Source organism: Bos mutus, chromosome 8, assembly GCF_027580195.1.
Source record: "Bos mutus isolate GX-2022 chromosome 8, NWIPB_WYAK_1.1, whole genome shotgun sequence".
Taxonomy (NCBI): domain Eukaryota; kingdom Metazoa; phylum Chordata; class Mammalia; order Artiodactyla; family Bovidae; genus Bos; species Bos mutus.
Window position 1 is genome coordinate 19,021,602 of NC_091624.1, and position 72,089 is coordinate 19,093,690.

The following is a 72,089-nucleotide window of genomic DNA, read 5'->3' on the forward strand; positions in this document are numbered from 1 at the left end:
GCTGAATAATATTTCAGTGTATGTGTGTATGATGGTTTCTTTATCCATTCATCCATCAACAGACACCTACGTTGTTTCCGTATCTTGTTTCCACATTCTAATGGGAATACAGTTTAACACGTTTTTTTTTTTCTTCTGTACCTTGTATATTTTAAAAAAGGTTAAGCATGTACCATGTTCTAATTTTTCTATCCTAACAGTTTGGTATTATTAATTTCACATTATGAAAAAGGCATAATAAATAGGTTATATTTGACATTTTTATAGGATTTTGAGAAATTAAAAATTAGACCCCAAATAGCAAAGTTATTCTGGCTCAATTTCCTTCATCTCAAAATAATGGGCAGGAAGGGTGTTCTGAAACTGTTACCATTCAGAGTGGAGAAGCTTTATCCTACATATAGTGGAACACTGGTGTGGATAGTAAAAAAATGCTACTGTGAGAAGATCCTTGCCTTTGTCAGAGAATAATGATCATCTGTACAAATTATGCAGGTATGTCTTCAATATACTAGATTGCAGTCTTTTTCAAACTGCAACTGGAAGATCTCTAGGGATACATTCTCAGGTCTGTAATGCTTTCTTGGTTAAATGTTTGTGCTTTTATTTTGGTAAGTTTAAAAATAAGGACATATTTGGGGCTCATCTCAGCAATTTCCATCTTAATTAAGCATTGCATGGTGATCTCATTTATATTGGGTTGCCCAGAAAGTTCATTTGAATTTTTCCTTAATGGATTTTCCTGTAACACGTTAGGGAAAAACCTGAACGAACTTTTTGTCCAACCCAATACTTCTGTAATTCTCTTTAGCATGAACTGGAGGTATTTTAATAGGATATGAAATTAAGGAAGTATTCTTAATATGGACACCTAGTAGGTGATGAGAAAATGACACTATAGCATTCTCTGCTAGGTTTTATAGTGGTGAAGAGTGAGGAAAGTGTGAGAAAATGATTCATTACAAGATTTATGTTAACATGCTGCTCTTCAGATAACATCAGTCTCACCCTAAGCAGTAACTATTTCACCTTTACCTGCATAATTAGATGTTATTGAGCTAAACTTGGTTTTGTGGTTGTTTGTGCTTATTTTGTTATTTTTTGTTATTTTACTGTTTTATGAAAATGGAAGGCAAAAGGGGTTCATCTCAAAGTTATGTTCATATTTAAGTCTTGTGTGGAAAGGTTTTTCTTTTAAATAATTTTATATTTTAAAATAATATTTTAGAAACAGTTGTGTAGTTGAAAGATCATGAACCTTGGAAGTAAAGGCATTCTCAAATTCTGATTTTGTGGCACCGTAATTGAGGTAAATTAACTTCTCTCTTTGTGCCTGTTTTTATCATCTGAGACTGATCACAGGAACTTTGTTGTTAAAATAGGTAAGAGATGAAACCATGTGCAGTCAATATATGCTTGTTTTCCTCCTCCCTTTTCTCTCTTTATTCTGAATCTACATTTCACCTTCTAACCTTTTCAATAGCAACCCACCAGGAAAGAGCATGGCCCATCGATTGGCAGCAGAGTGCATATTTGGTCCATTTAGCCCTAGTGGAAATTACTTGAGAGAGGGAGTGGAAGATATGGCTAATGCACTGGAATTATTTATAAATTACTCATGCTGTTTCTAGTCCCCAAAAGCACAGGTAATCAGGATGTACTTAACAGCTGCCTCCTTAGGCTGAGCTGGAAGCAATCTAAGGATAAAAGTCTCTTTTAGACTTTTTTCTTCAAATTAACATCTGCCTTGAATTTTTAACACTAAGTAATTAGCAATAAAGCAAACTTCTATACCTGTTACTAACAGATTTGAAATTCTTTTTGATTAAAGTTGGTATGAAATAAAAACCTTTCAACTTTGGAATACAATGGTTTAAACAATTTATATACTTTTCACACCTACAGAAACAGAATAGCAAGTAATAGATAATAAAAGGACTGACATTGTCAATTCTTTCCTTTGGAGGAAAAATCTCTAGCATGAAATTTTCACTTATAAAATTTTGCTGTGAGGCTTCATTGTTACATGACAAAATCCTGCATGGTTACATGTAACATGACAAAATCCTGCATGGTTACATGACAAAATCTAACAGTAACTTTTCAGAGTGAATATGAGTTAATCTATCTCATTCTAGTTAGTTTGATAATCCATACAGTGTGGTAATGATTAATACCATGGTCTGGTCCATCTTTAACTTTTATGATTCCTTATACTCATTTATTTGGAAGTAAAGTTATGACCAACCTAGATAGCATATTCAAAAGCAGAGACATTATTTTGCCAACAAAGGTCCGTCTCATCAAGGCTATGGTTTTGCCAGTAGTCATGTATGGATGTGAGTTGGACTGTGAAGAAAGCTGAGCGCTGGAGAATTGATGCTTTTGAACTGTGGTGTTGGAAAAGACCCTTGAGAGTCCCTTGGACTGAAAGGAGATCCAACCAGTCCATTCTAAAGGAGATCAGTCCTGGGTGTTCTTTGGAAGGAATGATGCTAAAGCTGGAACTCCAATACTTTGGCCACCTCATGCGAAGTGTTGACTCATTGGAAAAGACTCTGATGCTGGGAGGTACTGGGGGCAGGAGAAGGGGATGACAGAGGATGAGATGGCTGGATGGCATCACCGACTCAATGGACGTGAGTTTGAGTGAACTCCAGGAGTTGGTAATGGACAGGGAGGCCTGGCGTGCTGCAATTCATAGGGACGCAAAGAGTCAGAAACAACTGAGTGACTGAACTGACTGATATTCATTTATTTAGCAAATAATCTTTGCAATCAATACATTAATAGGTTATGAGCTCCAAAGAGATGCACTCAGCTGTTCATAATCTACTAGAACTAAGACTTGTGTTCAATTACTACACTTTTGGATTTTTTTTTTTTTTTTTGGATGCCATTTGAGGGGAATGGGAATAGAAAAGAAAGGTGGTGACTTTTGAGCAGAATCTTGAGGAATGGGTACACTGTTGGTAGGATGGTGTAGTGACTATTCCACATAGACGAGCATGAGCAAAACATGAAGAGGGCGGTGTTCAGGAGTGGCAACTGTTGCAGACTGGGTGGAGTAGAGATCCTTCATAAAGGCAGTTAGCTTAAGATAGGCTGTAACTCCTCTAAGTGGGAGATTAGAGAGCTTGCTGCTGCTAAGTCACTTCAGTCGTGTCCGACTCTGCGCGACCCCATAGACGGCAGCCCACCAGGCTCCCCCGTCCCTGGGATTCTCCAGGCAAGAACACTGGAGTGGGTTGCCATTTCCTTCTCCAATGCATGAAAGTGAAAAGTGAAAGTGAAGTCGCTCAGTCGTGTCTGACTCTTAGCGACCCCGTGGACTGCAGCCCACCAGGCTCCTCCATCCATGGGATTTTCCAGGCAAGAGTACTGGAGTGGGGTGCCATGCCTTCTCCGTTAGAGAGCTTAGAATGCCAAAATGTTTACATAGGGTAGCAATGTGCACTAGGACCAATATGCAGAATGGAACAAGAGTGAATCTTGAAGTTTAATAGAACTTTAGATGCTTAATTAATGACCATCAACAAACAGAGCTCATCCTATATAACCTGCATAATAAAAGTTGTAAAGAATTGTGTGTTTTCTCAGGCCACTGAAGAAAACTCTGATCCTTAACTGATTAACAAGAAAAGGGACAGCTTCTGCCTACCATTCTATCATAGCTTTAGGGATTAGTAACCGTAATATTTCACTAGATCCTTAGACCTAATCGGCAATCTGTTCTCTAAGATGGATTTAAATATATCACTCCTTGCTCTGACCCATGCATGACAAGTATAAGAATCCTGCCAATGCAAAATATGTTTTCTCAGCTCCAGGTACAAAGCAGTAAGTATACCCAACTCACAGTTTGTTATAGCATAATGGCTAGGAATATGGCTCTTCGGCCACACAGTGTGAGTCTAAATTCTGCCTCCACGCCTTTCTAGTTGTATGACTTTGAACAAATTATTCAAGTTTCCTGTCTAGAGTTGAGAATAAACATGGAGTTGGGAATGGGAGGAATATTAGATAATGTGGATATTCTTTCTTGATACAAACAACAAAAAGTGACAGCTTCTTAAGGCAGTTGCAATGTGGAATCTGAAACCAAAAGTTCTACCTTGTAATATTAAGATCACCAGTCTTTCCTGTAATTAGAATGGCTATTTTACCCATCCATGATTTTTTAACGTGGACATATTGGTCACTGAAAAATACCATTCATTGAGTTACACAAATCTTCAAAATGCTAATACATTTCATAGTGCAATATTCTTAAAAACCCCATGTTAACTTTGCCACCAGTGTTATCAGAAAAGTCTTAGTAATTGAACTGATATCAGGCTCACAATGAGGAATACACGGTAGCCAATATTCTAATTTTCATTTCAAAGCTACAATTATTTGCAACATGTATGTTAGGTTCTTGTGACAGGCTCACTTTGTTCATTTTGAGAAATGTCTAACAAATGTCATAGACTTAATAAACAGTTTGTCTTATCTTTTCAAGTAAAAATGGAATTCCATGAAAAAAGTTTCTTCACAAAAATGAAATAATTTCTGCAAAATAACCATCATGTTTTGGTATGCAACATAAGTGCTTTATACATAATTCACATTTAATCATTGAGATTATTAGACATGTACTCAGGAAGTTGATATATAAAATAACTCTTACAGCTTCATTAAATACACTCAAAATGCCATGTAAAAAAATTCAAATGCATGGTAGTGAATGCAGTTGGTACTACTTATACCACGTGGCCTTGATTTAAACTAAAGTGACAGCAGTTTCACCTACCATTTTGCACCATTCATGCAAATACTGGACATGTGAATAACAAGTTCTTTCTTCATTTTGCATGTGATTCTGTTAACTGTACATTACAAGGGCTTCCCTGGTAGCTCAGCTGGTAAAGAATCTGCCTGCCATGCAGGAAACACAAGTTTGATCCCTGGGTTGAAAAGATCCCTTGGAGGAGGGCACAGCAACTCATTCCAGTATTCTTGCCTGGAGAATCCCCACGGACAGAGGAGCCTGGCGGGCTACAGTCCTCGGGGTTGCAGAGTCGAACACACTGAGCGACTGAGCACAGTACACTGCAAATGATTTCTCTAATCTGTGGTTTTTGTTTTCCTGTCTTTTGAAGAGATTTTCAATTTAATGTTTTTTTAATGGCTTGTTTTTTGTCTTAGGAAATCTTTGCCTAATCTGTGACCATTAAAATTGTTTTCTAGAAGTGTTGTGAATATTACTTTTAGGTCCATGACTCATTTTTAGTTATTTCTCATGTATGTTGTAAAGGGTGAGTGCTTGTTTTCCATATATGTCAGCTCCATCTGTTGAAAAAGTCTGAAAATGACTTATTTTTTATAGATGTTAGATTGTTTGCTAATATTTTCAGGATTTTTGTTCATGAGGACCATTGTCCTGTAATTTTCTTGTTTTGTAATGTCTTGGTCTAGTTCTAATATCAGAACAAGGCTGACCTCATGAAATAAGTTGGAAATATTTCTTCCCTCTCCATTTTCTGAAAAATTTTGTGTAATGATGACTGGTGTTATTTCTTCCTTGAATGGAAACATTTGTAAGAGAAACTATATGGGACTAGAGTTTTCTTTGTGGGAAGACAATAACTTCAACTGTACTCATAGTATTTGAGGCTCTTCAGATTTTGTCTCTTCTTGTGGCAGTTCCAGTGATTTTTATTTTCCTAATTTTCCCATTTTGTCCTAAGTTGTCAAATTTACTGACATAAAAATGTTCATAATTTGTACCCTTATTTAAGATCCATAGTGGCAACTCTTCTTTCATTCCTGGTATTAGTGATTGGTAGTTTCTCTGGTTTATTTGGTTGCTCTAATTAGAGATCTACTGATTCTGTTGCTCTTTTGAGAAACAAATGTTGTTTTCATCAATTTTTCTCTTATTTTTCTCTTATAAATTATTGATTTTTTTACCCTCTATTTCCTAATTCTGAGAAAAAGGCAAATATGCCAGCTCACATCACTCTTACATGCAACATGGAGCTGAAAGTTCAAGCCAGTGAAATAAGGCAGAATAAAACAGGTAACAGATTAAAAAAGAGGCAACTTCCTTAATTTGCAAATGACATGACTGTGGGAGGGCTGGCCGGTTAAATTACTCCACCATATATTGTAGAAGAGGGATTCTATCATCGTTGCTTTGAAATTTGCTGTTAGCATACCTGAAACTCCAATAACAAAAGTGCAAGGAATCCTTTCTTCAAATGTTTGAGGTTTTCCCCTAAGTTTCACATGGTATATATTAGTCATCCAGACATCTCGTAAATTTACTATGTATAACAAATGCAGATATTCAAGCTATCAGAGAGGTAGTGTATAAATAGAGACTAACAGTAAGATCTGTATTTTGGCTCTGCTAGTCACTAACTGTATTAACACAGTGGGCAAGTTTCTTAACCTCACGGCTCAATTGAGTTTCCTCTATATACTGCTAATGATAACAGTATTTCCCTCACTGGACTATTATGAGAATTAAGTGTGAAAACATGAATGAATAGTGTCTGATGTATAGAAAAAGCTCAAATACTAGTTACTTATATTACTGTGAAACAAATGTTCCCATTCCCCTTAATGTGTTCCCTTTAATTAAAGAATAATGACAACATTACTCACAAAAGTTTAATATATTAGAGGATTTCCATCACAAAGCAAGATTATACACATAGATAAAAACTGGAAAAGCAAACAAATAGAAAATTTGTTGGCAGAGGAAAGAAAATTAGCACATATGGTAGATAGTCAATCCTACTAATTACTTACAAAATTATAATTAATATAGAAATTAAACACCATTTTGTAACTAGTAAATTAGAATCATTATAATTAATAGCCACTGCCGACCAGGTTGAAGTCAACAGGTACACTATATTAACAGTGTGAATTAATTCTTTCTGGCAAACAATTTGCAATACATTTGGAAAGAAATCTCATGAAATTGACGGGCTACAGTTTGTGGGGTCACAACAGTTGGACACAACTTAGTGACTAAACCATCACCACCACCACACTTACGTCTACTGTATACAATACTGGACCTCCCTGTAACTCAGCATTTATAGCTTTGTCTCCTCCTCCAACAGAGGACACAACTAATTCCATATTCAATCTTTCCAATGTGCCCCACAGTATCAGTTACCTGGGTGTTACCTGACATCCTCAGCTATGTATGAGGATGAAGGATGAGAAATATTAAACCCAAGGCCAGGAAGTATGAGCATATACTAGGAAAAGGATACCAAAAAGGAAGAAAAACTCAAGTAGTAAGAAGAAATGTGGGGCCAAAATAACATACCTGAGGTCAGGTTAAATCACGTCAGAACTTTCAAGATTTGGAGTTTGGAATACATAGTTCTAGAGATAAACTAAGAGATATGAAGAATCTTATCAATAGTATTCTTATGCTGTTTGTTAGCGCCATCTTTTGAAATCTTAAAAGGAAATTCATGGTTTTGAATTGGAAAACAGGACACTAAGAAATAGTCATGAAATTTTAAGTCCTTTTGGTAAAACAGATGAATCTATTTACATATGTATATGACTAAAAGAAAAAGATTAATTTGGTTTAGTCTGCTGGCTCCTATATTCTCACTCACCAACAGACTGTTATTGATTGAATTATGAAAAGGCTAACAAAATCTCTGACCACATTAGGAGACTTCAGATAAACCTGCAGCAGAGAGCAGCACGCAGAGGATACCTTTGTCCTAAGCTCTTATTAAAATACTCATAAAGATCAAAAAAAAAAAAAAAAGAAGACTGCACAGACCAATTACTAAGCATAATATGGTATTCAAACATCATTAAAATAACAGGAATCTTCGTAAGATCTGCTTTCTATTTGAGTCTAAATCAGAGACCTGGCACTGTCCTCAAGGAACTGAACACAAATAGCTCAGGGCATGCCTAACAGCTTTCTTTGTGTTCCCTCTGTTGGTCCAGCTACTTGCTACTTGATTCTTCCTTACCTGAACGACATTATTAGCAACAGAAACCACTAATATTACCTTAGGAATTAGCTATTAAAAGCTGATTATCAGCTATATTTATTCTGTAATTTAATTTCATCTGCTTCTTGGTAATTTTGCTCTTACATACAAAATTTACCACCAACTATGTATCTCAGGCTCCCTAATATAGAAAAGACTTGTGTAAGAAAAAACACTTGGTGACATACATGAAATCACAATTACAGTAATTGGACCATAGTTAACACTGATTCAGAAAAGAGGAATTTATGCTCAGTTATAAGTGATTATATAAGGAAAAGAAAATGGGTTAGGTAACAATATTACATTTTTATACAAACAACATGAATCCCAAGTTCTTATAAAGTGTATATTTAAAAAACAGGTCAAGGTGAAGGAGTGAATCTTTACTTTTAACTTCATGTGTGATCATTTGGGTCTTTTTGACTTGGATTCGTTTTCCTTTGGAACTTTTCCGTTTTGACACTGAGTAAATCTGGCTACTGTAGAAACACCATCCACAAACTTGGTTTTGAAAAGGACGTTTGCGTTGTTGAACATACCTTCTTTTAGGGATACCACAATGAACTTAAGGGAAAAAGGAAAACAGAAAAATTTGTAGCATCCTTGAAGTTCGTTCGCTGTTTTTGTACTGCGGTTAAGAATCATTTGGAAAAAATTTGATTTTGCTATCTCTTTAAATGCTGGGCTCCAAGCAAATGCACATAATAAATAGTTATTATTAGGCACCTAAATGAATTCTTTCCATATGCAGTTTTAGGAGTCGCTTAATTTTACTGTGAGTGCTTCATTACCCAAGTTACTATTTCCTGCTGGTTGACTGCTTGTTGCTATCTTCTCCAGTTAGTATCAACTGTCTTATCGGCTATCAACTGGCTAGCTCTAAATGCCACTGTTATCTGCTAAAAACCTGCCATAATAAATACACAATCTATGATGACTGTAACAGAAGCCCCCCAGAGCTGTTCAATGCTTTATCTATATGGTAGCCCTAGTTACTACAGCAACAGTTCAATAAAAAACTGTTTTTAGCTTCAAGGGTTTTTCTCTGCATTTTAGGAGGAATGAAGAGTATCCATCAAGCAACACATGACACATTTCTGATATATTTTCCAGGTACATCTTTGAAACAGTCTTGTTTTGATTGTGCATCTTCTCTCAGCTAGCTAGAGAAAATAATTAACCTAAATAATTTCAAGTGACAAAAAAAAAAATAGATTCCTCTTCATGCTATAACCTGCTATTGTAATTCCAGGCTCTTTCTTTAATAAGAGATGAAAGCCTCTTTCCTTCTGGAACCATATGAATAGAATTATATATTTAAAGAGATATACAACACCTTGGTATTCTTCAATCCTAAATTCCTTATATATACTGACCATTACTAAAGAATAGTTTTAGAAAAACAAATCCTAGAACTATTCTGAGGCTCTTTTCGGTTCTTACCTGAGAATGTGTGAAATGAGTACGTAGCATATGTCCAATATTCTGAGTATGAGAAAGATCCAGGGCTGCATCGACCTCATCCAGGATGTAGATTGGGGCAGGTTTGAAAAGGAGCATGGACAGGATTAATGACAGAGCCACTAAAGACCTGAAAAAAGAAGGCCAAAAGAAATACCATCAAAACTTGATTTTACCACTTTTTGCCAAAGCGCTGAAGCAAATCTGCTACCCTATTATTATGAAGAGTGCTGATTTAGCTGGAAGATAGTTATAGAAAAAAGAATCTTAAGTTTCAAACTTGAAAACTTTTGCTGTATTAAAGTAGTTTAGCTTTCCATTCTTCCCTCACTTCAATGAGTGTTATTTTGAATAGAAGTTATATGTTCTTCTTTCTTGTCAGATAACTAGAATGTTAAATTTAGCATCTAATCTTAAGAGACATCATATTAGTGTTAATAGTTTTTCCTTTCCTTCCCCAAAACTCTTTTTCAGTTCTTTTATATCCCTTTTAATTGTAACGGATTTTGTTCTAATCTGGTATGAAGAAATATAATACTTCTCATAATATTTTTTTCTTAAACATTTCATTAAAAAATCTTTATTTACTGTAAGACATTTATAATTATTTAAAAATAGAATTAAAATTACAGTAACAGCTATAACACACTTAACTCTATAACTTCAAATATCTTCTAGCATGCAGCACTAGAGTAAACAGTCTAATGCTTACTGTATTCCAATAGGGTATTTATTAAGAAACATGTAAGTGGGGGAAAAATTTGTGTAGAAGAAGAGGGGTCTAGGAAGGTGAAACAAAATTTTCTAGCAAAGGAAAGGAATGAAACAGTACAATAAAAAGCAAGCTGAACAGGGTAGCTACGGTCATTAAAGCGACCTAAAACTACTTTTCAATGGCTTTCTCTGTGCCGAATATTTAAGGCACTGAGCTTTCAACTTATTCATTTAGGAAGAAAAAAAAAGGGCTCACCAAGAGTTAAACTACTATGCTAGACTGTGGTATATCTGAAAATAAGTTTATATTGTCTTAATTATGGAAATAATTTTTAGGTTCCAGTAAGAAAATAAGCAAATATTCTCTATTTTCCTCAAAAAGTTTTTCGAGGACTTTAGCAAAAACAATTAAAGATGTTGGGATCTATACTGTGGAATTCAATTATGATTGACCAGGAAGCAGAAGCTGTCTTTTTTGACTCTTAGAACATTTAGGAATTTTATCAATAGTGAAAAATAGAGTGGACTGCTATTCTATTCACAAAAATGACAAAAGATCTCATAATAAAAATGAACAGATCTTAGTATTTTCTACATCCAAAGGAGGAGAGTTCCATGACAGCAAAGAGCACATGAAAACAATCAAGTAGTATGGACTGTAAATCCTGCAGGGGGAAAATACAAAATTAATACACATCTTCAATTATATGAATATTCATAATTTTCTCTCAGGGGCTTTTAATCATTTGGCTCTCTGCAGGTAAGGAGTGAGGCCAAATGATCTTTTAAAGTTTCTCTCAGTATGCTGTCTGAATCACTGTGTAAGGCTGGAGAAACTTTCCTGAAGTCCAGAACATATTATTTCCAGTACTCTTAATTGTCATGTAGACCCAAGTTTCCATTTGGTACTATTTTTCTTTCACCAGAGAACTTCCTTTAATTTATAGAGCTCTACTGGAATTAAATGCTTCCACCTTTTGTTTTTCTGAAAACATATACTGCCTTCAATATGAAAATGTTTCTACATACAGAATTCTAGGTTATCACGTTTTTCTTTTAGCACTTTATAGATGTTGTTCCAGACTTCTGGCTTGCATAGTTTTTGACAAGAAGTCTAAAGTCATTCTTATCTTTGTTTCTTGGCATTTAATGTGCCTTTTTACCTCTGGCTGCTTTTAGGATTTTTTTTTCTCCTAATGCTGGTTTTCAGCAACTATGTATAACATGCTTTGCTGTGTTATTGTATGTGTAGGAAGCGAGTACATACATTTATCCTACGTGTGAAAGCAAAGTGTTAAGTGTTAGTTGCTCAGTGGTATCTGATTCTTTGCCACCCCCATGGACTGCAACCCGCCAGGCTCCTCTGTCCATGGAATTCTCCAAGCAAGAATACTGCAGTGGGTAGCCATTCCTTTTCCAAGGGATTTTCCTGACCCAGTGATCAACCCAGCTCTCCTGCATTACAGGCAGATTCTTTAACATCTGGCCATCCCTTATACTAGGGTTCACAGAAATCAAGTATGTGGATTTACAGAACTCATCAAATCTGGAAAATCTGGGCTGTTATTTCTTCAAGTATCTTGTTTTACCTCTTCCTCTCTTTGAAATTCCAATAATATGTATGTCCGAGTACTCAATATCGCCCCACAGGTCACTGAAGCTCTTTCTAAGTTTAATAGTTTATTGCTATGTTTTCAAATTCACTCATGTTCCTTTTAAGGCTGAATTTGTTATCAATCTCAGGCAGAGAACTTTTCCTTTCAGGTTTGTTTTTTAAAAAATCTCTAGAAGTTTCACTGGCATCTTCTTTAATAGTTTCCATTTCTCTCACCTTGTAATCTTTAGAAATACTTAATGTAACTCTCTTTAACTTCCTGTCTGCTAGTTTTATCATCTGTCACTTCTGGGGCTGTTTCTCCTCTAAGTTATAAATCACATTTTCTTGATTTCTGCCTAGTAGTGTTTATTAGATGCTGAACACTGTGATTATGTTGTTTACAGTCTCAACTTTGTGGTCTGTCTTTAAATAGTGTTGGGCCTGCAATTAACCTTTGCTAAGGTGTGTCTAGAATAGCCTTCACTTTAGGGACGGTGCAAACGTAATGCCGTGATGTATTTCCCTGGGACTTCCCCAAATTCTAATGTTTCCTTCATTTAGTAAGACTAATGGTCTTTGTGTGGGTTTCCCTCCCTGCATTTGCAGTCAAGAATTACTCCTAGGGAGAAAGCTAGCGTAAACACTGGACTCAGCATTTTGTTTCTTTCCTCTCAGGATCATACTCCTGGATCATTCATTTTCCAGTATCTGAAAATAATTGTTTCTCATGTATTTGGTCTAGTTTCCTAGATGCTAATCCTTATTTCTACTTTGTTGCCTATCATTTTAGTCAAGTGTTCTAATCAGAATTCATAGTCTCACAGATTAGGCTCCTTAAATTTCACATGCAAATATAGAAAAGCAAATCTGAAATAAAATTGGGAGGCAGAGAGTTGATGGATTATAATAAAATAAGAGGAATTATTTCAAAGGGAACACTCACTCACCTCTGACCACCACTAAGTTCAGTTAGGTTTTCTTTCCAAGTATTTCCTAAGGCAACCTTAAACTCCAGACCATCCAACACAGTCTGCCCTTCTGGTGGTGCAAGCATAGCATTAGCACCAGGCAAAAGAGTAGAAAAAATAGATCCAAAGTCCTTGTTCACCTGGATGAAAAAAATGATTTATATCATAGAAGGTTTTCCAAGAAAAATCAAATGACATGCGTATTTGTAAACAAGCAGGTGAAATTTTGTTATCTGTTACTCTTATTTTGAGGTTGGCAAATTATGGTCCATATGACAAATCTGGTCATGCCCATTCATTCATGTATTGTCTATAGGTGCTAGCAATACAACATCGCAACATTAGAGCCCAGTGGTTGCGACAAGAGTATAAGGCTGTGATAAATTTATGTGTCTCTTCACAGAAATCATTTACTGAGCTTGCTCAAACTTTGAGGGGAAACTACAGGCTGTACCTCTAACACTAAGATGACGTTTGATACAACAGGCGGCCATGGTTGCAGGAATCCTCAGAGACACACAATTGGATAATATAGGAGATTGAATTTTCAGCTGGTGGAGAAAAACAAAAACTTTTTTTGGTATAATTTGTTTTCTGTTGACTGATATGGTAAGACAAGCCTGTCATTATTAGCTAACTTTAAAAAGCTTAAGATCAGAGTGAAGTCTAGGAGAAAAAGAGGCATGAAATCAAAACAGATCTGTTAAAGGTGTTCAATGGTTCTTTTCTATACTTTTCACAGATCTTCAAGGGACAGGAACAGGACTGAGCCCCAAAAGAAAAAAGCTGAAGAAGCTATTTGGCCTATCCCCATAAAGTTGCAGCAGGAGATTACACAGAGATTTAGGACCAATATTCTAGGCTGTAACTGAGTAATTTCTGTGCATACACATTTGAGAATTCAGCCATCTGTCTTCAGACATGACTAATAATCTTAGAGGTTCACCAGACAAAATTGAGTGTATACATGCATGCACACCGCCCCCCCAACAAAGATATATGACAGCCAAGTTCTCTATTCAAGTATAAAATTCAAATGCAAGTATATATTTTATGAATATCTGTAGTAATAAGGAAATCTCCTAGACTTAAACAGTCTCCTAAATAAAAATTTGCTAAGGAACACATATTTTAAGAACAACTGCATACATGCTAATAGCCTACACAGAGAAAGTAGATTCTAGTTTTATCTAGGATAGACTTCCAGAGCTACACAAGGTTCATTACAATGGGGAGAGGTCCACTTTTTATGGGGGAAAGATGGAAGATAACATAGTGTCTATAAACACCTGAAATTTTTTGACCAGACAGGAGAAAGACAGCTCAAATTAAGACAGTGGAATGCTAATAAATCCAAAAGATGACCATGGGATCCCATGTGGATTATTCAAAAGGGAAAAAAGAATCTTATCGGGTAACAGGTAGAGAAGAATACAGCCCTATCATAGACAGGAAATAAGTTGAATATTGAAAATCCAATCAGGTTAAGAAGGAAACAAAAATAAAACCAGTTTCTAAAATACTCTGGTGTTGTGAAGGAAGTACACTTAAAGCCATAAGGAAGTATGGAATACTGATAATAATACCTATCTCATTAGGTTACTGTTGAGAATTAAATAGGAAAATTAATATAAGAATAGTGTCTGACATATATAATAAGCACTCAGTAAATTTACTTGGTTCGGGAGAACTTTGGAGACTGAAGAAAAATCAGTTTAAAATATAAATTTGTACTCGAATTAAATCCAGGAATCATGGCGAAACCAAGAGACAGAATCTCAGATCCAGTGTTAAATCCAAATGTTGTACAAGCATTTTTTAAATGACAGAAATACTACAGGGAGATGGAACACTGAAAATAAGTTGTAGAGCAGGAAAAATAATCCAAATGAAAAAGATTCTGCCATTATCAAAAATAAAGTTCCTGCAAAATTAAAAAGAGAAAAAGTGGTAAAGTGCCCAGTTTATCCTAGAGGCCCAGGCTTACTAAAGTGCCAAACAACACAGTATCTATGAAAGCTTTTGACTAGCAGTCTTTTGTTATGGTAGGAAAACTTTACAGAAGAAGCTAAGGATTATGCTAACGGAGACAAATCTATGCAGCCAAAGAAGTAGAAATAACAGTAAGGAACCTTGAAATCTGCTGAAGTTGTCATAGAACAAAACCAAAATGGTTATTTGGGATTTTGTTGAATATGAATCCTGGAAATACTGACTTCCCAATTAACCAGTTCTAATTCCTAAAGAGCAACAAAAGGTAATTTTAACTTAAATTCTAATTTAGGAAAAGAGAATTCCAGTTTTCCTACCTTTTGACTATTATGATCTTAGGCTAATTTCAACTTTCTAAGATTTAGTTTCTTCATTTATAAAATAGAGATAATAATCATCAAAATTATGGAATTATTTTAAGATAATTCATGTAAAACAAGAGCAAATGGTCTGTTAATAAATTATTATACTTACATAAAAATAATTTTATAATTATAAATCTAACATTATAAAAATGATGTGCTAAAAAACCTAAGAATGTATAATACTTATGAATTCTGAAACACAATAACTTGTAAGTGGAATACAATCTTGCTATAGAAATATTCTTAGCACTAATATTTGACAGAGGTTACAACTGAAGGGGTCCTTTGGAGAAGCATTCCAACAATTCGCACTTTTGCAATGTGAAACAATGCTTCCAGTTTTAAGCAGAGGATGAGTAAGAGTATGGCAGATATTTGGAAGAAACCTTAGAATACTGTCCAGTATTAGAACCTATGATCTCATGAGAAAGAGGGCAAATACTGTCCCCTTTAAAGGTAACCCAGAATTAGCAAGTGATGGAGAGAAATCTACACAGTTAACTTCATGTAGTATAAGAACCAAACAAGCAGACGATGAGACCATAATGGCAGTAGCAGCAGTTAAGTCCAAAAGGACAAAATGCTTTAAAAAGTCTACAAGGTTTTAAGGTATGAGCATGTGCCTCATTCAAACACAAAGCTGTTGCTTCAAATTTATCTTAGAGTACAACGCTATTAACATGATGTCATCTTCCATCTTTGCCTCATACAGAATAAACGATAATATTTTGGGGTTCAAATACCTTTTGCCAAGCAATATTTATGGCTTGGTTTTTCTTCTGGTCAAGGTCTTCTATAGTTGCCAGGATTTTGGATTTGTCGTTTTCCACAATTCTCTTCTTCTTCATCAAGTCATTATACTAGTAAGATAAAAAGCAGACTTAATTGAGAAAACCAAAAAATTTGTATTTTAGGATTCAGTCAAGAATAAAGAGATTTTACTATTTTTATATGCAATACATACAACTCCTTCTTACCAAAAAGATACACTACATTGAGTTACAACGTAAGCCACTGAGGAAAGTAAACACATCTATTATGTAAAATTCAATTACTACAGCTGAGAATTTATAGCACAAACTCTTGAAACATTTTAACTCCACTTATAGTCCCTTATCTACCCAGTAGCCAAGGCAAAAAAAGGAGTATTTGTCATGTAAACTCAAAAGTAGCCTTGCATGCAAGGTTAGTCTTAGCAGTGACATAAAGGTTTTAATCTTTTTAACTCTTCACCACGATGTATAAAGTCCTACATAATTTGGCTCCTGTTTATCTCTGAACTTTTGGTGACACACTCCTCCCCAGGCTCCAGCCATATGGTCTTATTTTCAGTTTCCTGAACATAAGCTCACCATAGCCCTGTGGCCCCTGCACTGTTCTTCCTCTACTTCAGACATTAACTGGCGCTTCAAGTTTCCACTCCAACATCTCATTCTCAGAGTGGCCTTCTCTGGTTAATGAAGAAATTTATTGAAAAAAAAATTTGGGAGACTACAGAGGGATAATCAAATCATGAGGAGCAGCAGAACTTTCTAAAAACCCTTTTAACTTATTTCTCCTCACAGCCTCGCATTTCAAGGTGGCTTCATATTCTCCCTGAAAAACTCCAGCCAGTCTTGCTAGTTTCCTTGCTGCCCCTCTCCTTTGTGGAGAAAAGGTTTTAGGAGCTTGGCCACACTTTTATCCTGTTCCTTGCATAATTCCATATATTTTCTTACATGGGGTGACCCAAAATACAATAACAAAAAAACAAAAGGTGAACCACTGATCAACAATACAGGCCCTTCCTCTCTGATATGGAGATGGGAGTTGGTAAAATTAGAAAAAAACAACAAAAAACTAGCTCAAGTTATTATTATATAATAAAAGCAAACAAGTATAAGGAAACAAATTTCACGATGTTAAGCAGCTCAAATTCAAACAAAATATTTCCCTTCCACGAAGGTGCCATATATTGCAAAGATTTAATGGAGAAACGAAAACCAGCAGGAATATTTAACAGAAAGATTACAGTATGTGCATTATTAATCTATTTAGTATCTAACATAATATAGATTCTTTGTAGATACTAATGTCAGTAAGAGCTTTAAGAAACCCATTACCAAAAAATTTGTTAAAAGTGATGGAGCTCATAGGTACTCACTTTTACAGCACTCTCATTAACTGTTATGCAAATTCAGTTTTACAGAATTAAAGAAGATACAGGGCAAAATATAAAATTACTCAGATTGCTATTTCCTGTGGGGCCATAAAGAATAGAACTGCTTTCCCCTTTGGGTTTTTCTAGTGACATGCAGACTGTAAAAGGTTAGGGAGATGGATAACACCATCAAGTAACTGAGAGCATTAAAACAGAGAAGATGCTGCCGGATTTACAGATTAGTAAAACAGTGTTAATGTATATAACAATTTTAGTCGTTTACTTATGTAATGGTTCTTGCAATACACTGGAATCAAAGGAAGACACTGGTTAGAACAGACAGGTATTCCCTCACTTTTCCAAAGTTCATTTTATATCACTACTTTTGCAAGAAAAGGTAAAAAGCACAAATAATGTTCAGCATGTGTTCTGCAGTGAGCCGTTTCTTACAGAAGCAGCACACACCCTAAGCAGTGAGAGTGGCACCATCAGGCTCCTCCTGGGAACAACACTGAGCATCTCAGCAGCAAGCCTCCTCCGAGAGCTCTGAACTGTGTCTGTGAGCATCTGTGCTTTATCTCAGTTTGCTCTGTGCATCTGTTAGCAAGATGGGCCCTATGGTAATTGCTTCTTTGCTTTATACCATTTCGGCATAGGAAGGGTTTCAAAGGAATGCCCTACTTTTTGGATAGTGGGGAAATCCTGTAGTCTTCTTCAAAGCCTTTCAAAAAGACAAGTGAAAGAAATGACAAAAATGTGAGGAGTTAACAAGATCGAAAGTGTTTTTATTTAAACCAAAAATAAGAAAGGGGCTGAAGACATTCACAGCAAAAGGAAAGGCCAGTGGAAAAGTCATTTAAGCACAACAGAACATGTAACTGATGAAACAAAAAGAATGAAATAAGAAAAGAAATAACTAAAAAAGAAGAAAAGGAAAACACAAAACAAAGTTTCGAAAGCATAAAACAAAGATTTTAAATCTAAAATTTAAGTCTAAATTATTAGGCTGACTCTAATAATTGTCTCAGGGGTCATATCTGCTGGAGACAGGAATGGCAACCCACTCCAGTATTCTTGCCTGGAGAATCCCAAGGACAGAGGAGCCTAGCGGGCTACAGTCCATGGGCCGCAGACTGAGCACACACACACCAGGGGTCATAAAAACCATCAAGGCTACTCATGTTTTAAAGTGGCCATAGTCATAGCAAAGTGACTTACACGCTCTTCAGCTTCAGTCAGTACATTCATGGCTCTCATGTTGACATTTCTTCCTAGTTTCTCCTTCATTTCTTGCAACTTCTGAAGTCTCTCACCAGCTTCTTTTGGATTGTTAGCTTTGAAATCATAGGTGCTATTGGGTTGCCCAAAGAGGTGTTTTTCTACAGTAATCCAGTCATAGTCTTTCAACATTTTGGATACCTAGCCACAAGATGATAATAGAATGATATCATTGCTCACAAACCTATATTTAAAAATTAGTTTCTTAAATATTTACTAATTTTTACAAACATTTTTGAGAAAAATCTCACAATGACTCATTTGGAAAAAAATGAGACTCATTGTTGATTGTGAACCTATAAGTATGAATATTTTTATCTAGAGGATAGGCTAAAAAAAATAGAAACAGAAAAAGATATTACTTAAGCATCAAAATAAATGTGAACTCAAGAGAAATAGTTAAGAAGTGTGTGTGTGTGTGTGTGTGTGTAAACATTGCCATTATAATGAGATGAGGCTCCAGATTTTACCAAATTCAATGTATTACTTCAAAAAAACAACTTGTGAAAGTTTAGTCTTATATGAATATTTAAGTCATAGACACTGTAAAATCATGAAAGCCTAATTGTGACTGGTACCTAATAATTCTTGAAATTATAACCTAAGTAAAACATTATCTTAAATATTGACTCCATCCCCTCGCTACCCTCTTTGACGAGGCACAGTCAAATACTCATATAATATAACCATTAAGGATTTTTAATTATAGTGCTTAAGGAAGACTTTCTTCTACTCTAACTGTTTAAGATTGGTATTGACTGCTGAAAGCTAATCCTTGTCAATCATCCTTATTAATTCCATGAGTACAATCACACCACCAGACTCCAAAGTAATATGGTCATTTCTAGTCTATCTTTTTTTCCTGCCCATCTGTGAGCTCCATGAACACATTCTGTGGCATGTTGCTCATTCTTGCATCTTTAGTGCCTGGTATAAGTATACAATAAATATTTGATAAACTATGTATTTTAAAGAATACTTGACTTTTTAGCAGTTCTGCTTGCAAGTCACTCTTTCTACCCTCTTCACTTAACTGTAAATAGAATCCCCTAGCAACCACCAATACTAGTATTTTCAATTGTGTTTAAAAAAAAACCTATTAACAGTAATATTAGCATTGGTAATAGTTCAGTGAATTCACTAATACTAGGCTACTAGGCAAATGGGAAATCAATACTAATAAAATATTAGGATATTATCATGTGGTCATTAAAAAAAGGCTTTTTAAACAAAGTAATGAACCTGAACAGGCACTCATGGCTCTTGCAGAAAAGGGTGGAAGACTGTTTTGTATGTTCTCATCTTTTTGAAATTAAATCTCTTGTACTTTTATGATGCTAAAGAAGACTTAAAAGGCTTCAAACTGTTACAGACCAGTAAGAAAACAAGATGAGTGAATTATTAAAACCACATAAATGAAGCCTCCTTAACTAAGCAACGAATTCCTGCAGAACTATGTATTTTCTTTAAAGTACTTAGGTTACTGAGATACATGAAAGAAATTTTAATTAAGAATGACCAAAAAACTGTGGGATAACTTCCAAGACACTACTAGGCAAAACGTCAGATTTCAAATGAGACTTCAAACACTGACTATACTCATCCTCATAAGGATATCCTAAACCAACTAAGTCCTTACTTCAGAAGTTCCTTGTGTATATTTCTCTGTGAGTTCCCTAAATTCAATTTACAATTAGGTAAAGAATATATATTACTACTATTAATACATTAGTAATTAGTTCTATGAACAACTGGGGATTAAAAAAAGTCATTTCCATGGGAGACCACTCAAACATATTGGAGATGAGAATAAAGCCCCTGAAATTAAATATAAAAATAAAACATTTTTGCCATTTGGTGACTGCTGAGAAGCAGTCATAGCTGTATGCCTCAAAATTGTTACACAGTAGTTCTGCCATTTACAGTAAGTTCTTCACTGAGCATTTTACCAGAACATTTCAAAAACCCAGAGGCAAAAATGTGATTAAGAATAAAAATGAACAATACAAACATGCCTTTGCAGCAGCATCTTCAGCTTCCCGCTTATGTTTGCTGATGTTATGGTCCAGTTCCTTAATTTTAAGCTGAGATTCATTGTTTTGCTCCTTGTGTTGTGCTATTTCTGCATATTTAGCTTTAATTATGTTGTCTTGGGCTGTTATCACTTCTTTTTGCTTGCTTACCTCTTCTTGAGCTTTATTTACTAACTCCTGAAATGAAGAATTACAAGACAACATACAGCAAGGTAAGATGGAGACATTTTTTCGTTTACTGAAAGATCATCCAACAGACTTCTAGACAAGATGGCAATGTGTCATCTAACCTTCTACACTTTATATCTCCATGAACATGACTAACACATTTACAAATAAAACTTGTATTACCACTAGGAAAAAAGGGATGAGATGCATTGTTCATGCTGGAAGCAACAAAGTCCCTGTGACACAGTATAATTGGGATCACCTAGGTGCAGAGTCGGACATGACTGAAGCGACTTAGCAGCAGCAGCAGCAGGTGGAGGAGGGGTTACTGGGATTTGCCCTGTAAGGTCTCTCTCAAAAGAGTGGGATTCTGGTGGTGGTTACAAAATAATATGACAGACACCCCAAATGCCATTTATTATGAAGGCAAAGAAAGGGGGTGGAAGTAAGGTAAGCTGGCATTGGTTCCTTTCCCTTCTATAGAAGTAAGCCATAAGGCCTCTGACAGCGCAACAAAAGGTCAGAGTGTTTGGTTCTAGCACAGGGGTTAAAACAGAGATATGGAAGAGGAAGAGAAACCTTTTTGAAGAAACAGATCTGTGGCACAAAGAAAAACTTCTCACTCTTTTACTACCATCGGTTTCCCTCTCAAGTGAAAATTACAGCTGGGATTTAGTCTACCAACTCTCACCTCTTCCCCCTCAAAGTTCTTTGCTAGATCTTGAAGGTCTTTCTGGTAAAGATATGGTCACAAACTCACATAAACATCTGAAAAAAAGAACCTAGCTCAACTCAGATTTAGGTAGGGGAAAACAAAGAGTAGAACAACTTGCTAAAAGACTCTGAGGAAGAACAGGTATCTTGAAGTGATGACCAGCATCAGTAAAAATTTAGGAATTCTTTAAGGCATACTCATTAGAAAACAAGATAACTTTGAGCAATAAACAATACCTGACATTATGGTTAAGTTATTGAACATGACATAAGTAATTTCTTTATGTTTGTGTCATAAAAGGTCCTTTGCAGGAGGAAGTTAAACCACAGCATTCATCTAAAAAATCCAAAACAAAAACGCATGACAAAAACATGTTTATGAAGAAGATTCTCTCACACCTAAAGATTGAAGATGCTGTGTCACAGGTATAATTATTTCAATCTACAATGGTTAAGAGAAAAACACGGATATCTATCACTTCAGATTGAGCCAAAGTTTTTAGTTTTGTTTTGAACATAATTAATTTGAAGGCAATTTATCTTCTTGGCTCCCTAAGAGGGCAAATAGAAACAATTTAAAATATAGAGACTAAAAGAACAACGTTTACAAACTTAGAGATACATTTTATAGTTTTCCATAGAGAAATAGATATTCTCTTTATCGAAATATGTATATGCTTTGATTTTATCATTATTTAAATCAAGGAAGAAGGGGCTTATTTTACTTCCACATTTCTCTTTAAAAATATGACATCTATTTTTTTAAAAAAAATTCCACAAGATGATGTCCATGAAAGATGGTAAAAGATATGGAGGAATGATAAGGCAAGTAAGAAGGCAAAAAAGAAACTGTAGAAAAGGTAATCAGCAATACAAAACACAAAGCTGAAAAGCATTTTGAACCCTGATCTTCAAAAATATAGTTAAAAAATTGTTCTGCTATTGATTTGATAATGTGTTAAAAATTAAAAAAAACCCTTGAGTTTAACCACAAATAGAATGAAGAGAAAAAAGAACTACTTTCTAAAACAATGCACACTACAACAATTAAAACAATCATGTCAAGGAAAAAATGTAACAGGAAATGTAAAAGTAGAGGACAAAAGGCAAAAACACACTTTACTATATTGTAGCTAAATGGATGGAACTCCCGTTAGAAGCTGTTACATTTTAGTTAACATGACCTATAAAAAGTATATACAGAACAGAAAACTTACAAAAAAAAAAAAGTTGTATCAAAAACAAAAGGTGGTTAGACTTTGTAGGGCCTAGTGACAGTAGGTACTACGACTATATATTTCAAAGTTGCTAAGACAGCACATCTTAAAAAGTTCTCATCGCAAGAAAAAAATCTGTAATCATATATGGTTACCAGACTTATTGGGGTGATCATTTCACAATATATTAAAATGTGAACCATTACATTGTACACCTGAAACTAATATAAATGTTATGCCAATTATATCTGAGTTTTAAAAACTAGGAGTAGAAATAATGAAACAGAATTCGAGGTCAAAATCAAAAAATGGGTCAAGAAGGTATCCAATATTCATGAGGGAGCATTTCTAATATTTGTAGGAAATAGAAATATCTTCACAACATGAAACCCTCGCACCCCAAATCCACCCTTTACTGCCTGCTTCTGAGATGGGAACAACTCTCCCTTGCCGAGTTTAACAGTATGAAGCCTCATCAGTAAAGGATGCTGTAGGGACACTGGAGAAGGAAGGGGCTTTACTTCTTGCTTCTGATGTGCTTTTCTCAAAGGCAAGGTTGTCACTTACACGGCATAACCAGCAGCAGTCTTTTCAGCCTGTCCCCAGGCTGGGCACCTCCCTGTGGCCAGTCCCCCTGGCGTCCCCAAAAGCTGTTTTCCCAGATGTCCTGTGCAGCACTTTCCTCCGCATGGTTTCCCTACTACATCAAACCCCACCACCAGAGGGCCACAATCATGTGTTCTCCAACTACATGTAGTTCTCAGCCTTGCAAGTAGAATGGGGCTCTTTTCCAGATTTATTCCTTCTGGGGGTGCACTGCTTCAGCTTATAGGTAGTGACTGCTCCTTGTAGCTGCTGTTCATATATTCTTTAGAGTTTTCTCTAGCCCTTAGCAATCAATTGTACATCATCCCAAATTCCTGTTATAGTTAATAATTTTTATTTAAACTCTGCCAGGTCAAATTACTGGGTGTTTTCATTTTCTAGTAGACCTAGTGGACTAAAACAATTAGTGATATTATTTCAGGACTCTTTCTGATCGGTGATCATCATTTTCCCTCTCATCATGACAAGGGTGAAGAGACTGAGACCTTTGAAGTCAAACATCTTTAAGCTACCATTTCAGAAGGAGATTTACATTTGTATTTCTCTAATGTGGTTAAATCACTCTTACCTCATTTTTAGCCACCTCAGAGGCCATCACTGCAATCTGACCCTCGTAGGATATGATAGCTTCCTTTACAGCTTCAAGCTGTTGTTCATAGGATGCATGCTCTCTCCTGAGCTCCTCCAGCTCCAGGGTGATAGCTTCAACTTCCTATAAAAAAACAGAGCATCTGGGCATTCAACATACCAACTACTGTGGCTCAGACAGTAAAGCATCTGCCTACAATACAGGAGACCTGGGTTCAATTCCTGGGTCAGGAAGTTCCCCTGGAGAAGGAAATGGCAATCCACTCCAGTATTCTTGCCTGGAAAATCCCATGGATGGAGGAGCCTGGTAGGCTACAGTCCATGGAGTCGCAAAGAGTCGGACATGACTGAGCGACTTCACTTCAGCAAGTAAGGACCATGGCTTACTCAACTACTGAAAACATGTAAGCTGCTTCCAAAGAAGAAAGGGGAAAAGAAATTTATTTTTCTATATTAAAAAATGTACATACAATTTTTATGGGTTCAAAGAACTTTGCATAAACTATTTCATCCTTTTATTCCTATAGGGAAAAATAATACAGAATTCTATATAGCAGATAAATTAGGAGGTAAAATCCTTTTTTAAAACAATTATTTAATGACAAAAAAAATTAGTTTCTCTTCTTTCCCATTATAGCCTTTAGTTCTTTACAAAATGCTTTGTGTAAAGCTAAATATTTAATAGTAGAATCATAAGGTGGGTTTAAAAAGAACTGTGAAAGAAAGTTAGATTTAAGTGAAATTGTATGGAATAGCGACTGGGCATGTAGCCTTCTTTGTAAACAGTAAAACACAGGTTCAAATTCCAGCCTTGAAACTATCCATAATAGTCTACAATTGAATAACACTGCAAATTTAACATGCTTTGTCATCATTATTCTTTCACAGTGTCTGTTCAAACAGATGATCACCAAACAGAAATGTCAACAGTGAGTCTCTGATATGACACAGCTTGGCTTACATGATACAAGCTTTGGTCTACTCCTGAATGAAACATTATCAAAATCAAGCCTTTATCAAGCAATCTTATCTCTCACTTTTCGATTTACGACAAATATCGATGAAGGACAAATCAACCAATGGTGCTCTACCACCCTTCAGTTCTATGCTGATGTTAAAAGATTAATTCTATTAAAAAAAAATTACCTGTTGTTTTTCTTTCATTTTTTTGCTAGAAGCATCTGCTTTAGTTTTGGCACAATCTAGTTTTTTCTGTGCATCCTTCAGTTCTCTCTCTCTTTCAGCTTCAGCATTTTTCATTTTATTCTCCAACACCTCATATTTTTCTTCGGCTTTTTTCTGAATTTCTTTGGTGTTTTTTAAGGTCTCCTCACTTTCCTCTGCATCATAAAGCAGGCAAATACAACTAAATGAGATCTTCCAACTAGTAACAGTTATAGGTAAGGGCTTACAAATTCAACTTTTAAGAGAAGAAAAGGTATAGAAAGTTGGAGGCAAGAGTTAAAAAAAAAATTAACTGTTCTAACCTTATTCTAGAAATAGTATGTTGAAAACACAGGTCATATCTTAGAGCCATACTTGAATTATCTAAATTCTGTAAAGAAATTATTTCCAATCACATGAAATTGAATAACATAAACTTTACCTACAATTTAACTTATAAAAAGATCACAGACCATTTTATATACCATAAGCTTATAAAACCAGAACTGAGCACAGAACTATGGTACTTTTATTTTAGTTATAAGAACACTTTTAATTAACCCCATAAAAAAGCTTAACTTAGTGTTCCTTGCTCACTTATTTTTATTCAAGGAAACTCTTATTAAAGTAGAGAAATATTGTGAGAATATACATAGGACAAAGCATAGGAAACATATGACCTCTGAATTTATAAATTAAAAAATAAAGTAAGATAGAATGAGCATGTTATGGTCACAATCAACATACACTGTTAAGTGTTAGGACTAGGTACAAACATAACCTTGAAAGCCATGATTATGCAATTTCCTATACTAGTTTTCATTGTAGAATATCATTCTAGAAATCAAAAGAGAAAAAAAAAAAAATACCCAACACAAAGATAAACAGAAATACAACAAACCAAATGTACATTAGATGTAGCAAAATCAGTTCTAGGAGTGAAGTTCATAGCAACAAATGCCTACCTAAAGAAACAAGAAAAATCTCAAACAACTTTACACCAAAAATCTGTTGTGTTTCTATATACTAAACAGTCCCATTTAGAACTGCATCAAAAAGAAGAAAAAACAAAACCCAAAGTTAGTAGAAGGAAGAAAATAATAAAGATCAGTGTGGAAATAAATGAAATTGAGGCCAAAAAGAAAGAAAGAAAAAAAAAAATCCATGAAATTAAAATCTGGTTCTTTAAAACCAACAACCTTCCAGCTAGACCTAAGGGGAAAAAAAGACTCAAAATCAGAAATAAAAGATACTACAACTGATACCACAGAAATATAAGGAATCATAAAAGGTTAACTATGAAAAATTTCACACCAACAAATCAGACAACCCATAAGAAATAAATCCCTAGAAAAAGACAACCTATCAAGATTAAATCATGATTAGTAATTAGTAATATGGAAACTTAATAAGGAATCAAAAACCTCCCAACAAACAAAAGTCCAGTTGAATTAAACCAAACATTTAAAGAATTAATACCAATCTTTCCTTTTCAAATTCTTCCAAAAAGCAAACAAAAAGAAAATTCTTCCAAATGCATTTTGTGAAGCCATCATCATCCTGATATTAAAATCAGACAAGGACACCACAAGCAAAAAAAATCACAGGCTATCATCCCTGATGAACATAAATGCAAAAATCCTCAACAAAACATCAGCAAACCGAATTCAATAATACACCATGACTAGGTGGGATTTACTCCAGGGATACAATGATGGTTTAACATCTGCCAATTAGTGAATATGATACACTATATTAACAAATTCAGGATAAAAGTCATGGTCATCTAAACAGCAGAAAAAGCACTTGAGAAAATCCAACATTTATGATAAAAACACAATAAAGTGAGTATAGAGAGAATAAGGCTATACACATAACAAGCTCACAGCTAACATCATGCTGCAGCTGCTGCTGCTGCTAAGTTTCTTCAGTCGTGTCTAACTCTGTGCGACCCCACAGATGGCAGCCCACCAGACTCCCCTGTCCCTGGGATTCTCCAGGCAAGAACACTGGAGTGGGTTGCCATTTCCTTCTCCAATGCATGAAAGTGAAAAGTGAAAGTGAAGTTGCTCAGTCGTGTCCAACTCTTAGCAACCCCATGGACTGCAGCCCACCAGGCTCCTCCGTCCATGGGATTTTCCAGGCAAGAGTACTGGAGTGGGTTGCCATTGCCTTCTCCAGCTAACATCATACTCAATGGTAAAAAGCTGAAAGCATTTCCTCTAAGACCAAAAAAAGATAAGGATGCCCACACCACTTTTATTCAACACACTGTTGGAAGTGCTACAGCAACAGGGCAAGGAAAAGAAGGGCATCCAAACAGGAAAGAAAGAAGTAAAACTCTCACTATTTGTAGATGGCATAAACAGAAAACCCTATCATAAATAGAAAACTGTAAAGACTCCATCAAAAGATGTTAGAAATAATAAGCAAAGTCAACAAAGCTGCAGAATACAAAATCAATTACAAAAATCTGTTGTTTCTATACAGAAAACAATCCCATTCACAATTGTATCAAAAAGAAAATACCTAAGAATAAATTTAACCAAGGAGGTGAAAGATATGTACACTGAAAACTATGAAACACTGATGAAAGAAACTGAAGACAGAAACAAATGGAAAAATATTCTCTGTTCACAGATTGGAAGGATAGTTAAAATGTCCATATTACCCAATGCAAGCTACAGATTCAAGTCAGATCCTATCAAAATTTCAATGTCATATTTCATAGGAATAGAAAGAACAATCGGAAAATTTGTATGGAACCACAAAAGACCCTGAACAGTCAAAGCAATCTTGAAAAAGAACAACAAAACTGGAGGCACCATACTCCCTGATTTCAAACTATATTACAAAGCTAGAGTAATTAAAGCAGTAGAGTTAGTGGCACTCTACTGAAAACAGACACAAGGATCAATGGAACTACTGAATAAAAGAACCCCAAAACAAAGCCCATGCATACATGATCAATTAATTTATGACAAAGGAGTCAAGAATATATTATGCGGAAAAGACAGTCTCTTCAGTAAATGTTGCAAGGAAGCTGGACAGTCAGAAAAGAATGAAACCAGACCACTTTCTAACACCACATAAAAAAATTAAGTCAAAATGGATTAAAGACTTGAAGGTAAAACCTGAAATCATGAAACTCCTAGAAGAAAACAGGTAGCAAGCTCCATAACATAGGTTTTGATGATTTTTTGAATTTGACACCAAAAGCAAAGGTAACAAAAGCAAAAATGAACAAGGGGGACTACATCAAACCAAAAAGCTTCTGCACACCAAAACAAATCAACAAACCAAAAGGCAACCTAGTGAATAGGAGAAAACATTTGTAAGTCATCTATCTGATAAGGGGTTAATATCTAAACCATATTAAGAACTCATATGATTCAACAGGAAAGAAAACCAATCAAATCAAAAAATAGAGGACCTGAATACACATTTTCCACAGAAGATGTACAAATGGCCGAGAGGTAAATGAAAAGATACTCAACATTAATCATAAGGGAAATTCAAATCAAAACCACAAACAGCGATCACCTCAACTGTTATACTGGCTATCAAAAGACAGGTGGTGTTCACTGCTTCATTATTTACAACACCCAAGACATGGAAACAACCTGAGTCCACTAAGGGATGAATAGGTAAAGAAACTGTGGCATAAACACACCACGGCATACTATTCAACCATAAAAAAAGAAGGAAATCCTACCATTTGCAATAACATGGATGGACCTTGAGGGCATTACATGAAGTGAAATAAGTCAAAGAAAGATTAATACCATATGATCTCACTTATATGTTGAATCTTAAATATCTTAGGTCACAGATACAAAGAAAAGATTGGTGGTTGCTAGAGGCAGTGGGTGGGAAAGGTGAATGAAATGAATACATTTTAAATTTTATAAAAGAAGAGAAAAAAAAGAATAAAAATATTAGTGGGGTAAAATAGGTCTGTGAATAGTCCTAAGGAATAAGAGAAATTTAAAACTACCACATACAATTAAATTCTGATTAAAGGTGTTAAGATAGGTTCCTAAAATTAGGGACAGAGATAGTTAAACACATATAACAAAAATACTATAAACATAAACAAAACCAAAAGACAAGCATATAACAAGGTATTTATAATGTGGTACATGAGAACAATAAAAACAAGCTATGAGCAACCCAATAAAAAAGCACAAATTAACAGAAAATTATTACATATAATTAAAATATACAATAAACATGAGAGCTTCAAATACCTAAAGTATGGTTATCAGTTGAAACAGATTAGAACAAAATCTTACCAATGATTTTTTTAAGAGCATCTAATTCTTCCTGTTGCTTGTGATACGAGCTTTGCTGAAGCTTGGTTTGTAATAAATCTACCTCCTCAGCTTTCATCTCCCACTGCTGTTTTAGGTGGCGATACCTTAAGGAAGAGAAGTTTATAATAAATGATAATTTTTCTGATGTTTGAGACATGCATTTAAACAAGCTCTTACCTAAAACAAACTCATACAACATAATGTAAGATGCCACTGGTTACAAGACTCATTTTGATGACTTTCACACTTCTGAAGCATCAATGTAAACTCAAGTTTGACTTGGTTACTGAAGGTAAATACTCTAAATGACCAAGACCAATAGTTAACTATCCACAGAAATATTCTTAATTTTAGAAAATATTAATAATCTCTGAATAAATAAGTTATCTTAAAAATAATCCTTCTCACTGATCCTTATCTAAAAGAAAAACTCCATAATAGCCCCCATCACAAAAATAGAATATATAACAATTATATAAAATTTCAAAAATTTGGTTAGCTCAATCCCCAGTTTCAAATGTTTTAAAAAATAACATCATTCCCTCCATTTTGTAAGGAGACTGGTGGTTTAAAATGACACAGTACTAAACTTAAACATTCACCAAGCACTTTTTTTTGCAGATCCTGTAATTGTCCCCCAGTTCTGGCAGCTTCAAATTAAGGCTTTGGAAGGTATTTTGCTAATTCAGCTGCAGTGAAATTTTAAATTATAGTAAATTCAAAGGTTGCTTGTAACTAGAAAATCACAAGGTTTGAGGGCAAAAAACAAGCAACTTATAAATACTCCCTTGAGTATTCTTGTCTGAGACTGCTTGACAGCAATTAAAAAGACAGGATTTTAACTCAGTCATTTTTCAACTCATTTAAAAATGTAAAGAAATTTTTTAAAAAAGGCAACATATTTTCCTGATATGGTCTATGAAAGAATGGCTTTAGGTGACCCTTCCACTTTCATTTTTCAAAATCTACTTTTCTTCCTGGACCTCAGGGCCACAATTAGTTTACAAAACAACTCTGCAGAATAAACGACCTAGTACTGCTCAACAAACTTAACAGTTCCAAGCCAAATGTGACTACAACTGAGTCTGTAATTCATTCCCTTGACAGAGCTTCCACATTTCAGAAACATCTTTTTGTCTCTTTCTCAGAGAAAGTTCTTTCATTTTATGATTAATGTCATATGTCAATGAAGGTAAAAGGCAGGCTTTACATGTATATAATGTTTGAAAGTGGGCATTTTGATACAATTTACATCGTGGAATGGCCACTGTGACTTAGTGTAAATAATCTTTTCCACATATATACTGTGTCCCAAAAAAGTCTTGGTACTATTCTAAGCTTTGATAATTTCAGAAGATAAATGCCAAAAGTTTACCCCTCAAAAAAAATTTAAGTTTTTATCTTTTATTTTCTCTTACCTTTATTCAGTATTGTGAATTCTAAATAAATTGTTTAATTTTATCTCATCTGCCACTTGCCATCTTCAGAGGGATTAAAAAAAAATTACAATTAAACTCTCAAATACTGTACTTTGTTAAGTTTGTGGCATTTATACTCCTGAAGTTTTTAAAGCACGTAAGGACTCTTCTAGATAACCACATAGTGAGTCCACTCAACATCGTTCAGGTGTTTATTCAAGTCATCTTCTCAGTAAGGCTTTCCCTGCCCACCCCATATAAACTTTCAACACTTCTTTCCTATTTTACATTTTTATTCTTAGAACTTAGCATTATCTAACATACCTTTTACCAATTTAACTTTTTATATTGTCTATTGCCCCAACTCCACATATGGAGGTAAGATAAAGGAAGAGATTTATCTATTTGATTCACTGCTATATTCCCAGTTCTTTGAAGAGTACTTGGCACATGAGGCATGCAATAGTAAATAATGTTAGGAGACAAAAAGGGTTACATTGAATAGCATGAACCCAATTATGAAAAAAAAAATGTGGCATACATATATTTCATCATACATAAATATGTATCATACACAAACAGAAGTAATGTTGAACAGTTTACACACACACCTATATCCACACCCACAAAGAAAAAACACTGGAAGTAAACACTTTAATTTTAGCAGTGACTTTTGACATAAACTTGTTTAACTTCTCCACAGGCAACCTAGCTAGCTTCAACATGTATAGGACAGCCATAAGGCTGCAAAACTTAGTGTAGACACCCAATCAGTGCTACCGCATATGACATCATTTCAAATCAAGGACTCAAGTGTCCTCTGGCATCAACCTTCAGAGTATCTGTGTGTTTCCCCACTAATCCCCAAAGAATGTTAACAGAGTATATATCTCAGTAGAAAAATAGGAATATTTGGCTGATTTTTCTTTCTTCCTTTTAATTAACTTTCCATAATTTCGTAAAACAAAGACATCACTTATATTTAAAAAAAAAACTGTTATCAATTCACAACTTATTCAATACTAAGGTTATTATTTAAGTTGTTAAGTATTTCTTTAAATATTAGTTTTTTTAATCTTCTACCATGCAAATGCAGATTTTTGACCAAAAAAAATTTTAATAACAGCTTAATCCAACCAAAGTCTTACTTTTCAGCAGTGTTTTTAAGATTGGCTAATTCCTCTTCTAGAGCCCGTAGCTCATTCTCCTTGGTTCTGAGCTCATCTTGAACATCTTTGAGTTCTTGAAACTTCATTAAAATGGAAGCTGCCTGGGATCGAGCACCTGACATAGGCAAATTAAAACAGGCCTTCAACACTGAGTTGCCACATATTTAGGAAACAATACAGTTTTCTAAGAGATTTACACTTGAAATAATTCAACAGCCAATCTTTAGTGGTTTATGAAGGTACAAAATCCATTTTATCATTTGAATCTTAGGGCATACATATGTGATAACAAATACTCTGTATGTGATGGATTATTTATTCAAAATAATCATTGCCTTTGCTCACTGGTAAGCTTCCCGGGTGGCTCAGACGGTAAAGCGTCTGCCTGCAATGCAGGAGACCCGGATTCGATTTCTGGGTCAGGAAGATCCCCTGGAGAAGGAAATGGCAATCCACTCCAGCACTCTTGCCTGGAAAATCCCATGGATGGAGGAACCTGATAGGCTACAGTCCATGGGGTCGCAAAGAGTCGGACACGACTGAGCGACTTCACTTTCTTTACTCACTGGGTGGATTCCTCTCAGGACCATTTTCTGATCTACTAAAATCAGGCTTAGCCATGTGCTTTGCTCTAGCAGATGAAGTGGGAAATCTGCCTCTTCTGAAAGTAAGCTTTAAGAGGCAGCACGTAATTTACCACTTGTTTTCCCTTTCCCATGTGTAAAGTATGTTAAAAAAAAAAAGATTTATTTTTCAGTCAGCCTAAGTCCCATAATGAGAATAACATGGAGCAGAGACAAGTAACATGATGTAGCATAATTATAGAATAAATCTGTAAGCCACTAAGATTTGGGAGCTATTTATTACCATATTGTAATGTGGTCTAAACTCGACATAGCATAGTAAACTGGTTTTACCTTACATGCTTTATAACTGTCTGGCAGTAACAGGCTGAAGTGTTAAGCTGTCAAGAAAACTCCAGGTTTGATGGAAGAAAGTGAAGTCAATCAATAATGCTATTATGAACACTTTGCTTATATGACATGGGGTTACATATCTGCCATCACTTAAGGAGGAATTTCAAGAACATATAATTCAGTGAAATCTAAAATGTTCCTTCTAATCTAGATATTTTAAAATATTTGGTTTCTATCTTCCAACTGTAGATACTAGTCATTATGTACACTGGGGAACTTGATCATGAAGCTCATTACATTGGCTACTGTTTTCTTGGACTAGAAAGAAATTAAGATACTTCCTAACTCAAGAGGCATCCAAGTCTCTTGGTTTGGTTAAAAGCACAAACTGTGAAATCAGGCTATCTGTTTAAACTCTGACCCCTGGCTCTGCCACTTATCAGCAAATTCTTAACTGTTTTATACTTTAGTTTCTACAAACATATAGAAAAGATAGTAATGTCTACCTCAAGGTTGCTATAAAGATTAAATGAACTAATTAAAGTCCTTAGGAGAGGGCTTTATAGAATGATAGAAATGTTCCATATGTGCACTATCCAATTACCCACTAAATACTGTGGTTACTGAGCCCTTGAAATATGCCTAGTGCAATTAAATAAATTATTCTATTTAATTTTAATTACCTTATTTAAATGGTAAGTCACATGTGGCTAGTAGCTACTGTATTGGACAGTACAGGCTTACAACACTGCCTAGTACACAGTAAGTACTGTTCAGTATTTGTTATTTATTACATGGTCACTCGACATGGATATGGAAACAGTATCACAAATATTAGGACAGGAAATACATGGTCACTACTTAAGAATTCCTTTCTTAAGGCACCATCTCAAGGGCAGATTTAAAGTTTTGCTTTACTTTTGACAGCAGCAGTAGCATATACACATATCAGAAGTTAACATGTTTCCTAAAGGAAAACTGGTGGTCAAGCTACAATTGCACTGAATAAAACTACTTCGTTTCCCAGTGACTAGAATATCTTAACAAGGCAAAAAAGAGAGAACAAGAATAGACTTAAGATGAGCAAGAAAAGCTATAGTACTGGTTACTAGACTAGAGCTCCATCTGGATGATGACAGCGTATAATTTCTCAATTAATAATAAGTAACTGTCACAAATGAAAAGTCAATCCTTTGATTAGGAATAAAACACTGAATTATTCCAACCCCAATATTTCCTATTAAAAAAAAAAGTCCCCATCCTATTTAGAACAAGGGAGTAGGAGGACAAAATGATATAAATCCTACCTCCACTCAATGTCCCATGAGGATCAAACACATCGCCTCCTAGAGTTACAGTTCTAGTCATTATCCTTTTATCAAAAGCTACTTTTTTTGCATTATCCATATTGTCACAAACAAATGTCATTCCAAAGACAAATTCCATTGCTTTCTGAAGTTCTGGTTTGTATTCAACCAGGGAAAGAGCCACATGAACATTATTAGGGCCAACCTGTGGGAAAACATATGTCATAATACATATTACTCCTTTCCTTTCAAATACTATTTTATAAAATACTAATAATGCCCACAACTGTTAGTATAAATACTAACAGTAACTTAATATATATACCCAGCAGTACAACGCCTTTTGAATTTTCTAAAATGCTATAGAAAACTCACTTTTAGGAAAAAAAATTCAAGTTTAAACACTGAAAAATCTAAGTAAAACATTTAGCTAAAAATACCAGTCATGAGTTTCAATCAAGTAGAAGCCACTATCAAGTTTCTAAATTCAAAGTGGATTATTTGTGAACACACTTTCTTAAAGTACAATTTCTAGATCAACACAGTTACACAATTACATGTTTTCCTTCAACTATCAACTTGGTTGTCCCAAAGTGAATACTTTTCCATTCAAATAAAACATGCTAGAGCAACTACCTTCCAGTTACAGAAACGAAAACAGTAATTGAGAGTAAACAAGTAATTTAAAAAATCTCTCAATCTTTTATTTTGATCCAACTGTCTTTTCTCACCCTTTGTTTATAACATCTACCTCAGCCTACATTTTTAAAACAACCTAATATGGCTTCACTGACTCAATGGACATGAGTTTGAGTGAACTCCAGGAGTTGGTGATGGACAGGGAGGCCTGGCGTGCTGCAATTCATAGGGTTGCAGAGTAGGACACGAATGAGCGACTGAACAGAATATACTTTATGGAGTGTAGTAGTAGCAGAAATCATAATGAAAGCAGCTCTCTGCAACATATGTTCAGCAATGTCCTCTGACACAGCAGTTACCATTCAGTGCGTGTGGCTAAGGGATCTGAGTAAAAGTACTTTTGTTGTTACTTAAAACCCCAACTTACTTCTAACACTGGAACTTGACCTAAGACGAGAATAACTTCCTTCTAGACTCTAAGGTGATTGTTCAAAGTAAAAGAAGTACTAACCAAAATTACCACCTATTTACTTTATACTCATCTTTCTTCTCCTGACAGTAAATAATTTTCATTGAAGGCTTCTCAATTTCAGAAATTTACTGAATATCCATTTATTACCTTAATTATACATGCAGTTTCAGGTTTCATAGAATTGTTTTTTCAACTCATGAACTTAGAATACCTGCTCAAATACTGATATCACTACTGAAAGTTAAAACTGGTTTCATGTTCTTACCAAATATTATACAACCACAGTAGCCTTTTAAATATATTTCCTTGCACTCATCTATTCACTAGAAACCATACTACTTTAGATCTAGCCCAGCAGCTGACTACATATCCTGGCTACCTGCTTTGTATGTTCACAGGTTGATGGGTAATCTAGAAGAACTCTAGTAGAGAAGCATCTCTGCAAGACTGACAGATTACGTTCCATAACGGTTATCACTATAGCTGGTTTAGTGTGCGTGGCATGAAAAAAACCTGCAGAATTCCTATATTCCTCTATAAGTTCTATAATTCTCATTAATCAGAAATCAAAAGTTTAATATTTAATGTGAAAGTGAGTCGCTCAGTCATGTCCAACTCTTTGCAACTCCATGGACTATACAGTCCATGGAATTCTCCAGGCCAGAAAACTGGAATGGGTAGCTATTCCCTTCTCCAGGGGATCTTCCCAACCCAGGGATGGAACCCAGGTCTCCCACGTTGCAGGTGATTCTTTACCAGTTGAGCCACAAGCCCTGGTGATGAAAGAGAAAAACCTACAACCAAGAGATTACTCTACACAGAAGGATCTCATTCAGATTCAACAGAGAAAGCAAAAGCTTTACAGACAAGCAAATGCTAAGAGAATTCAGTTGATACAAATGAACTTATTTATAAAACAGACTCACAGATTTCAAAAATCGTATTTATGGCTACCAAAGGGGAAATGTAGGGGAAGTAATAAATTAGGAGATTGGGGTAAACATTTATACACTACTATAAATAAAACAGATAACCAACAAGGACCTCCTACTGCATAGCACAGGAAACTCTACTGCCCAGGTGGCCCTAGTGGCAAAGAATCAACCTGCCAATGCAGAAGGCATAAGAGACAAGCTTCCATCCCTGGGTCAGGAAGATCCTGGAGGAGGCCATGGCAACCCACTCCAGTATTCTTACCTGGAGAATCCCAGGGACAGAGAAGCCTAGAAGGCTACAGTCCATAGGGTCACAAAGAGTCAGGCATGATTAAAGTGACTTAACACACATAACACACAAAAATAAAACAGATAACTAAGAAGGACCTACTGTATAGCACAAGGAACTCTACTCAATATTCTGTAATAATCTATATGGGAAAAAAATCTGAATAATAATGGATATACACATGTATGTATAATTGAATCATTTAGCAGTATACCTAAAACACATTTAATCCAACTATAGTCCAATAAAAATCTTTTAAAGAAGACATTCTAATACAACTTTAAAATATCAAAGGGAATTTTAGTCTTCCAACATTTCTATTCTCTTTCCATCTAATTTCACAAAAGCTGATTTTATTCTCTTTGGTATCTTAACTTTTTAAAGCATGGTAACACAATAAAATTTTGTGGTTTGATATATGATTGAAATCCCAATTTACTTCAGAGGACAGTTAATGTCCTATAATTAAAAAAAAAACAACAAAAAATCCAGTAAGATGCAGACAAAGCATATAAAAAAGACTTACAAGATTCTGAGCAATCCTCAGAGTTTCTGGAGCAATACATCTGGATGAAATTTTATTGAGTGGAATTATAGTGTATCGACGCTTCAATTCCCCCTTTTCTAGTAGCTTTTTTCCAGTAACCTAAAACATCGTGTATTATAAATGAAAAATATATTAATGACAACAAAAAACATTTAAAGGGAAACAGTACAAGTTTAGGAATTTATAAATACGCTCAGTGCCTACTATCCCGAACAATCAAAATTCTAAGATAGATATGTGCATTCTGGACTCTGGAGTGGAATAATGTTAATAAAATATAATATAAAAAATCATTAACTCTATCATTTTACCCTGTAAAGATAAACATTTAGCCTTAAGTGAAGTTGCTCAGTCATGTCCAACTCTTTGCGACCCCATGGACTATATACAGTCCATGGAATTTTCCAGGCCAGCATACTGGAGTGAGTAGCCGTTCCCTTCTCCAGAGAATCTTCCCAACCCAGGGATCAAACCCAGGTCTCCCACATTGTAGGCAGATTCTTTACCAGCTGAGCCATCAGGGAAGCCCAACATTTAGTCTTAGAAGAAGTTTAAAACGTCAATAAAGTACCCAATTCTTCTAAGAGCACATGATTTTTCAAGCTAGCAGCTATTATAGTTTTAACAGCAATTATTTGTTTTCTTTAATTAAAATCAGTTTACCTCTGTGTCTACTACAACATTGTAGAGTCGGTCTCCGGCCACTAATTCTAAAGCAGTGGTTGCAGAACTATCTTTTACACTGATCAGTGAAGCTACAAGTCCTTTCACACAATTTCTATTCCAGTTCTTCTCTGGATCCCTAAAACAGAAAAGTGGACAAAAATTAATCTTAGACAAGAAAATAGAAAAAGTTGTATTTTACTAGTCAAGAGGTCTTTCTGACAATACATTAAATTGAAAGCACAATAATCAGTAGTTTTAACAAAATTAAAAGATTTCAAATGTCTCATGACTGTCCAGCTACAGACACATCTTTTATTGTGTTTCACAAATATTGATGTTTTCCGTTGTCATTTTGTTTTTTACAAATTGAAGTTCTGTGGCAAACTTGCATTGTCAGCTAATAGTCTTTAGTAATAAAGCTTTTATACATTAACGTACCCTGGTTTTTTAAAGTATGTATACAGTATTCTATTGTACCCTTAAAAGACTATTGTTTTAAAATCAAAAGATCTTTCAGTATACATAATGTTTTCAAGGTAACAAAAATAACTTTAATGTTCTAATCTTTGTAATACATATATTAAGTATTCCAAGAAAAAAACCATATAGCATTAATAAAACAAATTATAAAATGTTAACACAGCTATTTAACATTAATGATAAAATAACCTTAAAGAAACTTTTTGGGGTAAGATTAAATTCCACTCATTTTGGTTTTGACATTAGTGGCATTAGTAACCTTAAATTTCACAAGAATTTCCCTTGTCTACAACTCTGAAACATTCAATAAAGATTTAAGGAAAAAAGAAAAAACAATTAAGGAAAAGTAGCTTACGGTAACTTTTACACAAAAATATATCCTAGTTACTACCATGTTCAATTTCAAGATTTAACTCTTACCTATAGGCAAATCGAAGATTGGGAAATCTGGCCAAGAGAGCTTCTTCTGTTTCTTTCAGTCTACTGATATCACGAGATAGCTGCCTTCGCCTTTCCAGAAGGCTTTCCTCCTTGTTTTCTGAACAGTAAGCCGTAAGTAAATTGAAACCAAGTTTTAAAAACTCAAATATTCTACTGTTTTAAGGAAAATATTAGTAATCTCTATTTCCAAAGCATTTCTAAAAGCAAAATGCAAACTCCTGATAATATTAAAGAAAAGCATACTTAACATTTGAATTTATATTAAGTGTCAAGTAGACATATTTTCAACACATAAAACCATTTTCATCCTTTCAATTCAAAGGACTGTTTTATACTCTGGTATTTTTCTGATTATATTTATAAATAATTTTTATACTAATTCACATTAACATTAATGAGGTGAAAAAAATTTCCTACTTGCTATTTCCTTTAAGTTTCTATTAATAATCACTATTTCCTAATGATTTAACATCATGTCTTTAAAGGCAAACCTTCATAATTTAGCCTTTTCATTTCAGTTTCAAGTTTTTCTTTAAGTTTTTTCACAGCTTCTAATGCTTCTTGATCCTTCCTATAGCCACTATCCATCTTCTTAATTTCTGTTTGTTTAGTCTTTAATTCTTGTTGGGCATGTTTCAACTTCATCTGAGCCTGTAACAGAAAAACATATAACAGGCTATACGAGGCAGATAGCGCTAGTGATAAAACAGCCACATATTTAGATTGTTTTAAGAGACATCAGCCTTGAAAATTTAACTGACTACTTGGATCAGTATATCAACAGGGAATCATTTCCCAATGTATTCTCCTCAAAATACTACTCAGAATATAAATGTATATATGCTCAAATATTAAATATCTTATAATTTAAGTCTATATTTTTAATATTTATAAAACTAACATCAATGAGCTCAAAGATTAATATCAAAGAACTGTCATTAGCTGATGACACCACCCTTATGGCAGAAAGTGAAGAGGAACTAAAAAGCCTATTGATGAAAGTGAAAGTGGAGAGTGAAAAAGTTGGCTTAAAGCTCAACATTCAGAAAACTAAAATCATGGCATCTGGTTCCATCACTTTATGGGAAATAGATGGGGAAACTGTGGAAGCAGTGTCAGACTTTATTTTTGGGGGCTCCAAAATTACTGCAGATGGTGACTGCAGCCATGAAATTAAAAGACGCTTACTCCTTGGAAGGAAAGTTATGACCAACCTAGATAGCATATTCAAAAGCAGAGACATTACTTTGCCAACAAAGGTCCGTCTAGTCAAGGCTATGGTTTTTCCAGTGGTCATGTATGGATGTGAGAGTTGCACTATAAAGAAAGCTGAGTGCCGAAGAATTGATGCTTTTGAACTGTGGTGTTGGAGAAGACTGAGAGTCCCTTGGACTGCAAGGAGATCCAACCAGTCCAGTCTAAAGGAGATCAGTCCTGGGTGTTCTTTGGAGGGAGTGTAGCTGAAGCTGAAACTCCAATACTTTGGCCACCTCATGCGAAGAGGTGACTCATTGGAAAAGACTCTGATGCTGGGAGGGATTGGGGGCAGGAGGAGAAGGGGATAACAGAGGATGAGATGGCTGGATGGCATCACCAACTTGATAGACGTGAGTTTGAGTGAACTCCGGGAGTTGGTGATGGACAGGGGGGCCTGGAGTGCTGCAGTTCATGGGGTCGTAAAGAGTCGGACACGAATGGGCTACTGAACTGAACTGATCAAATTAAAAGCAAAATAAAAAGCTAGAAATCACTTCCTTCTTTTTCACTTAGGTATGCATATTTGCACTTATATAATATTTATGCTGTCCAACTGTGCACTTAACTGTATTGATGAGGAATAAAAGTATACAGAAAAAGGATGCTAAACTGACAGAAAAATGTATATGCTATAAGTATGACACTAAAATGCTATAGTTTTAACTGTGGCAGGCATATAAATGAAGATGTTTTTGTTTTCCTATTAAAACTTAAAACTTCAACTTTATAATGTCAATAAAATACCAAAAAGATGAAAACAAATACGTTAACCTCAAGTATTCCATACAATGCTGAAAACAGAACAGAGCATTTATTGCACTTAAAATTTCAATTAATCTATAAAGGTATTTTATGTTTTATGGCATCTTATACTGATATTGTCAATAGGTAGAGATCAGTATATTGAATTTCATTGTTTTAGGTGCTAAGCAGCAGCAGAATGTAATAGTTGATAGTTATCTGAATATTTTCAACATTTTGTTTAACAACTGCCAAAGCGTAGTGTGAAGGAGCTTCACAAAAAATCAAATAATAATAAAGAAATAAAAACTGCAATCACATAGTTCTTACTGTCTGTACTTACCTGTTTGGCTTCTGTCTGAGTTTTACTTATTTCATTTTTACAGGCCATCATCTGACCAGCAAGAGTTGCTTCTGCTCCATCTTCATTACTGGACAGACCAGCGGAAACAGCATTAAAGTGCTGCTGTGCAACGGCCAAAGCTTCAGCATCTTTATTACTTGCTTCTTGAAGGGCACTTAGTCCATCTGTTATTTTTTTAACCTCTTTTTCCTTTGCTGCTAAAGTTTTAGAATCCTTTAGGAAGAGTTTGAAATTGGAAAGTATTATATTTTAGAAAACCAGTGAAACATACATACCTTTAATGTCATCAAATTTCATACCAATTTGAAGTGAACATGGTAATTTAACCATAATTTTAAATATTTTATTCCCATTTTGAAATTTCTCAGTTTTTAGGATAAATGTACCTCTTATCCTAATAGAAATACCTTCATTCCATGTTATAGTCAAATCTGAGAGAGAATGAGTTAAAATATTATTGCAAATTTAAACAAACCACTTGAAACAACTAAAAATTACTTTCTAAAACTATAATATTGAAATAATATCCACTCTACCCCAAGAATAAAAGAAATTTTAGGATTAAGAGCATGTATATGAAACTGCTTTTATAAACTATTAAAGGCCATAAAATTTAAGTATTAAATTATTATGGGAACAGCTTCCCTGGTGGTTCATACAGTAAGTAAAGAATCTGCCTGCAATGCAGGAGACCCCGGTTTGATCCCTGGGTCAGGAAGATCCTCTGGAGAAGAAAATGGTAACCCACTCCAGTCTTCTTGCCTGGAGAATTCCATGGACAGAGCCTTAGCAGGCTACAGTCCCTTGGATCACAAAGAGATGGAACAACTGAAAGACTAACACTCTCACTTAAATTCTAATAACCAAATATCTATTGCTATATAAGATACCAGCACTAAAAGAAAAAAAAAAAAATCTAGTCATATTTACATGAAAGTGATCAGAAATTTGGCTCACTTAATTCATGATGAACTGGGTATTTCTTAGATATTTACCATGTACCAGGCATTATTCTAGATATTAAAGACACAGGGTCCTCAGGAGCCTACATTTTTAAGGTGGAAAACATAGTAAACACATAAAGCAAAAAATGATGGAACTACTATTTTAAGAATAATGAGAAAAGGCCTTTTTGTGATGACATTTTGAGCAGAAACCTAAATGAAACAAAAGGTGTGACCGTGCAAATACTAGGGGGATGGTACACTTGCCACGCTCTGAGGAATATGCTTGGGTATTAGAGGAACTGTGGCTGGAACACAGTAAGTAAAAAAAGGCAGCTAATGAGGATACTACTGAGTACCTTCCTGGGAGGTGATGGCATGAACCACGTGAGGAGTGAAAGGTGGCTGTATTCTGGATATACACATATATCTGGATATTCTGGATATACTTTTAAAATCAACAAAATCTGTCGAAGAATTAGATACCACAGGGTTGGGAGAAAGAAGAAAATTCAGGACTACAGGTTCTGGAGTGAACAGCATCATTACTTACATGAGGAAAATTCAGTAGCTCAGTTAGGTTTGGGTAGGTGAGGAAAATTTAGGAGTTCTATTTTGGATATGTTAAGTTTTAGATTTTTTAAAGTCATCCATATAAACATGTCAATTAAATAGCTGGACAAATGAGTCTTTCAAAGAAGGAGTCAAGGTTGATTATAGGTTTGAAAGGCATCAACATGTAGATGGTACTGAGGGGTACACGGCTAGATGGGATCACTAAAGAAATGAGTATATATAAAGAAGTCTGACCATTAGCCCTGGTGCATGCTAAAATATGTATTTTGATTTGCATTTCTAACCTGGATTCAAAGTTCGTATTTTCAACTATCAAATCAATATCTCTACTTAGATGTCTAACTAGCTCCTCAAGCCTATTATTCACCATTCAACAAATGGTAACCATATTTCAAACTGTCAACAACAGAACTCTGGAGTTATCCTTCAGTCCTCTTTCATATTCAAACACCAATCTGCTGGGCACTATTTATAGTAGCAAAGACATGGAAGCAACCTAAATGTCCATCGACAGATGAACCGATAAAGATGTTATACCCACACACTGGAATATTACTCAGACATTAAAAAGAATGAAAAACTGCCACTGGACCAATGGATACCAAGGAATGGACCTAGAGGTTATCATACTGAGTGAAGTCAGTCAGAAAGAGAAAGACAAACATCATGATATCACTTATATGTGGAATCTAAAATATGATACAAATGAACTTATCTACAAAATAGAAAGACTCACAGACACAGAGAACAGACTTGTTTTCAAGGGGAAGGGTGGGAAGGGGAGGAAGGACTTGGAGTTTGGGATTAGCAGGTACAAATTATTATGTATAGGATGGATAAACAATAAGGTCTTACTGTATGACAAAGGGAACTACATTCAATATCCTGTGATAAACCATAATGGAAAAGAAAATAAAAAAAAGAAAATACATGTATAACTGAGTCACTTTGCTGTACAGCAGAAAACAACATTTTAAACCAATGAACTATAATTTTAAAAAAATCTGCTGGGTATATCTGTTGGCCTACCCTTAAAGTACACATAAAATCCCACAACTTCTCTAATATTCTACCTTCTATTGCATCTATCCAAGGACTATCACTGGCACTACCAATTACTACATGGTTTCTCTACTTCTTCCCTTTAATTTATCCTCAAAACAGCAAGAATAGTACTACTAAAATATTAAAATGTCACCCTTGGGCTCAACCAACTCCAGCAGCTTCCCATGCCACTCAGAATAAACAGCAAAGTCCTTCACATATTTTGCAAAACCACACGTGATCCTACACCCCATCTCTACTACTCAGTAGCAACCAGCTTTACTTCTCTCTGCTTTTCCAATACCTTAGGCACTTGGAGCTGCTGCTGCTCTTTTGTCTGGAACATCTCCCCCCACAGCCTCCCAATCTATCTACACCCTTCTCTGACCACCTTCAGGTCTCTAATGAAATAGAAGCCTCCCAATGAGACCTTTAATGTTTACCCAATTGAAAATTCCAAATTGTACCTCCCTGCCCAATACTAACCCTATCCACTGCTTTTTTTCTCCTCATCAGTTACCACTATATAACATACTTCATATTTCACTTATTTTATCATCGTTTTCCTCACTGGAATGAAGACACACAAGGCATTTTGTTCATTATTGTCATTTTGTCAGTTGCTACATCCTAGCCTAAACAATTACCCTGGTCCACAGCAGGCACGTAATAAATATTAACAGAATGGAGGAATGTATATTACTAGAATTAAATTACACTTCTCATTTGCTTACCTCTACCATATTTTTCTCCAGTTCTTTGCGTTTGTTCTCTTCACTTGCCAGATTTTTCTTCTTGAAATCAAAGGCACTTTGAGATTTAGTATTAACTCGCTGAGCTTCTGTAAGAGCATCTTCTAAAGATCGAAGTATACCTCCAACTTCCTATAATCAAATGCACCCAATTCAATCATGTACTTAAAAATTTGTTAGTGTATAATTTATATGTATTTATTTTTAATAAACTATGGACTCTACACATGGACATCACCAGACAGTTAATACCGAAGCAGACTGATCATATTCTTTGCAGCCAAAGATGGAGAAGCTCTATACAGACAGCAAAAACAAGACCAGGAGCTGACTGTGGCTCAGATCATGAACTCCTGATTGTCAAACTCAGACCTAAATTGAAGAAAGTAGGGAAAACCACTAGACCATTCAGGTATGACCTAAATCAAATCCCTTATGATTATATAGTGGAAGTGAGAAAGAGAGTCAAAGGATTAAATCTGATGGACAGAGTGCCTGAAGAACTATGGATAGAGGTTTGTGACATTGCACAGGAGGCAGGGATCAAGACCATCCTCATGGAAAAGAAAAGCAAAAAGGCACAAAAGTTGTCTCAGGAGGCCTTACAAATAGCTGTGAAAAGACGAGAAGCGAAAAGCAAAGGCGAAATGAAAGATATACTCATTTGAATACAGAGTTCCAAATAGCAAGAAGAGATAAGAAAGCCTTCCTCAGTGATCAATGCAAAGAAATAGAGGAAAACAAAAGAATGGGAAAGACTAGAGATCTCTTCAAGAAAACTAGATATACCAAGGGAACTTTTCATGCAAAAATAGGCACAATAAAGGACAGAAATGGTATGGACCTAACAGAAGCAGAAGATATTAAGAAGAGATGGCAAGAATACACAGAAGAACTATACAAAAAAGATATTCAAGATCCAGATAATCACGATGGTGTGATCACTCACCTAGAGTCAGACATCTGGAATGTGAAGTCAACTGGGCCTTAGGAAGCATCACTACTAACAAAGCTAGCGGAAGTGATGGAATTCCAGTTGAGCTATTTCAAATCCTAAAAGATGATGCTGTGACAGTGCTTCACTCAATATGCCAACAAATTTGGAAAACTCAGCAATAGCCACAGGACTGGAAAGGTCAATTTTCATTCCAATCCCAAAGAACGGCAATGCCAAAAAATGCTCAAACTACCACACAATTGCACTCATCTCACATGCTAGTTGGAGAAGGCAATGGCACCCCACTCCAGTACTCTTGCCTGGAAAATCCCATGGACGGAGGAGCCTGGTAGGCTGCAGTCCATGGGGTCGCGAAGAGTCGGACACAACTGAGCAACGTCACTTTCACTTTTCACTTTCATGCATTGGAGAAGGAAATGGCAACCCACTCCAGTGTTCTTGCCTGAAGAATCCCAGGGACGGGGGAGCGTGGTAGGCTGCCGTCTATGGGATCGCACAGAGTCGGACACAACTGAAGCGACTTAGCAGCAGCAGCAGCAGCAGCACACACTAGCAAATACTCAAAATTCTCCAAGACAGCCTTCAATAGTACGTGAACTGTGAACTTCCCAATGTTCAAGTTGGATTTAGAAAAGGCAAAGGAACCAAATATCGAATTGCCAACATCCACTGGATCATCAAAAAAGCAAGAGAGTTCCAGAAAAACATCTATTTCTGCTTTTATGACTATGCCATAGTCCTTGACTATGTGGATCACAACAAACTGTGGAAAATTCTGAGAGTTTGGAATACCAGACAACCTGATCTGCCTCTTGAGAAATCTGTATGCAGGTCAAGAAGCAACAGTTGGAACAGGTCATGGAACAATAGACTGGTTCCAAATAGGAAACAGAATACATCAAGCATGTTTATTGTCACCCTGCTTATTTAACGTCTATGCAGAGTACATCATGAGAAATTCCGGGGTGGATGAAGCACAAGCTGGAATCAAGACTGCCAGGAGAAATATCAATAACCTCAGATATGCAGGTGACACAATCCTTTATGGCAGAAAGTGAAGAAGAACTAAAGAGCCTCTTGATGAAAGTGAAAGAGGAGAGTGAAAAATAAAACCCAACATTCAGAAAACTAAGATCATGGCATCTGGTTCCATCACTTCATGGCAAACAGATGGGGAAACAATGCAAACAGTGACAGACTTTATTCTTTTGGGCTCCAAAATCACTGCAGATGGTGATTGCAGCCATGAAACTAAAAGATGCTTGCTCCTTGGAAGAAAAGTTATGACCAACCTAGATAGCATATTCAAAAGCAGAGACATTACTTTGCCAACAAAGGTCCATCTAGTCAAAGCAATGGTTTTTCCAGGAGTCATTTATGGATGTGTGTTGGACTATAAAGAAAGCTGAGCACCAAAGAATTGATGCTTTTGAATAAACTCTTGAGAGTCCCTTGGACTGCAAGGAGATCCAAGTAGTCCACCCTAAAGTAATTCAGTCCTGAATATTCACTGGAAGGACTGATGCTGAAACTCCAATACTTTGGCCAACTGATTTGAAGAACGGACTCATTTGAAAAGACCCTGATGCTGGGAAAGACTGAAGGCGGGAGGAGAAGGGGACGACAGAGTATGAGATGATTAGATGGCATCACCAACTCGATGGACATCAATCTGAGTAAACTACAGGTGTTGGTGATGGATAGGGAGGCCTGGTGTGCTGCAGTCCATGGGGTCTCAAAAGAATCGGACACAACTGAACTGAATTGAAACTATATCATTATCATACAGTAAAATAAATTTTTTTCAATTCAGAACACAATGCCCAGTATACCCAAAATAGTTACATTATTTAATATTTTTCAGTTTATTATTATTCTTACATGTCTGACCTTATCTTTTCTTTTTTCCAACTCTTCTATTTCATGACTAAGTGCTTTTATTTTTTTATCATTCTCAGACACTTCTTCTTGAAGCTTCTTAATTTTATCCTGCATTTCTTTTAATGCCTCAGCTGAGCGTTCTTTAGTATCTTCAGCCAGCAAAAACTGATAAGCTATATATAAACGACTCAGATGTTCTATTTCTCTCAATAGCTTTTGGTACTCCAAGTAGGAAGATCTTTCCTAAAAGAGAAACCACCAATAAAGTATAACTCTACATTAATATTTTTAAATAAATTTGGAAAGAATTTAAATACAGCAATACATAAAAAATTTCCCATTACACAATAAACATAATGGATTTTGTCTTAAATTTGAGTAATTATGGACTGTTAATTTTAGGAAACTTCAAACAACATTAGAACTGTGGCTTTTTAGATAGTAATGTCATCTTAATGAATTCTCTGTGGCTATTTCTTCTCAAATATAACCACAGTTGGGATTAACAAAGAAATATGGACATAAGATTCATAGACTTGTGGGAATAAGTCTATAAAATTATAAAACCATGAATGATACACTATTAAATGTAGTTTGTGGTACTATTACCAAGATGCCCACTCTACATTCATTCATATAACTATTTATAAATATTTGCTCACATATTACTAAACTTGATTCCCACTGGGACCTACTAGGACAAAGTTAACAATGAAAATTCCTAATCTGCAGATGAAGAAACAAATTCAGGGTGATTAAATGAGCTCTTCATATTATCAAATACAGAATTTGGCAAAATCAAATATGACATTTAGGTTTAAACTCGTGATCTAGTGTTTTTCTATTAAATCATAGATACAAAAGCAGAACCTTCAAGTTCACAATTTTTCAGTTTTTCCAATTACATCTATGCTACTCTATAGATTCAGAAGAGAGCTTGAGAAGTATCAAATTTTAATGAACATTTAAGAAATTTCTAAATACATGATTTAAAATACTTTCACTGAAACAGTGATATGATGTCAGAAGTACAAAGATTATAGAGAAAACAGTCATCTGTTTCAATACCTATTGTCTACTAACTGCCTTGACAGCAGTAATTTTAGTGAGAGCCCCTCTTACCCTAGAAGTTACTCATTCTACCAAGAGTTTCTAAGAATGCCATACCTTTAAGAAATATTTATTCCACTTAATTCTAACTATCCAGGAAAATTTAGATTTATACTTGTCTTCAACAAAGAATGAAAATCTGGCATGTTGTTTTCTGAGATTATGACAGTCAATCTCTAAAACCATTATGACTTAACAGGTATGAAGTGCATTGTCCTCTATAAGCAGAAGGTTGAGCATGGACTATCAACTCTAACTCCTTATCTCATCTCCAAGAAACATTTCTGAGGAGTGGTACAGCTGTCGCCCCATGTGTATCATCATGGATGCATCGCCAATTTTGAGAGACATCCTAGCTGGCTGTCCTCACATATACAATACACACCTCTTTTAATTTTTGAATGGTTGGAGTAATTTCTTCTTCAAGTATCTGGAAAATAAAGGAAAAACTATTTTTGAGTATGTGAAGTACCATTAAAGAAATTTAAAAGGAAGAAGACTAAAGAAAACTGAACAAAGGCTGGGGAGAAGATAGGTGTGATAAAATTTCCCTCTTTTACAACAGAGAAACTCTAATAAAAGAAAAGTACTCTCTTTCCTAAAAATATTTTATATAAATTTAATTACCGTCTTAATTTCTCTCAGCTTAGCTTCCTTTTTTTCTATAGTCCTCTGAGCATTTTGTTTTTTGTATTCATACATCCTGGTTCCAGCTGCTTCTTCTATCATGGACAAAATCTGGAAAGATGATTGCATTAATGTTTTAAGAATCAAAGCCAGTGAGTCTCATTGGAATTTACATTAGGATATTACTTAAGGCCTTAACGTCATGAAGCAACTCAACAAAATAGTTAAGGACCATAACATTTAAGTACATAAAAAAAATGTACGTATTACCTATAACCCTAAGACTTAACAAATATTTCTGGCCTTCACTCCAATTCTAAAATCAAACTTTATGCTACACTGAGTTTCCAGAGTACATATCTTTGAAAACTGAAGCCAGTAATTCCTGAGAGGGTAATAGGCAGAAAGGCCAGGGGTCTCCCAAGGGAGGAAATAGCCTGCAAGTGTCATCTCTCTTAATTGGCAAGAGGAAACAAACTATCGATATTGTTTTCCTTCTCTATACAAATTTAAAAGAAGGTTTCTCTTAAAATACTGTGTTGTCATAATGACACCTGGTTTCACCTGAAGTTAACTAGTTTCAAACCTTGAGATAACCAATGCATTTTTCTTATGGAAATGTTTGTCTTAAGCTATGCTAATGTACTATGCACTTACCCCAAACTCTGTCTTTAAGTCGGTTCCGCCTCTTGGCTCAGAACCTACTTGACAAACCAGTATGTTATACTCAGATATTATTTCCCTAACCTATGTAAATGTAACTATTTGTATGGTAATCTGTCCTTCTGCAAGATTCAAGTTAATCATTTTATGGCCCAGGATGAACCATTTGGTGCCAAGATTATCCCAAAATGCATCTTATGGGTGAGGGGCTTGGTGCCATTCTGAGTTTTAAGACATTCCTTTCTTTCATTAACAGACTGCTAGTGTCTATATAACATCCAGCTGAAGACTAGAAGTGGGGTACTCTTTCTGCCCCCTTCTGATGCCTATGTCAGAAGCTTTCTCTATCTCCTTTACACTTTAATAAAACTTTATCACACAAAGCTCTGAGCGATCAAGCCTCGTCTCTCGCCCCGGATTGAATTCTCCTCCGGAGGCCAAGAATCCCAGCCGCCTTTTTTCATTCAGCAACAACCTTTCATTCCTTCTTTCTCTTTTCCTTCAAATATAAGAAAGTAAAAGCTAACTAATATTTCAATTTATAAATTTCTACTTAAACCTGTTCCAAGTGAGACTTTAGCTGTTTTGTTCCTACAAGGATGAAGCATGGCCTAACATTTCCATTCCAACTGTGGCAGATACTTTGAGAACTTGGGCAAGTAATTTAGTTTTCCCTGTTCCTCTCTTTGTTCATCTGCTGAGGACTGAAAGTATCTCAGTGTCATTGAGAAGTAATTCACGTGAGTACACTGAAAAAGGCAAACACTAATTACAATTTTATAAGGATAATTTTTTAGCATTCCTTTATCAGAAGCTTCTAATCACTATCAATCCCTACCTCAAGAGGATTATTTCTCTGAAAACCAGTTTGATTTCCATATATTGGGCAGATTTTGAATGAGAAGTTTCCCTTAAGATGTTATCTGAAGAAAGTAAGTGTGACCTGTGGTTAAACCAGACTAATATCATCAATTATCAGTCGTCTTTTTAGTTCTTCTCCATAGATAAAAATACCAAAAGAGCCTTTGTTCTGATACAAAACATTTATTCCTTCATAGCAACTCTTCTCAAGGGGGCTCCAAAACAAAGTCTTAATGTCTTAAGCAATCCATTATATCTAATGAATTAATTTCACTCAAATCTCTTCCTATAGGGTTTAACTCTGACATGGAACACCAGCTGAGAAAAGCTATTTTAGAACCAAAATTTCTTTTAATACTGTATGGGCACGTAAAACTCCTAGAAAAAAAGTAAGTGGTAAGCTCCCGACATCTGTGTTAGTGATGATTTTTTTTTTGGATTTGATACCAAAAGCAAAGGCACTAAAACCAAAAATAAACAAGCAGGACTACATCAAACTAAAAAGCTTCTGCATAGGAAAGGAAACCATCCACAAATACAAATCAGGCAAATACAAATCAAAACCACAATGAGCCATCACCTGTTGGAGTGGCTTTTATCAAAAAGATAAAAAATAACAAAGACTGGTGAATATGTGGAGAAAAGGGAAAACTTGTATGCTGTCTGTGGGACTGTAAACTGATGTATCCATTATGGGAAATAGCATGGAGGTTCCTCAAAAAATTCAAAATAGAACTACCATATGATCCAATAATTCCACTTCAGGACATTTATCTGACGGAACCAAAGACACTAATTTGAAAAGCTTTCTGCACTTCCGTGTTAACTGCAACATCATTTGTTACAGTAAAAACATGGAATCAACCTAAGTGTCTGCTGATGGATGAATGGATAAAGAATATAATATATATATATATATATATAAATTAAATCGAATGTTATTTACACATACAAAAAGGAAATCCTGCCATTTGCAACAGCATGGATAGAACACACGGGCATTATGCTAAGTGAAATAAGTCTGACAGAAAGATAATACAGTATAATTTCACTTACAAGTAGGATCTTAAAAAAAAAAAAAAAAAAACCCAAAACTGAACTCATAGATACAGAAAACAGATTAGTTTTCTAATCTGACAGAGGTGGGGGATAGGTGGTGAGCAAACGTTAAAAGTGCCAGTTATAAAATAAAAGGTCCTGGGGATGTGATGTATGGCATGGTGACTACAGTTGATAATACTTAACTGCATATTTGAAAATTGTAGAGAGTATAATTTAAAAGTTCTCATCTTCAAAAAAAATTCTGAAAGATGATCACATCAATGTATCACATTGATACAGTGATCAATGTTGACTAAACTGTGGTGATCATTTTGTGATATACACATATACTGAATATTGTATATATATATCAAATCTTTTTGGTGTACACCTGAAACTACTTTATCAATTATATCTCAATTAAAAAAAAAAAAACAACTGCTTAACAAGGTCCTAGGACTTTCCTTTTGCTTCTTTTAAAGATTCTGATTTAATCCTCAGAACAGATTTTGAGGTAAAGGTTATGGACTTCAGATTATGGATGAGGAAACTAAGGCTCTGAAAGTTTACATCATATCACTTAAAAAAACTAGGGCATGGTGTCAAATATTAAAAAACAAAATTATTTTCTCCACTAATCATTCTTAAATAAATGTTCCCCAAAATTTTAATAATGGAAAAATTATGTTTAAAAATTGATTACCTAAAACATTAAGGCAATATCTACAATTACTATTTTTACGGTGCTTAAAGAGTGCTCTTACCTCTGGAGGTTTCATATTCATCACTTTGGTAATTCGGCCCTGAAAATAAAATGACAAACTTACTGTAATAACAATAAATTCAGAAAGAATAACCTAAAGGCATACATGTTTATCTGTACTAAAGCTGTTATATCCTAATACACCAATCTTTGGGCAGTTATTTCTCCCACCTACATGAAAAGATGTTTCTTTTTTAAGATTTGAGAACAAGGGTAGCTTATAATTCTAGAGTTTTGCTACTTTCTTACTAGTGATATAAGTTACATAAATAATACAAAGACAACTCAAGACTGTTATTTCTGAGACAGGGAATGACGTGTAAGTCTCCAACTCTAAAATGGGTAAGCATGTAAATAAATGTTGGCATAATTACTGAACATCTCTTGACTTTTTAGAACAATGGCCCTCCAAGATAAGTCAAAGAAAATTAATTCCAGATATTCTTCAAAATTCAAATGTATGCAATATATCAGAACACGTAAGTACAAATAACTAACCCACATTTATTAACAGGTGCCCAAACATCAGCCTAACAGCAAATTAAAAAATGAAAAATCCAAAGAGATGTATTTCTCTTGTAAGTTAAAAAAAGATGCCAAAACTATTATGAAAGATATAAAGTCCACAAACAAAATACCTGCATGATGAGAAAGTGAGGGTTGTTAACATTAAGGCCAACAGAACAGAAGAGATCGTATACTCTGGTATTGTTTGCATTTACTCCATTGATTAAATATTTATTTCTGCCACCAATAACTACCTGCAAAGGAAATAATTTTAAAAGACATAAATGAACACACATATCTTGAGCTAAGATGATAAATTCCCAAATACATTATCTTTTGTTTTTTCCAACTAATGATAAATCAAACGAATCTAGGATAAATAGTGAAGAAAGTATAACATGGTCAAAAACAATGTGAGACTGGCTTCTAATCTAGGGCCTCCTAACCTCCCATGCAGTGGACTAGGTCTTTAAGGTGCCTTCCACCTTTATGTTTCCAAGGATGTATAGAATGTAGCTTCTATCCCTGATCACCCTCTTCCACAACTTTCCATACTCAGAGGCTGACCCATCTTCCTCCACTTTTTGATTTCCAAAGGAGTCAAATACCAAAAACAAAAGACACACAGTTTTAGTAACAATTCTTGTTAAGACTCTAAAATGATTAATAAAAGATAAGCCTTATGAATATTTGAAAGAAAAAGAATAATCATGGAACTGCAGCATGGGCTTAATAAGAACAACTTATACTAGATATCAGCTTGTTCTGTCTACTACAGCATGTACATCGTCATTTTGGAGGTATGACTGCCTCATCCATTTGCTGAGGTCCTTAAAGACAAGATTTGTTTCTCATTCTTTCTATCTGTATTTCCCAGTGCATTTGAGAATGCCCAGCACACATCAAGCACTTAATAAATATTAAATAAATATGAATTCACTTCTTTTCCTGACAGTATTAGGATAGTAGATCAGTTCTTAATATTTGAACAACAATCCTAATATATCCTAAAGAAATTCGAGCAAGTTTTTATAACAAAATTCTGGTGAAGAAACAGTCATATGGACCACAAGAAGACAGGAATTTTGAGTAGACTAGTAGCAGATTTTCTTAAAATCCTGAAAGGTAATTATTCGATAGATGTTTAAAGACAGAGAACAGGATTTTGTCCCAATCTAGTCAATCTTTTTTTTTTTTTTTCAACCAGAGTTTTCATTAACATAGAGATGGAAATCTATAAGCTACATAATGCTAAGATGAAGAGTAAATGAGAATTAACAGAATTTTTAAAGATAAAACTGACAAACTGAAAACACGGTCTGATTATAATAAGATAAAAAGATTTTAAGGGACAAATGTTAAGGTCCTCCACTGATTTCAAGAACCTGCTTAGATGCAGAAATGGCAGTATATGGCTAAGTAATAACATGAACAACTTAAGAGTGATTTTAAGTAAATCGGATATGAGTTCATAATATATCATGAACTCTTCAACATCATATTGAGAAAAATAGAAGTAGAGTACTTAAAATGAAAGAAGTGACAATTCTGCTTAATCCTGTCCCAGCCAGACCAGTTCTGGTACATGCAATTTGAAGTGCCAACCATTAAAATATGTATGTGTGTATGTGTGCATGTATAAATAAAACTGGAGCAAATTTGCATTCCATGTGATGAGACAAGTGGAAGACCTAGAAACAACTAAATATCAATTGAAAGACCTAGAGAATTTAGCTTAGAAAACAGATTTACAGAAGAACACAGATATACTGAAATAAAGAATAAATTACATGTTCTCTTGGTGCTCTCAAGATAACTAGGATTTATGTGTAAAACTTGAAAAAAACACTATGGTATGGCTCAATTTATAAGACTAACTTTCTAATTTCCAAACATAAAATGGGTTACCTCAGAAAACAGTGAAATCCCAAGAACTACAGGTGTTCCAGCACAGAGAGAGACTCAAGTGCATGGTTTATGGTTTAAATAAGTGTGGCTGAGTGTTTGTACGGATGGATTTCACATCCCTTTCAATCCACTTGGTAAATGGTGGAATTTGCTTAAGCAAAACAAGATATTCTTAAGGAATCTAGTCAGTATTTGATCCATCAGTTTTGCTTATCAACTTTCCAGTAATCGTATTGCCAAAATGCACGAGACAAGTTTTTAGGTAACCAAATATTTAGTAGTCACTCACCTGCCTTGTTACTGTAATTTCATCATGAACCTCAAATCCTAAAGGACTCTGCTTTTTGTCAGAATTATCAAAGGTGATTGACACCAAGGCTTTTGTAATACCAGCTTGCCCGTTTTTGTAAACTAAATCTTGTAAGTTAGAAGCCCGAACCTAAAATAAAGGAAAAGTTTATCAGTTACAAAACTCAGTACTGCACAAAATAGCACTAAAAATAGCTTTCTTGCTGTTGGAAAACCACCCATGTAGTATCCATTAATAAGTCAAGAACAGGTAGTGGTATTCATAGACAAGGAAAGCAAAGAAAATGGACATCGACCTGAAATAGGCCTCTCTCTCCATAGGACTTTTTTAATCCTGAGCTAAACTGTTTTCTACTCATTTCTTAACAAGAGCTCATTTGAAAAATTTATGGAAAGACAGTGTCTAAAAATTTCACTATCCATTCAATTCCAATAGTAGATCCTAAAAAGACATTATAATGAGGGTGGGTGCAGGTGGAAAGTATACAAACTCTGGAATGAGAATGTGTGAGTTTCAGTGTTGCTTCAAACATCTTTAGAGGATTAACCTTAAGCAACTCTAAGTTTCTACGTTCTCACCTTAAATATGGAGTAATAATACCTACCTTTAAAGGACTGCAGTGAGGTAGAAGATAATTCACATAAAAATGCAAATGAAGAGAATATTGGTAATACTGGTACTCTCCAAGTGCAAAAATTCCCTTGAGGTTCCTCAAACTTAAATTCACATAAATCAGAAAGTTTACACTTTACCTGAGACAGGTTGGAGATGCCCAGCAAAAAGCAGATGGAGTCCAATATGTTGGATTTTCCACTACCATTTAAACCAGTGATAGCATTGAACAGAGGGTCAAAGCCATTGACTTCAGTCCTCTGAGCATAGGACTTGAATCCCTCAAGAATGACTGACTTAATGTGCATTTTCACTACTGACTTGGACAGGTCTGCTAGAAATCAAGCCACAAAGCAGTTCTGTACAAAAGAGAAAAACAACGCATAAGTGGAATGTAAAACTGGAATCATAATATATAGACTAGACCATAAGAATGACAGCGCAATAGAAATAAAACAGCCACTTGCTAAGCTATTTCCTCTGATGTAAAGGTATCTTTCTTTAACTTAAAAATATACAAGAATTAGCCTCTATTTAGAAGTTAACTGGGTTTCCCGGTGGCTCAGCGATAAAGGAAATCTCTTGCAATGCAGGAGCCACGGGAGATGTGGGTTCCATCCCTAGGTCGGGAAGATCCCCTGCAGGAGGGCAGGGCAACCCACTCCAGGGTTCTTTCCTGGAGAATCCCATGGACAGAGGACCCTAGTGAGCTACAGTCCATGGGGTCGCCAAGAGTCAGACACGACTAAAGTGACTCAGCACGCACATACGCAGAAGTTAATTGAACCTGGAAGCCAACCACCTACTTCACCAGGCTTATAATCTTCCACCGTTATCATACTCCAGCTAACAGATTACTGATCATTTACCATCGCATCCCCTTTGCCGAGAATGCACTTATCCCGGACACTGATATGGCTCACTCTCCTTTATATCACTCACGTCTTTACTCAAAAGTCACATACTCTCGTATATAAAAAAATACCCTCTACCCATTCCCTCCCTCTGCTTTTTCCTTCACGGACTTACAGCTGACACTAATCAGTACTTATTTATTGCTCTACCCAACTTATCATAATGTAATCTTCGTAGCTCTTCTACGTTCACCGTTGTATGCCGGAATGCTGCCTGACTCGAAGGCGCGGGATGGGCGGGTGGTCTGTAAGTGTTTAAGCATCAGTAGATATACCCCAGATAAACAGCTGAAGGTTTTTGCTTTTAGTCAGGCTCTTCCCTCGCCCCACCAGGCCTTTCTGTCAACCCTTGCTCGCCCTACTCCAAGGCTGGACAGGAACTAGTCATTCTGCTACGAATCCCTTTAGGACTAAATTTACTCTCAAGTTCCTTGCTACTCTGCTCCCCAGCCCCCGACGCCCATTTCCCGCCAAGAATGCCCGGCTAGGCCCAACCGGCCGCGCGCACGCACCTGCCCCGCCGCTGCGTCAGGTCGCCTGGGCTTGAGGCGCAGCCGAAGCTCTTCCTAGTCACTAGGGCAGAGAGTGCGCCAGTCTTCCCCAGCTTCGGGCGCTAAGAGGCGAAAGCCACCAAAGCTACTCCTACATTTGCACCGCGCGCGGCACCGAAGCGGAACTGTTTTTGCCTTTGAATTTCGGCGCGAGCACAGGACCCCACCTCCACTACCTATTCCATTGGCTGGTGCCTCAGAGATGCCTGACTTAAAAGTTCCATTTTTCTCTTCCATCAAGCAGTTAAAGGGACAAAGAGATAGAAAAGAAGGTCGAAAAGAGGGCGGCTCAGGAAAAGCGACGGGTCGGACCTGAGGACTAAAGAAGCTGGCGGCAATTGTTGAGCTCGGTATCCGGCACATCTCGGGCAGCCCCGCACCTCAGCCTGGGGGCCTCGCGCTCGCCGGCCCCGCCCTGCCGCAGGCCGGGTCTGGCCGTCATCGCGCCCGGGAAGCCCCGCCTCCTTTCAGGCCCGGCGGGATTCAGTGGGGCAGGCCTCTGTGGTCTCCAAGTACCGGAAGCGGGATGGCTTCGTGTCGGTCTCCTCGTTCTGCCTCAGAATCCCTCTGGGCTGGGCCAGGGTCCTCTAAATGGAAGCTGCACCTTGTTGCGGCTGGGGCGGCGCCGAACGAACTTCTGAGGACTGTGGATCGCGTTCTGGCTCCGCCCCTCGCCGGCGAAGGACCCTGGCGGGCTCGGGTTTCCTGTCCCAAAGGGCCGATAAGGCTGTCACCAGAGTTGTGCAGCGCCCGCGGGAGAAGTTGAGTGGGGCTGATAGTAGAGGCTGGACGAATAGGAGTTCCCCTCGTTTTTCTGAAAAGCGGTAGAATGATAAGCAATAGCAGAACTAACAATTTCAGAGAATTTTAGGGGAAACACCTTATAACAGCTGATATTTATTGATTTCGGGTGCCAGGTTGCGTTTCAGGCGCTTGTTAAAATCTTAGCAACCCTATGAAATCCGTGTTATTGTTCTCATTTTACAAATGAGCAAACTGAGTCACAGGTTAAGCAACTTATTCCAAGTAGTGAGCCGGGAAGCTGAGGTTTGTTTCCACGCGGTCTTGCTCCTGAGCTAGTATGTTTACTTCTCTTCGTGTACAGACTCCAGTGCTAGTAATAACAGAAGCTGTTATCAGTGTGTATTTTTCTTAAAAAAAAACAAAAAAACAGGCAGTTTACTCACAGTTAAGCATGTTGATACTAATGAGTTAGGAAGGACATAGCTTCATAGTGCTCTATAGTGTTTTCCCTAGGTGATGTGTAAAAGAGATGATGCGGCCAGCATGCTATTTTAGGTTATATATTTAAAGTTGCTTTCTTGGCCTCTATTGACTTTGCAGTATTGGACACCAGTCAGGCTACCAAGAATGAACCATTGATTTGAAAATCTTTTCTACTTGGGAGAATTAAAAGTTTTGTGGGGATTTTCTGTTTGTATAAGAAAAATTATTTACTCTTATCTCACCCACTTAGGTAAGTCAGTCGTTACAGGCCTAACAACATTTAGTCACCCAGTTATTTTTGCCTTGTTGCTATTTCATAGTGGTTGAGATAGTAAAGAATGTCCCTGCAAGGCAGGAGACCAGGGTTTGATCCCTGGATTGGAAAGATTTCCTAGAGAAGGGAATGGCTACCCACTTCAGTATTCTTGCCTGGGAAATCACATGGACAGAGGAGCGTGGCAGGCTACAGTCCATGGGGTTGCAAAGAGTGGGACACTACTGAATGACTAACACTTAGCTTTGTCTATGTTGATTCCTTCATCCCCTGTACGTCACAGCTCTTCATTGTATTGATTCTCTTCAGTCTTAAATACATTTGTTTTCAACTGTGTCCTCCTCATTTCATCTCTTTGAGAATGAAGAATTTTAATTTGCCAACAGACCCAAATGTGAATTTTATAAAGTTGTGAAATAAATAGTTCTTTGGGGTGAAAATGTAAGTGTTAGGACAGACATTGTTACCCTTTGCACTATTTTAATAAATTAATAACCAGCTGATATTTTTTAAGTCAAGTGGATGAAAAAATACACACAAATGCACTTATGCTGTGTAAGGACTTCTGGGTAGTTATACACATAGATATATCTAACTACTTCCACTAAAAGTAATTATTATAGTGAAAATTGCCTATAGAAGGAGAGGTCTACAGCAGTTTTAGTCTTAGAGCATATCCAAAGCGCTAACGAATTGCAGTTAGTACAGATGAACTTGCTGTTAAAACTGGCCCCTGAGATCACCATAGAGAAGTGAACACCAAGGCATGAAGCCACTAAAACCCCTCTAATGTGGAGAGATTAGGAATGGAAGTAAAGATAGACTATAGGGTTGTTGTTCAGTTGCTGCTGCTGCTAAGTCGCTTCAGCCATGTCCGACTCTGTGCGACCCCATAGATGGCAGCCCACCAGGCCCCGCCGTCCCTGGGATTCTCCAGGCAAGAACACTGGAGTGGGTTGCCATTTCCTCCTCCAATGCATGAAAGTGAAAAGTGAAAGTGAAGGCGCGCAGTCTTGTCCGACTCTTAGCAACCCCATGGACTGCAGCCTACCAGGCTCCTCCGTCCATGGGATTTTCCCAGCAAGAGTACTGGAGTGGGGTGCCATTGCCTTCTCCCTGTTCAGTTGCTAAATAGTGTCAAACTCTTTGCAGTCCTGTGGACTGCAGCACGCCAGGCTTCCGTGTCTTTCCAAACCCAGAGTTTGTTCAAACTCAAGCCCATGGAGTATAGGGTAGATACAGTATAAATAGGGCACTGTTCTTGTTTCATCACCGTGAATCAAAAGCATTTGAATACTTCCCTATGGTCCAGTGGTTAAGAATCTGCCTGTCAATGCAGGGGATACAGGTTTGGTCCCTGGTCCTGGAAGATTCCTCATGCCATAGGGCGACTAATCCACACATCACAACTACTGAGCCCATGTGCCACAACTACTGAAGCCTGCGCACAGTAGACCTGTGCCCTGCAACAGGAGCAGCCACCACAATGAGAAGCCTATGCACCACAACTGGAGAGTAGCCCGCACTCACCGCAACTAGAGAAGGCTGGCATGCAGCAATGAAGACCCAGCACAACCAAAACTAAATTAGCTTGAACACTGGTGGGCAGGTGGAGTCTTTGTCCTTATGTAGAAGGCAGTAGTACCAGCGATAAATAAAACAGGACCTAGGAAAAAGACTTGATCTTCTCTTCCAGGGCATTGAGAGGGACCCACTTCCCAAAGCCTCACTTTTCTAATTTTGGAGTCCTACAAAATTCTATGTAACAGTCAATCCTCTTTTGCTGGAATTTAGGACAGAAATGGGGCGGGGATAATTTTAACCTTCATTGCAGAAATAATGAAAGTTTGGTTCATTTTGTTGAGAGATTAAATTTTGGGTTCAGTGGGAAGAACTGAAGTTCATATTGCAAAGTTATATTGAGTAGCAGCACATTTTGAATACACCAAATAAAACCAATGTGCAAGCTTGGAAAGAATGCCAGCTGAGCATAATTTAAAATGAAGACTAAAAAAGGAGGTGATTATATTCTTTCACGTAGACACATTTATTTTCATTTCAATGACAATGTTGTTTTCATTGGGCTTACCAGGTGGTGCCAGTGGTAAAGAATCCACCTGCCAATGCAGGAGACAAGAGAAATGCGGGTTCAGTCCCTGAGTTGGGAAGATCCTCTGGAGTAGAGGGTGGTGACCCACGCTAGTAATCTCACCTGGAAAATACCATGGACAGAGCAGCCTGGCGTGCTACGGTCCATGGGCCGCAGAGGCAGATTCAGCTGAGCACACTGTCTTCAGTACTACGCGTTCTGTTTGGTTCCTTGTGAAATCTGCTTGTATTTTCCTTCTGATTTCTATTATTTTGCCTTCTTAGTCAAGTTAAATATCTTTATCTTCTTTTTTAGGTACTTCTACTATTTCAAGCTTTTGAGTTCCTAACTCTGCAACAGTTGCTGACTCTTACTCATAGTGATTTGTTTCCTCCTGTGGTGCTGTTCTTGGATGGGGTTGTTTGGTTTATGGGAGTCTCTTATGTCCCAAGTTGTGAAAGGGTCCCTTCAGAGCACTTACACATTTGTTTCTGCCAGGGTTCTTTGGCTCTTAAAGATCTGGGAACATTTGTAAATAATTGTTTCTCAGTTTGTGGTTCCTGAATTATACAGATATTATAAATTCATGTCTGTTGCAGGTCTGTGGTTTTAATTTATCACAAGTAGCTTTTGTTTTATCCCCCTATGCAAAGCTCCAAACAAAAAACAAACCTTCTTACCTCTTCCAGAGTCTAGTATGTGGAGCTTTTCCAATCGCAATGACTGGCAGATCTTAAGGCTGCAGGTTTCATATAAGGGCCTAGTTCCAGCTCCTCTGGCTCACTGAAGCTCAAGGGCTACTGCTTGTACCTCAGAACCCAGCCACTGGCTCCTGAGCCCTATTGCTGTTGTTTAATCATTCAGTTGTGTCTGACTTTTGAGACCCCATAGATTGTACCCACCAGGCTCCTCTGATCATAGGATTTCCCAGGCAAGAATACTGGAGTGGGTTGCCATTCTTTTCTCCAGGGGATCTTCGCAACCCAGGGATTGAACCCACACCTCTTGTGTCTCCTGCATAGGAAGATGATTTTTTACCACTGAGCCACAGGGAAAGCCACATGGGAAGCCCCCTGAGCACTATAGCCAAGTATAAAATAAATGTTGGAAGGCTGCCTGTCAGTGCCTGCTCTTGACATTTTCAGTTTGTTTCTGGCATTTTGAATTTTCTGGGTTTTGTTACTGTGCATAGTATATGGTTTGTATGACAATAGTTATATTTTAAGTAGTTCTATGACTTTATGAAGAGAATTTCAGTCAACTAGGTTAGAGGAGGCCCTTCCACTTACCTTTCATGAAGCACATCAGTGATCTTTGTTTTGCTCCTGCTGAACCTTGCTTTCAGATTTTCAATTCCACATTCAAATGAGCTTTTCCTAGAAAACAGAGAAAGATATCTGGTATCGGCTCTCAAGAAAATATTTTCATGCACTACTCATAAAATCCAGTCTCTTGGTACTTATTTTGTATTTCTTATTTCAGTGTTTCCTGTTCTCTTTGGCTTTTATGACTTCCACACTGGTTACCAGCCAAAGCTACTCATCTCATTGCTCTTCTGCTTTGCCACAGCCCTTCCTTTACGGGGAGGATTATTCACTCCCCTTTCTCAAATACCGTTCTCATTTCATCGTTCTCCCCTTCACAGTGGTCCCTTACTACTTTTTACTTCAAGTCCACACACATCTGCTTGACCGTCTTTCAGTTGGTTTCCTTTTATTACCAGCTCAGTTCGTACTAGATATCACTCTTAGATATTTTCCACAAGATCTGCCTCTTCAGTAACCAGCGTTTTCTCTCTCTGTTACATTATTCAAATTCCTACTTAAATTTCTACCTCAGCAATACTTACTAGCCACCAGTCTCTGCTCTTTCTAAATGTCCTACAAAATATATGTTTCTATATCAGAAATATGACATCTCTTTACTCTGTATAAACTCTTGGTGAAAATTGCCTATAGAATTAATTCTAACCTCTCTAAGATGGCATGCCTGGCCTTTTGTAATTTATTCTCCATCTACTTTCCTAGGACTCAGGTCCTGTAACTTCTTCCTTAGATTACCTTGTCATTTGTTGTTCACTACTATAAACCAAGCACCAACCAATGACAAAAAAAAGTGTCAACTTTTAAAATGAATAGATGAATTCAATAGGCTGTTATACAATGCCTACCTTATTCTAAGAATCTACTATGTTCTGGAATACAAATATGGATAAGATGTGGGCCTGTCCCTAAGGAGTCCATAGATGAATAGAGATGACATGCATAAAGAAATTAACCAGAGGAAGAGTGAAAGGCATTATAAATGATAGATTGCACAAGCAAGGGCATGGACGATAAACACAGTTGTAAGAGGCAAGAAGTAGCAAGATTTAGTGTAGGATGGAGTACGTCAAGGCTGTATACTGTCACCCTGCTTATTTAACTTATGTGCCGAGTACATCATGAGAAACGCTGGGCTGGAAGAAGCAAGCTGGAATCAAGAGTGCTGGGAGAAATATCAATAACCTCAGATATGCAGATGACACCACCCTTATGGCAGAAAGTGAAGAGGAACTAAAAAGCCTCTTGATTAAAGTGAAAGAGGAGAGTGAAAAAGTTGGCTTAAAGCTCAACATTCAGAAAACTAAGATCATGGCATCTGGTCCCATCACTTCATGGGAAATAGATGGGGCAACAGTGGAATCAGTGTCAGACTTTATTTTGGGGGGCTCCAAAATCATTGCAGATGGTGATTGCAGACATGAAATTAAAAGATGCTTACTCCTTGGAAGGAAAGTTATGACCAACCTAGATAGCATATTCAAAAGCAGAGATATTACTTTGCCAACAAAGATCCATCTAGTCAAGGCTATGGTTTTTCCAGTGATCATGTATGGATGTAAGAGTTGGACTGTGAAGAAAGCTGAGCACCGAAGAATTGATGCTTTTGAACTGTGGTGTTGGAGAAGACTCTTGAAAGTCCCTTGGACTGCAAGGAGATCCAACCAGTCCATGATAAAGGATATCAGTCCTGGGTGTTCATTGGAAGGACTGATATTGAAGCTGAAACTCTAATACTTTGGCCACCTCATGAGAAGAGTTGACTCACTGATGCTGGGAGGGATTGAGGGCAGGAGGAGAAGGGGACAACAGAGGATGAGATGGCTGGATGGCATCACCAACTCGATGGACATGAGTTTGAGTGAACTCTGGAGTTGGTGATTGACAGGGAGGCCTGGCGTGCTGTGATTCATGGGATAGCAAAGAGTTGGACATAACTGAGAGACTGAACTGAGCTGAAGCCAGATTATGGAAAATTTTATGTGCCATTTTGAAAAACTTGTTATCTATTTTGAAATAATGATGTTCTCTTCTACGTTTTTACGTCTTTGCACATGCTGAACTTATCCCCTCTCCATATCTACTTCCATGTGTATTTCTACATATATTTGAAACCCTAAATTTGATCCATTTCTGGGAGAATTATTTTCAGGTTCTTATGTAATCCCTTAACCCTTTATCTAGACTTTACTTCTAACCTGTATTCCTACTGTGACATACCTTCTGACATTCCTCAGTACCTAGCACAATATTGTTTGAATATGAATAAATTTGGGAGATTTATCTGCTGCTTTCTGATTAAGGTAAAGGAAAAGAATAGATTTAAAAAGTCAAAGGACTTGGAAAATATTGAAATATACAACATAATCATTAAACTATTCAACATTATAAGATTCAACAAGTTAATGGTGGTGATTATTTCATTAATCTGACATTGAAAAATTTTTTACACCAGCTAGCACGTTCTATTTGTGTAATGCCACCAGCAACCACCTATTTCAAATGCTAAAAGAAGATGCTGCTTAAGTGCTGCAATCACTATGCCAGCAAATTTGGAAAACTCAGCAGTGGCCACAGGACTGGAAAAAGTCAGTTTTATTCCAATCCCTAAGAAGGGTAAAACCAAAGAATGTTCAGATTACCCTACAATTGCATTCATTTCACATGCTAGGAAGGTGATTCTCAAAATCCTTCAAGATAGGCCTCAAGAAGCTGGATTTAGAAATAGCAGAGGAACCAGAAATCAAATTGCCAAAATACATTGGATCACAGAAAAAGCAAGAGAATTCCAGAAAAAAACATCTATTTCTGCTAAAGCCTTTGACTGTGTGGATCACAAAAAACTGTAGAAAATTCTTAAAAAGATGAGAATACCAGACCACCTTACCTGCTTCCTGAGAAACCTGTATTCAGGTCAAGAAGCAACAGTTAGAACTGGACATGGAACAATGGACTGGTTCAAAATTGGGAAAGGTATAGGTCAAAGCTGTATATTGTCACTCTTTTTATTTATCTTGTATACAGAGTACATCATGCAAAATGCCAGACTGGATGAATCACAAGCTGGAATCAAGATCACTGGGAGAAATATCAATAATCTCAGAGATGCAGATGACACCTCCCTAATGGAAGAAAGTGAAGAACTAAAGAACCTCTTGATGAAAGTGAAAGAGGAAAGTGAAAACGCTGCCTTAAAACTCAACATTCAGAAAACTAAGATCATGGCATTTGGCCCCATCACTTCATGGCAAATAGATGAGGGAAAAATGGAAACAGTGGCAGATTTTATTTTCCTCGGCTCCCAAATCATTGCAGATGGTGACTGTAGCCATGAAATTAAAAGACACTTGCTCCTTGGAAGAAAAGGTATGACAGACCTAGACAGAGTATTATAAAGCAGAAATATCACTTTGCCTACAAAGGTCTGTACAGTCAAAGCTATAGTTCTTCCAGCAGTCATGTACAGATGTAAGAGTTAGACCATAATGAAGACTGAGCACCAAAAAATCGATGCTTTCAAACGGTGGTGCTGGAGAAGACTCTTGAGGGTCCCTTGAACAGCAAGGAGATCAAACCAGTCAATCTTAAAGGAAAACAACCCTGAATATTCATTGGAAGGACTGATGCTGAGCTCCAGTACTTTGGCCACCTGATTCTAAGAGCAGACTCATTGGGGAAGACCCTGATGCTGGGAAAGATTGAGGGCAGGAGCAGAAGGGGATGATAGAGGATGATACGACTGGATGGCATCACTGACTCAATGGACATGAGTTTGAGCAACCTCCAGGAGGTAGTGAACATAGGGAAGCCTGGTGTGCTGCAGTCCATGGGGTCACAGAGTTGGATACGACTGAGCAACTGAACAACAACTACAACCAGGGGCCACTGTGACATTCATAAAGAATCTGCCATGGAATGAGCATTGACGGCTGCTGGCTTCTCAGAGCTCTCAGCCATATACTTTTCCTTGTCCTTGCTCTTTTGACCTGTAAAATAAAAACAAGCTTCTAGTGATGCTGGAATAGCTGAAGTTTCAGGTCGAAAGAATACAATTCAGGTATAACCACATTTCTAGCTTCTGTCCAGGTATAATCACACTCTTCCTTCCCACTCCTTTATTAAACACACAGACTTATGTTACATGGTATTCTATTTATTCATTTATATAGTTGTCTTTCCCCACTGTGAGCACCATGATGTCAGTGGTCTTACTTTATCAGGGTCTGTAAACCTCGCCTCCAGTGCGGTTCTTGACACAGAGTTGTTCTTCATAAATGATTATCAAATGCATGAACTATTACACAAACCTGTAAAGATTATTAAGGTGGTTGTTTTTTCTAAATCAGAGAACACTCATTCTCTGTTTTTCAGATTTTTCAAATGAGTGTTGGTGGTTGTTTGATTGTTATTTTTGCCCTTACTTAAATTCCTAGAGATTTGTGTGATACTCAAACACTAACATGCACAGAAACTTAGAAATTACCTTGATTACTATCTCTTTTCCTTCTCATTCCCACCTGGTTTCCAAATACTGACTTTCACCCCACTTCCGTTGCACATCCGGTACATGGCAGATAGAAAATCCCTGGTTTATTACCTTTCAGTCTCCACCCTTCCTCTACTCCATTTTCCTCAAATCCCACTCATTCTCATAAGGGTGGGATCTTGCCCTTGGGCTCCTAAGGGACAGACCAGGGCAGTGTAACATCAATATATTTGTAAGAGTTTGAGGGCATTTCCCTTCAAAACATCTGCATTTATAGGACATTCACAGTAGAGTTCAGGGGGTCTTCAGCAATCCAGATCAAGTTCTATTTATATCCTTTGTCACTGGACAAGGAAGACCATGTCACCAAGTCTTTTCTGCCATTTCAACATCTCCTCTCCCAATCTGTGGGTAGTTGCTTGAAAAAAAAAAATCCTAATATACTTTTGTTATGTTACTTCATGTTAGCCAACAATTCCATATTATTATCATCTCTGTTTTATAGACAAAGAAGGTGGATCATAGAACTAAAGATTAGAGTAGCACTGGGACGAAAGTCCATCTAGTTATTCAGCAAATGCTTGAGCGCTCACAATATCAGTGAGCAGTACAGCAAGAATTTCTGCCTTACAGAGCTTATACCGTGGTGGATATCAGTTCTTATTTTATTGATTGTAAAGCGTAACTTTTTACAGCACTCTTATTCTGCCTTAGTAGTAGCTATCAGTCTCAATGCCTCAAATAATTGTTCTTTCCATGTGATTGCTGAAGCCCTCAAGTCATAGAAACCCCAGCTGGCCTATTTCACCAGATGCGTGGGCATTCTCAGTCATGCTTGGACTTATAGTGGGTACTCAGGCTTAGGTCAAGAATGAAAGCTGAAGCATTTTAAACACTGCTCACAGGGAATGAATTCTTAGGGAAGTAGCAATGTTCCACTAGAGTAAATGCTGTAACAGGCTAAAGGGTGGACTTGTAAATATTCATAAAAAATAGATTGGATTTAGTATAGGTAAACGTCTTGAGCAGGTACAACAGGAAGAACTGCTCTTGTTAGGGTTGGTTGGTAGAATCTTCTTTTTGTACAAAGAAATGTTGCCAGCAATTCTTCTTGGAAGACTAATTTAGAATAATTTTTATTTGCTATATTTTTTATTAGTTAATGAGATCTAGGAGTGTAATAACCTGGTGAGAATTTGTCTGCAAATGGCAATCAAATTAGTCTTATTCATGAAACTCATAAATAAGCTATAATTCAGCATTTTATGTCTAGGGGAATTAAAATGGGGGTCATGCTGTTTAAGAGGATAAGGGAATTTAACTATACACTGGGGAATTGAGGGCAGATTTATGATGAAGACATATCCTAACTGGAAGCTTAATTGGGATTTAAATTACAGGTCAAGCTGTGCAATGTGTTTTCTTTTTAGGGGAAAATCTTCGGGGAGATAAAGTGTGCTTGTTTAAAGAAGAAGCAGAAAGTAAATGAAAAGGCAGATTGCATCTTCAGCTTTTCTCTTAAAATTTCAAGCTGCTATAAGTCGAATCACTCCTGAGTTCCTGATGATGGCTGTTGCGAAATTTCTTTCTTTTAGTTTCTTTGTGTTATTCTTGCCCTTTATTCCAGAGCAGTTATTCTACTTGACAGTAACAAAAAGATGTAGCCAGCATATCTGCCAGCAAACTAATATGGAAACCAGAGATAAGGTATTCTCAACTCTTCTAGAATTGTGACATCCTATCATTTTAGGCTGACTCAAAATCAGCAGCTTCTGCACATAGAAGAGCTTTTGAAGAATTATAACCACACATTTTTCAAACGGGGAAATTAAGGCTTCTAATGATTTTCTTAAATTTACTCTTTATCTCAAATAAGTCTATTGAGGAAATAAAATATATGTATGAATGACTTCAAAATATAAAGAAATTGCTTTCTGGTGAAATGAAAATTCAAACAGATTATCAGAGGTTGGCTATGTAGCAGAGATCTTTACTTGGAAAATAACAGACTCTTACAGCCCAGACCTTTATTCTCTGACATATCCCTCTCCCTCCAAGAAATACTTCAGTAAGTACAACTTGGAAAATAACAGACTCTTACAGCCCAGACCTTTATTCTCTGACATATCCCTCTCCCTCCAAGAAATACTTCAGTAAGTACAACCACTTCAGTAAGTACAATACTTCAGTAAATATTCAGGATTCAGTTGTGTATGGGGATGGAGTCTGGGGTGGGCAATGGCAACAGAAAGCCTGAGAGGGAATGAAAATGATCTGTTCTCCTTTTAAGTCTCTGAAAGAAAGTCAAGTCAAGAATGGAATATTCAAATAATCCTTGACTAGAATGTTAAGAATAATACTGGAGAAAGGATACAACATGGTGAAAAGAGAGAAGAATATAGCTTACAAGACACAGCATGGGTCAAGAAGATCCTCTGAGACTCACAGGTGTAATGTCCTCTGTGCCAGAAAAAACACACGGCACTAGAGTGGAGTGTCCCATCGGAATTCCCCCTCTTATTCCCCCTGCCCCACCATCTTCCACCTTAGTTTCTCTCTGCCTTGTTTGAGAAGCAACCTCAGTCATTCACTTAAAGGACCTTTTCCTCATATGAGGCAAGTATGTAACATAGGATTGGTGCAGGTGCCCAGGGAGTCCACAAAAAGAAAAAAGTAAAAGTTGGGAACATAATCAAGAGGTACATACTTGGAGGATTTTCCTAGATAGTATTTGAGCTGAATCCTTAAGGAAAAATATGCCTTTGACAGGTGGAGAAGGGAATCAGCAGTCCAAGTGTAGAAGATTACCTGGTACAGCCTTCCAATAAGTTTACTAGAAATTTATACTCCTCTTATAATGGGTGCTGAACCACACCACACAGAATCCCCCTTTGGGACCAAGGCATGGGATCCTCCAGTTCCCAGGAGAGCTGGTTGCAGATGGCTCACAGCTGAGCCTCTTCCCTAGCATGGCTCTCCACAGAAGGAAGCTGTCTGGCTGAAGTTAATCTCCCCTTTGATGTTGGGCCATATCCAGTGACTGGTTGGTGCAGGGACACAAAAGCCCCTTTGCTTCAACCAGGATAACTATAAAGGGCCATCTCAACAGCTTCTCAGGCCATCAGCTGAAGCCTTGTGACTGCACCATAGTGTGGCTTCTCCCTCTGGCCAATTCTGTTTTCTGCACTAGGGCACGGGTGTTCTGGACAGCGCTCCCAAATAAACTTTCTGCACACAAATCTCTGTTTCAGTCTACTCTTTGGGGAACCTACCTAAGATAATACCAGATAGGCTATTTTAGGGGAATTCCCTGGTGGCTCAGAAGGTAAAGAATCTGCCTGCAATGTAGGAGACCTGGATTCAATCCCCGGGTCAGGAAGATACTCTGGAGAAGGGAATGGCTATCCAGTCCAGTATTCTTGCCTGGAGAATCCCATGGACAGAGGAGCCTGGTGGGGTACAGTCCATGGGGTTACAAATAATTGGACATGACTGAGCAATCAACACACACACATATACCAGGTATTTTAACAGAATCTAATGTAGAGCTCGGAAAGCCTAAAGTGTACATATGATTTAGTCATTAGAAGTGCTGATTCATGGTCTCTATGGTAACAAGTTGACATCTCAAGTTAAGTGCTGAATTACTAAACCAATTTATATTCTACTGACAACTGGAAAGGAGAGAAATCATACCTGAGCTATGAGCCTTCTGTTCTCAGATTTTGCCAAACCCATCAATAGGTTCTGGTCACCAAGTATTAGGGGCTCTATCAGAAGGGCTATATCAGGAAGTTATGCTGTAGGAAAAAAGAAAAAGAATTACCAAGTGCCTTAAAAGCAACAATGGTTTATTTCTTGTTCATGCTATATATCCATTGCAGAGGCAGGAGACATTTCTGCTTTTCATAGTCAGTAAGGAAGCAGCCATGACCTAGAATCCTGTGGATCCCTGCTAGGGGGAACAAGAGCTCTGGAAGGGACAAGAACCAGAATTTAAAATACTTCATCAAAAGTGACACATACCACCTATACTCACAATTCACCACAGCTATTTATTATGATGCATGCACGCAAGCTATGTAAGCCAAGTCACTTCAGTTGTGTCTAACTCTTTGAGACCCTATGGACCATATAGCCCTCCAGGCTCCTCTGACCATGGGATTCTTCAGGTAAGACTACTGGAGTCGGTTTCCACAAGGGGCTCAGGAAATTCAATATCAAAATGTGCCTGGCAAGGCACAGCGTCAGAGGGGAGAACTGGACTCTTTGGCAGGGTTTCCCAGGTGGTGCTAGTGGTAAAGAACCCATCCGCCAATACAGAAGATTTGAGAGACCTGGGTTTGATCCCTGGGTTGGAAATATCCTTTGAAAAAGGAAATGACAACCCACTCCAGTATTCTTGCCTGGAGAATCCCATGGACAGAAGAGCCTGGTGGGTTACAGTCCACAGGGTTGCAACAAGTGAACACAACTGAAGTGACTTCACTAATGACTAATGGAAGATCTTGGAGTCTAGAAACTCAAAAAGGAAAAGAAACAGGTTAAACTGGTAGTTGAATTTTCAATTAAGAAATCTTCAGTTCAGTTCAGTTCAGTCTCTCAGTCGTGTCCGACTCTTTGCGACCCCATGAATCGCAGCACGCCACGCCTCCCTGTCCAACTCTCACATCCATACATGACCACAGGAAAAACCATAGCCTTGACTAGCTTTTGAATATACTATCTAGGTTGGTCATAACTTTCCTTCCTTTCTTTAAAAGAAGCTTAGTAGTAAGTAATCATTGATCCTTTATTTGTGCTATTGTTTTTATTTTATCTATTCTGAAAATATGTATTAAGTATCTTCTAGTATTTACAAAGTGCTGTGATGGTTACTCTTAGGGAAAAAACTCTGGATTTGTTTCTTTAAAGGCACATATTTAGTTGGAGATACAGGGCTTCCATGATGGCTCAGTTGGTAAAGAATCTGCCTGCAATACAGGAGACCCCGGTTTGATTCCTGGATCGGGAAGATCTGCTGGAGAAGGGACAAGCTACCCACTCCAGTATTCTTGGGCTTCCCTTGTGGCTCAGCTGGTAAAGAATCTTCCTTCGATGCCAGAGACCCGGGTTTGATTCCTGAGTTGGGAAGATCCCTTGGAGAAGGGAAAAGCTACCCACTCCAGTATTCTGGCCTGGAGAATTCCATGGACTGTATAGCCCATATTGTCACAAAGAGTCAGACACGACTGAGCGACTTTCAATGTATAGGAATTCAAAGTATACAGAAGAAGAGAATTAAGAGAAGATGTCAGGGATAGGGGGTTGAGGGGGTGTGAAAGGGTGGGCAGTGTTTAGTGGGTGTAAAAGAGGGAATTGTTAAATACTGAGTTTCTGTGTTTAAAGCTAGAATGGACCTTCTGCACGTGTATTTGAAAATACCCTGCTGATCTGGGCTATACGAAAGGGACAGATAAGCAAAAGTATATGTTATATTATTGCTTTTAAGTGTACTTCTTGATTTCTGTTTCCCCCCTACCAGTTCAGGCCCTTTAATTTACATTTAAAAATTTCCATATTTGTGTGGTTAGGATAAATGATTGTGAACTCAAAGGTGATATCATTGCTCCTTGAAATTAGGAGCCCTGCTTTTTTGGTACTCTGTACATTCCTTCTAAGTTAATGATGATTTAT

General features: G+C 36.7%; 1 protein-coding gene across 1 annotated transcript; it reads right to left on the bottom strand.

The window, feature by feature from the left end:
* Window positions 1-6,646: 6,646 nt before the first annotated feature.
* SMC2 (structural maintenance of chromosomes 2) lies at window positions 6,647-57,172 on the bottom strand. Its single transcript, XM_014478168.2, has 25 exons — window positions 56,977-57,172; window positions 55,691-55,909; window positions 54,918-55,067; window positions 52,852-52,974; window positions 52,215-52,253; window positions 48,886-48,996; window positions 48,644-48,688; window positions 47,158-47,391; window positions 44,292-44,441; window positions 40,973-41,206; window positions 39,123-39,282; window positions 38,611-38,728; window positions 37,708-37,846; window positions 37,024-37,143; window positions 34,163-34,367; window positions 31,918-32,053; window positions 29,331-29,455; window positions 25,018-25,211; window positions 23,852-23,995; window positions 20,561-20,755; window positions 18,486-18,686; window positions 15,871-15,987; window positions 12,750-12,910; window positions 9,474-9,621; window positions 6,647-8,594 (listed from the first exon to the last, which is right to left on the bottom strand). The coding sequence occupies exons 2-25, from the start codon at window positions 55,856-55,858 to the stop codon at window positions 8,436-8,438; spliced, it is 3,576 nt and encodes a 1,191-aa protein (XP_014333654.2). The 5' UTR covers window positions 55,859-55,909; window positions 56,977-57,172; the 3' UTR covers window positions 6,647-8,435.
* Window positions 57,173-72,089: the final 14,917 nt, after the last annotated feature.

Excerpts from the sequence above, each read along its gene's own strand:
- SMC2 (XM_014478168.2), bottom strand. The coding sequence starts at position 55,858 with ATGCACATTAAGTCAGTCATTCTTGAGGGATTCAAGTCCTATGCTCAG. Across the intron at positions 44,442-47,157 it reads TGGAAAAAAGAAAAGATAAG|GAAGTTGGAGGTATACTTCG; the intron begins GTCAGACATGTA and ends ATTTGATTATAG. Across the intron at positions 23,996-25,017 it reads AAATGAAAGAAAAACAACAG|GAAGTTGAAGCTATCACCCT; the intron begins GTAATTTTTTTT and ends GTTTTTTTATAG.